This window comes from Syngnathus leptorhynchus, chromosome 9 (genome assembly GCF_054491065.1).
Source record: "Syngnathus leptorhynchus isolate UIUO chromosome 9, UIUO_Slep, whole genome shotgun sequence".
NCBI classification, from domain to species: domain Eukaryota; kingdom Metazoa; phylum Chordata; class Actinopteri; order Syngnathiformes; family Syngnathidae; genus Syngnathus; species Syngnathus leptorhynchus.
In genome coordinates this window covers 2,320,406-2,392,494 of record NC_141203.1, presented here as the reverse complement: position 1 = coordinate 2,392,494, position 72,089 = coordinate 2,320,406, and the positions used below count along the sequence as shown (strand labels likewise).

General features: G+C 40.1%; 4 protein-coding genes across 7 annotated transcripts; all 4 read right to left on the bottom strand.

The window, feature by feature from the left end:
- Positions 1-17,025: 17,025 nt before the first annotated feature.
- inhbb (inhibin subunit beta B) lies at positions 17,026-30,845 on the bottom strand. Of its 2 annotated transcripts, XM_085920317.1 has the most exons (3): positions 29,653-30,845; positions 19,229-19,411; positions 17,026-19,186 (listed from the first exon to the last, which is right to left on the bottom strand). In XM_085920317.1, exons 1-3 carry the CDS (start codon positions 30,026-30,028, stop codon positions 18,597-18,599), a joined length of 1,149 nt encoding a protein of 382 aa, XP_085776443.1. In that variant the 5' UTR covers positions 30,029-30,845; the 3' UTR covers positions 17,026-18,596. The 2 variants fall into 2 exon arrangements, with proteins under 2 accessions (XP_085776443.1, XP_085776442.1); XM_085920316.1 differs by having other exon boundaries at positions 17,026-19,411.
- A 2,208-nt stretch (positions 30,846-33,053) lies between these two features.
- Positions 33,054-48,566, bottom strand: klhdc3l (kelch domain containing 3-like). The gene is made up of 8 exons (XM_085920581.1): positions 48,526-48,566; positions 45,501-45,693; positions 44,908-44,990; positions 44,711-44,789; positions 42,167-42,213; positions 40,831-40,951; positions 39,613-39,802; positions 33,054-35,748 (listed from the first exon to the last, which is right to left on the bottom strand). Exons 2-8 carry the CDS (start codon positions 45,658-45,660, stop codon positions 35,124-35,126), a joined length of 1,305 nt encoding a protein of 434 aa, XP_085776707.1. The 5' UTR covers positions 45,661-45,693; positions 48,526-48,566; the 3' UTR covers positions 33,054-35,123.
- A 2,970-nt stretch (positions 48,567-51,536) lies between these two features.
- slc10a2 (solute carrier family 10 member 2) lies at positions 51,537-57,514 on the bottom strand. Its single transcript, XM_085920797.1, has 6 exons — positions 56,973-57,514; positions 56,616-56,734; positions 55,830-55,918; positions 55,576-55,751; positions 55,239-55,396; positions 51,537-52,207 (listed from the first exon to the last, which is right to left on the bottom strand). Exons 1-6 carry the CDS (start codon positions 57,368-57,370, stop codon positions 52,014-52,016), a joined length of 1,134 nt encoding a protein of 377 aa, XP_085776923.1. The 5' UTR covers positions 57,371-57,514; the 3' UTR covers positions 51,537-52,013.
- Positions 57,515-60,442: 2,928 nt separating this feature from the next.
- Positions 60,443-70,161, bottom strand: gtpbp8 (GTP binding protein 8). 3 transcript variants are annotated; one of them, XM_085921116.1, is made up of 9 exons: positions 69,718-70,161; positions 68,653-68,698; positions 68,110-68,298; positions 67,863-68,016; positions 67,435-67,533; positions 66,409-66,539; positions 63,014-63,113; positions 62,200-62,313; positions 60,443-60,742 (listed from the first exon to the last, which is right to left on the bottom strand). In XM_085921116.1, the coding sequence occupies exons 1-9, from the start codon at positions 69,773-69,775 to the stop codon at positions 60,626-60,628; spliced, it is 1,008 nt and encodes a 335-aa protein (XP_085777242.1). In that variant the 5' UTR covers positions 69,776-70,161; the 3' UTR covers positions 60,443-60,625. The 3 variants fall into 3 exon arrangements, with proteins under 3 accessions (XP_085777242.1, XP_085777244.1, XP_085777243.1); XM_085921118.1 differs by lacking the exon at positions 69,718-70,161 and having other exon boundaries at positions 68,573-68,739; XM_085921117.1 differs by lacking the exon at positions 69,718-70,161 and having other exon boundaries at positions 62,195-62,313.
- Positions 70,162-72,089: the final 1,928 nt, after the last annotated feature.

The following is a 72,089-nucleotide window of genomic DNA, read 5'->3' as shown; positions in this document are numbered from 1 at the left end:
GCTGGGATAGGCTCCAGCATGCACGCGACCCCCGTGGGGACAAAGCGGTACAGAAAATGGATAGATGGGATGATGTTGACTATTCAGGTGCAAATAAAAACAACTGAAAAAATGCTGCTATAAATATCTCAGTGAAGAAGGTAATGTGTTTTCAATTGAGTTATTAACTTGTATGCTTATTGACCACTTTACCTCCTTTGCTAACAGTCTGGAGTTTTATGAAGGAAATTTGTTGATGTTCTTACAAAAAACTTTGCTAAAACACCATTTATGACAAATTTATCGTGATAAATTGGATTCTCGTATGTGTTTTGAATAATAGTGTAATATCAATGCTCAGTTTGATTTGAATTGTTTTGTTATAGTAAAACAAAAAGACAAAAGTTCAGAAAATATTTTATACAAATATGAATGTACTGTAATTGTATCTCTGTCTAAATTGCTTTTTTGACATGCAGGCGTTGCACTGTTAGGAAATGCCATTTGACTGGCCAGTGTGGTGAAAAGCTGTGAGGCAAGGGTGACTCGGCCCTCTCCTCATTGTTTGCAAAGCTTGGTATTCCTCTCATAGCATGCCCTAGGCTCTCGGAGATGTACTTTTAAAGATCCCAGGCCCTTCTAACTGCCCCACTCACCTCCTCAAGTCTCAAATTTGAACACACCCTTTGAACTTAATATTTTCCCTCTCAACGCCAAACAAAATATTGCTTTAATTTCCAAAGAACAAACGCTGTATATTTTTCCCAACTATTTGCATATGAGTTATAATCACTCTCCAGTGCCACCTTCTCTATATATCTCAGTCGTACCCTCTCTGTTTACCCTTCCTCCCTCACACTCCGGCCTCCCTCTCTCTCTGTTTCTTTCGCGTTCCTCTTTACTGAGTGTCCCGCTCAGCTGGCCAGCACCTTTTCAATCTTTGCCTGGGGAATTGTCCCCTGCATGTCAAGTGTAGCCGTGGGTTTGGATGAGAGGTGCTTTTCAGGTCCCCCGTGCCCCTCACCTTTGAATGGAGACAATGGAGCTGTTCTTTATGTCCAGATGACCACACACAAACTCGCAGATGTACAAACTGCAAGAAAACTATTCAGCATCCTGCAGCAGCAAGAAGACACACACTGTATGTACTTTTCAAGCAATAAGTGTATTACATAAAGTCATGGTTGGTTTGGTGTCCAAGTAAGTACACACTTGTTGCCATGGCAACATTGCTTGAGTTGAGTTAGAGTTTGCCTCAAGACCACGTACAAAGAGAAATGTGGCCAAGTTTAAACTAAGCCAAAGCAGAGTGGGCTTTGAAAAGGCCAGTACTAGTCAGCTGTACCACCAAGGCAAACAGCCCACACTTGAACACAATTTACTGAAAATAGTCACATATCCTATATTTTTCACATTAACATTGTGGCATTTGTTCATGTGTGTGTGTGTTTGTGTGTGTGTGTTTATGTGCGAGTGTGTGCGTGTGTGTTTATGTGCATCTGTGTGTGTGTGTGTGTGTGTGTGTGTGTGTGTGTGTGTGTGTGTGTGTGTATGTGTGTGTGTGTGTGTGCGCGCGTCCTGCGTGCGTGTCTATTTTTCTATTCATTCTAGCTGATAAAATATTATGATCTTGTCTTCACACTTTTCCAAGCTCGGCACTGATAAAAGTAATGTTGAATTTCTTTTGCTTTATTACATTTCAAAGAACTGGAACTAGTTAAATTTATTTTTATTTAATTTAATATCCACATAGAGGATGAGAAGTCAGCCGGGAAGGACTCAGAGTCGAGTAGCTGCTCCTCCACGTTGAGAGGAGCTAGATGAAGCGTCTTGGGCATCTGATTAGGATGTCTCCTGGACGCCTCCCTGGTGAGGTGTTCTGGGCATGTCGCACCAGCAATAGACCCTGGGGACGACCCAGGACACGCTGAAGAGACTGTGTCCCAATTAGCCTGGGAACGCCTTGGGATCACTCCGAAAAAGCTGGAAGGATCAACTGGGCAGAGAGAAGTTTGGGGTTCCCCACTGAAGCTGTTGCCTCCGTGACCTGACCCTGAATAAGCTGTAGATGATGGCTAGATGGACGGACACAGAGAACCAGGTCACATACTATGCAAGTGTGGAAGGAGAGACATCATGAAAGGCGTATGTAAAGCATCCTGCACCTTGATTTCTTCAAAGGAACCTCAACATTCATGAGGAAGCAGACTAGGATCAACAATATGCCGTTTAACATTTTATCCGCTGCAGGTCTTTTACTGTGTCCTTTTGGTTCCATAGACCAAGACCATACAGCAGGGGTGTCAAACTCATTTTTTTTGCGGGCCGCATTGTAGTCATAGCTTCTTTCGGAGGGCCATTATGACTGTCAACCCAAATAAATGTATGAGCACCTCATTAAATATTTAAAAAATATATATATATTATTAAAAGTGAAGACAATTTGCAATTCTAGTAATGACACACGAATTTGATGCACAATTTGTCTTCGCGGGCCACATAAAATGATGTGGCGGGCCGTATCTGGCCCTTGGACCTTGAGTTTGACACGTGTGGCGTACAGCAACTGACACCCATGAAATTAATTTCTGTTATCAACTGTTAAATCTGACAATAAATGAAATCCTCCGGAAGTTACCATTTAAATAAGATATATATGCAGAGTATGGAGATTAATGAATTGCCTTTATGCTTTAATAATGTCTTCACAACCATTGAGAATTTTGAGCGTGGCAGGACAACAGGAGAGGGATCCAGACATTGTTTTGGGCAATCGTAAACCATGACACTAAAGAAGAAGCTACTGGTGAATTGGTCCAAGGAACTTTAAGCACATTCTCCTTGAGAGTCACGGGTGTCTGAACATGTTATCATTCGTGGCAAGTTTTTTCAAGATGTGACCATGTGCTGTTCACAGGAGTGGACCTTGACAGTCTGGTCTAAATGGTCTCACAAATGGCAAGCTTGCACGAGAGTGACTTACAGGACATTGTAAAACACACATTCAAACAAGTTGAATGTTACATGTTACAAGTATGTAAACAAAGGAGGGAAATTGTCAGCCTTATTTGTCATTACTATTCCTATGACCACGGGTTAGGAGAAGCACCTTATTATAAGCACCTATATGCCATATAGTCAGCCCCAACACACACACACGATTGCCTCACTAACTGAAAAAATCACTTATATTAGTGGATTAGCTGCACCAACAAGGGCCCGTCACCTTTAAATGGCATAAGTTGCTGTTGCCCGGGAGGGATATGTTGCAGCATGCAGCATCCATGCAACCCGCTCCCTTCCCCCTGCCACTAATATATTTGTCTTGAACACTTGAGACTTTGGTGGTAGTCCTGTCCTCCTCTAACGACAACAAGAACGTAAAGAGAATCTTTAGGTAGGTGGTGCTCTCACTTAGAACATTTACACATGCATGCCATTTTTGTGGGGGCACTTTTCACACAGTTTAAATGCACTGTCTGCCGCCATAAAGCTAGGTGATGACAATGTTCATTTCAGCTCATTTAGCTTTAAAAATGAAATGAAAAATGGCTTGTTGGTACTTACTTATCGCTATCTGTAACTGAGCCAAATAGTAATTTTTTTGGATAATCTTACGCGTGAAAATTTTACTATACATTGACATAATATTTTCACAAAAATCTGCCTTTGCTTGCTGTTATAGTGATAAACAAAGGCAGAAGGGGGAAAAAACCAACGCACCCTTTACAAATATGTGCCTTAAGGAATTATTTTACACTGATCAAATGTAAAGAATGGAATACATTAATTCTGATGGGTTGTTTTAATTCCATAAAAAAAGTATAAAACAAGCTTTTGGCTGTACTGGCAAATATTTTTATAGTATTGTTACATGTTTTTAACCATCTGTCCTATTTCTACACCTAATTATCAGGCAAACCCTGTGAAGAGGAGGAGGATGCTTTATTGATCATTGATCAAAATCAGGTAAATTTACACTGTTCAGAGTGGTAGCCAACTTTATTATTTCGAGACTCCCCACTCCCTCACCTTATCTCTTCCCATCCCAAGCACAAGATTTAATGTTTAATTAAAGTAATGTTAAATTATGGTTAAAGCTTAATAGTGGTAACAAAATAAAAGCAATCCTAATTAAATAACTAATGGAAATAAATGACGTGTTCTCTGTGGCACCGTAGTGCACGTGCTTCAAAATGCATGTGCTTAAGTCATTGCCTTCTTTTTGGGTATCACTGCATTTCTCATGCCAAAAAATAATGCACATTGTCCCTTTATTTAAGGAAATTGACAGCATGTTGTGATTATTAATGTACACAGATAGTCATCTTTCATTAAATCATTACTGCTGAGATTAATGGAAATATTTGGATCAAAGCAATCAAGAATTTTGTCGGCCAAGCTACACTGTTGAAGATAAATGTATTGTTTTGTTTTGTTTAAAGAATTTCAATTGAAGATGAGTCATGGGCTATAATGGTCTTACAGAGGGCCCTTCTGCAGATGGTATGAGTATCTTTCAAGTCAAGTCAAATTTATTTGGATAGCCCTTAAACACCAAAGAGTCTTGAGAGCTCTACAAGCCCACAGTTGATAAATCCAATGAAAAGATAAACGTGGGGTTTCCAGGCAGTTATTTTTTCATTTCCAATGTGAATTGGAAGGTCATTACTCGTTACTTTTGTCTTGAATTGCTGATTTGTGTGCGGGCATCGTGGGATCAATTCCCACTCAGTGAAGGTATGGCTGTGGGTGTGAATGGTTGTTTGTCTCTATATGTGCCCTACATCTGGGTGGTGACCGGTTCAGACTGTAGCCTGCTGAAGGTTAGCTGGGATAGGCTCCAGCACCCACCACGATCTTGGACAGGAAAGAGGTGTTGTAAATGTATGGAATCTTTTGTCCTTCCGACAAATTATAATCGATATTTGTTCGTAAAATGCTACCTGTGCCAGTTACATGTCCATCAATTTGAGCAGGATAACATAGAACAATGTAAAAGTAGTGTGTTGAGATGATGCAGAGCAATGCGTCACAGAGGGGCGCAATAGCTTTAAATTTAGCAACATTATCATTTGATTGACATTTTGTGAAAACATTTTTATATGCTGACGTGTAATCGACAGATAGGAAGTCTAAAGTGTTGATTAGGAAGTAGCAAGATAAGATAAAAGGCGCACCGGATTATAAGGCGCACCTTCAATGAACAGCCCATTTTAAAACGTTGTCCATATATAAGTCGCACCGGATTATAAGGCGCATAAAATAGAAGCTATACTGCAACAAACTGCGGTTGACTAGGGTTGCGATATGCATCCACTAGCCAATAACCAATGAGCCCTCTGTAAACAATCGCGTTTCTCAAACTATGAAATGATCAGAACTGACTGAAGTTCGATCTAACACCTTGGTACTGGTTACCTATGTTTCCCTTCCATATCGATCCGTAAATTTACTCGAAACATTAACAGAGCAGCCATTTTGACACAAAATAGCCTCGTGCGTATAGCAGCTATCACTATAGCATTAGCCACCCGCAAACTCCCATGAGCCTCAGCTCGCAGACTCCCATGAGCCTCAGCAAAGTGTTAACAACCGCGTTTCTCAAACGACGGCTTAAAAAATAATCAGAACTGACTAAAGTTTGATCTAACACCTTGGTACTGCTTACCTATGTTTCCCTTCCATATCGATCCGTAAATTTACTCGAAACATTAACAGAGCAGTCTATTTTGACATGAAATAGCCTCACGGGTACAACAGCTATTCAGTGACGCCCCCTGACAACAGTTGCCGTAATGCTGGTAAGCGGTGCGACCTTGTAATTTACTAGTTGTACTAAAACGTACTGAAATTTTTGGCAGAGCACTGTGTACAACCAGTATGGATCAACAAATTCATAAATTGATCCATATATAAGGCGCACCGGACTATAAGGCGCACTGTCGGCTATTGAGAAAATTTTAGGTTCTTAGGTGCGCCTTATAGTCCAGAAAATACGGTACTTAAAATAATAATTAATAAAACAAATAATAAAACAAATAAAACTGTCAAAAATGCTTGATTTCTTTTATTAAGATACGTGTGGGGTCTATCCATGACAAACAACCTTTTATGATATGAAAACTCCTTGTGTACTGAGCCCAAAATAATAATCTTTGCCTTTATATCAGTTAGTATCATCACAAAAGGAGGTTGAGGAGTAACTAAACCTAGGGCTCAATTGATTAATTAATTAATAGTGGCAGAAAAACAAAATTTGGGCCTCACTTATCTTCATAATGAATAGGTTTCTTTCTTTTAGATATTGGACAATAAATCATTAATATATAAAGAGCAGGCCCTCTTATCAAAAGGTTATCCATCAGGTAGAATATTAAAACAACACGCTCAAAAGAGTAAGGCAAATATCAACTGGGTACACCATGTAATGAGGTGACATCATAAGTGAAGTGGTTCCTCAAGTACCAGTGAGGGTCCACAGTGATATCAATGGAGTTTTTGATCTGGGCCATGATCAGCTTCTCAAAGCACTTCATGACTATCAGAGTGACGCCAACCTGTCACTGAAGGTCTTGGGTGTGGGGAGGATGCAGGTACTCTTTAGCCAGGTAGGGGCAGACACGAGTTGGAGTGAGGTGTTGAAAATCTCTGTTAGCACCTTGGTTGACTCGTGGGATGATTATTAGATAGTATTAGAGGATTGTCTCCAACGCAGATGCAACAGTTGCTACCGATCCTACCGGTGTTGGGAAACCATGCAATCCATCTCAGTTTTTTCATCAGAGACTGTAATGGGTAAAACGTTTAGGACACAACTGGCTTTGTGTTTTCACAATCTTTTCAGGTTATTTAACATAGTAAAACAGTGTGTATTTAAATAGATGCTCTTGCAGGATTATACCAAAGGTACCAAACAGAGTTGTAAGAAACACAAAGTAGCAAATGAGCACAGAAAGAACCCGTGCCTTTTATGGTAATATTTCATGGTCAATCCATGAATACACTTTAATTAATGCAGGGTTAGTACAAAATAAAGAGTTGTAAAACAACAAATGTAATGGTAACTTTAAACCATTAAAAAGTTAGATTTGTCTACAAATATGTATATGAATAAAATGTATTCTTTCAGAAAGCATACTTTAGAATAAGATGAGAGTGAAAATAATTTACACTATTATGTTGAATAAATGTTGAAGTTGTGGTGAATAAATCTATTGAAAGATGATAAACCCACTTATTAAGATAAAATAACGTTCTCAACTCTTTTGACATTATGTCTTAAAATCAACTAGTGTCAACTTGTTAAAATAGAACTCAAGCTCTTGGAACACCTGACTTGACACCCACTGAATCTAATCACGGCTTGGTGCTCAAGGACCAGGCCAATGCATCCCTACCTCAGCTGATATGTATGTAGTCAAGAAAAGGAAGTGGCTGAGATAACTGAGGCATTTCTCGGTTGGACAGGCGTGAGGTAAGGCATCAGGAATCTCTCCCAATGCATTAGCTCAGTCTGCAGGCCTACAAATGGTTGCGGTGAGAGTCTAAAAAAGAGAACAAGCAAACTCCCTGAAGGTGCTACCTATTTTAGGCACTTGGCTCTAGTTTGTCGTCATTATGATTATCTGCTGCGGTTGGAGAAAACACTGTGAGTCATGATTCAAATTTATGAGGTTGGATAACTTGGCGTATAATTAAAGGCTGTGTCTGCTCTTGTTGAAACAAAGAGCTTGTCAATTGGCAGTCTTACAAGGCTAAAAGGATTTGTTTGGGGAGGTGTGTTGCCAGCTAACAGACATTCTATTCAACATCAGCAGTAACTTGTGTTTCCTTGGCAAGGCTACATGGAATGTCCAAAATTCATCTGAAAAGTCAACATCAGTATTTACAAAATATTAAAGTCCATTTTGTGATTGCCACATTTGGGGTCCATTCTTTGAGCTCCGAGCAATAGTTCAGCAACAGTACAGATCCCGTCCCCCCAGATGAAAAAAGTGTTGGTGGAAGAAAGACTTGAGTGGGTGTAGTAGCTTCAGATCGTATCTCATCTTGTGCTTCATCTGAGCCATTAGGGACAATTAAAAACCATGGGTGGCACATTCACTTGTCCTAAGCCAAGGGTGGCAAGGATTAATTTTGATCTTTGCGATAAACACAGAACCTCGTCATGTATTCTCACTCCAAAAAGCCTGTTGAATTCACTGATGTCAATCTTATCATGCTTTTTGTGTCCAACGGTGTATCTCAGTTACATGAGAATAGGATTGTGGCTATATCACTCCATTCCTTAAATGCCCTGTGCATGCAGATCTACATGAAATTGGCCCATGTGGCAGCCAACAGAGGTTACTACTTCACCCTACCTGTTCATCACCCTGGCATACAAGGTATGTGTTTGTTGTGCTTTTGCTTTTTTTAAAATAATTTCTTCGCAGATACACCTAAATCTTGATTTTACGTGGACTTTGGAGTCAATAATTTGGGAAACGCGTTAACCCCAAAAGTGCGTTGCATAGAAAGTTTTTTTTTTTTTAGTATGGCATGTTTTTAGGCAGCCGAAGGGGTCCTTTGTTACATTAATTTTGGCAACTCATGTTGTTGGGCAGCCGAGGGGTTCTGTTTGCTCCACACACATCGAAGTCTGTGTACATTTTATTAAAAGAGAAGCAATACGCAAATGACAATATCCGGCACACTGAGTATGTCATTTTGATGCTGTGTGAATTGGATGGAAGAAAGAATAAAGCAGCCACTTATTCTACTACTATCTGGCCATGCTCTTTGACTTGTGAGTGACTTTGTGGATGAGATGCTTCTGCAAACTTTCTGAATCAAAAACAATCTTAGCTATTTGTAACACTGTATTAAAGCAGTCATAAAGATCAAACAAACTTATTATCTAACGCATTTAAATTGGTCATGGAAATCCATTGAATCATGGCGCTAAGGTTAACGCGCTAGTCATTTAGCTTCATACAGTCCTAATATCATACATTCAAAATTCTACTCGAAAATGTCGAGATTTAGGTGTAATTTCATGCATGTCTTTGGATGAGTGACACATTGGGGCCTATTTTGGTAGACAGGTGTCCCTGTGCCCGGTGTAAAAACTGGCACATCCATAGATGTGACACCAGCATGGACAGTCACTTTGAATCATTGTAAAAACCATTAACGTCTTAGAAATATATTCAATTTAAACTTGCTTATTTAAATTCCTGTCAAAAATGGCTATCAGGGTGTTGCCTCAAAACACCATCCAGAACCCAATGACCTTAAAAGGTGAATACTATTCAAAGTGACTCAGTAAAAAGAAAAAAGAACTCAGTGCCAATTATGGGATGTGCTACATCCATCATGTTTCAATTTACCCTTTCATCAGCCTTATTTGTGGACCATAACATTTTGTAAAACACTGTTTAGGCCCGATATTTCTCTCTTCATTTTTTTTTAGAATTACTTTATAGTGTAACGTGGTATATGTGATCACTCAAACCAAATATTTACCTTAACATCACTCCTGTTCAAATTCACCTCGGCAGTCTATCATAACAAAAGTTCTGCTTTGATGCCACAGATCTTTTTTGTCTTTCCACTTTGACTAAGATGACTACCACCACCCCTCCTATTCTTCTCCCTGCATATTTCGGTGTTGTGTTTTTGGTATGCTCATGAAACGACCCGCAAAGACGGGACAATAGGGCACCTGCCGGAATAATAAACCCTCAGAGAGAAATACAGCTGGGGCTGAGAGTCATAGAGGAACACTGATGATGGCCTTGCTTTAAAGTGGTCAGAGATGATCCTTGGCCACACCTTGACGCACCCCCCCCCCCCTTCTTTTGGGATTTTCCCGTGACGCAAAAAACCTTACACACTCACGCATAGGGACACAAAGCATGCTCACATTAATACGAACACCTCCCTCCACAAAGTGACATCCCTATAGAAGAAGGCAGTTTTTGATTTTCCCATTGCATGTGCCCATGAGAGTGCAGTACTCCTCCTGAATCTAGACAGAAACTATGTGGACAGAAACAAAGGCCACACTGTTTACATACTGCGTCTGCATTTAAGTGCTGTGAGCGCATGGAGCGTTAGTCACCAGAATTCCTTTCCCTTTTACAGATTGTTTAAAAATCTCTCATCAGTCCCAAATACCATTAGTGAACTAAATTTAGCTGGTCTTCGGGATATGCTGGAGAGAAAAACAGCATGTCTAAAGACATGCATAATTTGGAGAAGGGGTGCCGAGCATGAATAAAATGATGGGGGTGCTGATAGTTAGGCCACATGCTGTGCTTGACCCACACCAGTGTCAGGTATTTTGCACTTGATGAAAATAGTGTTATTATTCACCTGTGATGATGGATTCAATTTATGTACTTTATTAGGTATTTTGTTAACGCTACAACATAGTTATATACTAGATCTCTGCAGCGCACACGCGGCGTTGTTGACATAAAGAACGAGGAATTTAATCGATGGATTTAATGATTTGGAGTGACACAGATGGTTTGATAATATTGTTGTAATATGATAGTTATTAAAAATATACTTTATATATCGTTATATGGGTCTGTGGAATAATTAGAAATGCAACTTACAACAGGTCCGACGTGAGCATATGCGGCGCATACGCGGCATTGTTTATATAAAGCACGATCGATGGATTTAATGAATTGGAGTGACACAGATGGTTTGATAAACGTGTTATTTATGTAATACTTACTTGAATAACTCTGAATGTTACGTCAGGCCCATTCTCAGCTCTTCATTTGTGTATACATCACGTGAGCATACCGCATCGTTTAGCCTGTTGTTGCTGGCTCATGTCTGTTTTTGGTGTTGGATTTTGACAAATAAATTTGCCCCAAAAGTGCGACTTATACTCCGGTGCGACTTATATATGTTTTTTTTTTCACTTTATTGTGCATTTTATGGCTGGTGCGACTTATACTCCGGAGCGATTTATAGTCCGAAAATTACGGTATATATTTTCAAGGCTTATTTCAAAGTATAATTTGCAACTGACAGAACAATGAACAGAAGTGAATCAGATTCATTTTATCTAAATTTGGGTTTTTAAAATGGTTCCGATTACCAAAAGTATCCTTGGAATTCTGATTGGGAGACTTATCTAAAGTAGTGTCAATTAAAAAAAAAAAATCACCTTTGAGACCTCGGCTATTTTATGAGCATCAGTCACATTCTTCTGTCGGTGATATTTCCACATATGAAGAATCAAGATGAAAGAAACCGACAGTTTAAAAAAAAAAAAAAAAGCAAAGTTGGATACAGCCAGGTTCTTGCTTTTAGGTGTGAGTTCTATTCCATTGGTGGGGTAGTAACTCAAGTTTGTATGTATATCAGAACACAGCATAGTGTATCACTAACTTTTGCAGTAGTGAGTCATAATTATAGTAAATAATTGCACAAAAAATGCTTTAGTAAATAGATGAATACCTTCACCTTCTTCACCTTCATCTTCTTCCGCTTATCCGGGGTCGGGTCGTGGGGGCAGCAGCTTTAGGAGGGACTCCCAGACCTCCCTCTCCCCAGCCACTTCCTCCAGCTCATCCCGGGGATCCCAAGGCGTTCCCAGGCCAGCCGAGAGACGTAGTCTCTCCAGCGCGTCCCGGGTCGTCCCCGGGGTCTCCTACCGGTGGGACATGCCCAGAACACCTCCCCGGGGAGGCGTCCAGGAGGCATCCTGATGAGATGCCCGAGCCACCTCATCTGGCTCCTCTCAATGTGGAGGAGCAGCGGCTCTACTCCGAGTCTCTCCCGGATGACCGAGCTTCTCACCCTATCTCTAAGGGAGAGCCCGGACATCCTGCGGAGGAAACTCATTTCAGCCGCTTGTATCCTGGACCTCGTTCTTTCGGTCACGACTCATAGCTCGTGACCGTAGGTGAGGGTAGGAGCGTAGATCGACCGGTAAATCGAGAGCTTTGCCATTTGGCTCAGCTCTCTCTTCACCACGACGGACCGGTACAGAGTCCGCATTACTGCCGACGCTGCACCGATCCGCCTGTCGATCTCACGCTCTATCCTGCCCTCACTCGTGAACAAGACCCCAAGATACTTGAACTCCTCCACTTGGGGCAGGATCTCATCCCCGATCCGGAGAGGGCATTCCACCCTTTTCCGACCGAGGACCATGGACTCGGATTTGGAGGTGTTGACCCTCATCCCAACCGCTTCACACTCGGCTGCGAACCGCTCCAGTGAGAGCTGGAGATCACGGACTGAAGAAGCCAACAGCACCACGTCATCTGCAAAAAGCAGTGACGCGATGCTGAGGTCCCCAAACCGGACCCCCTCAACGCCTCGGCTGCGCCTAGAAATTCTGTCCATAAAAATTATAAACAGAATCGGTGGCAGAGTCCAACCCTCACTGGGAACGAATCCGACTTACTGCCGGAAATGCGGACCAAACTCTGGCATCGGTGATACAGGGACCGAACCGCCCTTATCAGTTGGTTCGGCACCCCGTACTCCCGAAGCACCCTCCAAAGAACCCCCCGAGGGACACGGTTGAACGCCTTCTCCAAATCCACAAAGCACATGTGGACTGGTTGGGCGAACTCCCATGCACCCTCGAGGATCCTGCCGAGGGTGTAGAGCTGGTCCACTGTTCCACGGCCAGGACGAAAGCCACACTGCTCCTCCTGAATCCGAGGTTCGACTTCCCGACGGATCCTCCTCTCCAGCACCCCTGAATAGACCTTACCAGGGAGGCTGAGGAGTGTGATTCCCCTGTAATTGGAACACACCCTCCGGTCCCCCTTCTTAAAGAGGGGAACCACCACCCCAGTCTGCCAATCCAGAGGCACCGTCCCTGATGTCCACGCAATGCTGTAGAGGCGTGTCAGCCAAGACAACCCCACAACATCCAGAGCCTTTAAGAACTCCGGGCGGATCTCATCCACCCCCGGGGCCTTGCCACCAAGGAGTTTTTTTAACTACCTCAGTGACTTCGACCTCCGAGATTCGAGAGTCCGCCTCAGAGTCCCCAGGCCGTGCTTCCACAAAGGAAGGCGTGTTGGTGCAATTGAGGAGGTCTTCAAAGTATTCCACCCACCGACTCACGACATCCCGAGTCGAGGTCAGCAGCACACCATCTCCACTGTAAACAGTCTGCTTCCCCCTCCTGAGACGCCGGATGGTGGACCAGAATTTCCTCGAAGCCGTCCGGAAGTCATTCTCCATGGCCTCGCCAAACTGTCATTGCCCACGTGAGCATTGAAGTCACCCAGTAGAACGATGGAGTCCCCAGAAGGAGCGCTCTCCAGCACTTCCTCCAGGGACTCTTAAGAAGGTGGGTACTCTGAGCTGCCGTTCGGTGCATAGACACAAACAACAGTCAGGACCCGTACCCCCACCCGAAGGCGGAGGGAGGCTACCCTCTCGCTCACCGGGGTGAACCCCAATGTGCAGGCGCCCAGCCGGTGGGCAATAAGTATGCCAACACCTGCTTGACGCCTCTCACCGTGGGCAACTCCAGAGTGGAAGAGAGTCCAGCCCCTCTCGAGAGGGCTTGTACCAGAGCCCAAACTATGTGTGGAGGCAAGTCCAACTATGTCTAGTCGGAACCTTTCTGCCTCACACACCAGCTCGGGCTCCTTTCCAGCCAGAGAGGTGACATTCCATGTCCCTAGAGCCAGCCTCTGCAGCCGGGGATCAGACCGCCTAGGTCCCCGCCTTTGGCCGCCGCCCAGCTCACTATGCACCCGACCCCTTTGGCCCCTCCTATAGGTGGTGAGCCCATTGGAAGGGGGACCCACGTCTTCTTTTCGGGCTATGCCCGACCGGACCCCATGAGCAAAGGCCCGGCCACCAGGTGCTCGCCTTCGAGCCCCACCTCCAGGCCTGGCTCCAGAGAGGGGCCCCGGTGACCCGCGTCCGGGCGAGGGAAAACGAAATCCATATATCTTTTTCATCATAAGGGGTCTTCTGAGCCGTGCTTTGTCTGGCCCCTCACCTAGGACCCTTTTGCCATGGGTGACCCTACCAGGGGCATGAAGCCCCAGACAACATGGCTCCTAGGATCATAAGGGCACGCAAACCCCTCCATCACGATAAGGTGACGACTCACGAAGGGGTAAATAGATGAATAATCAATTGAAAAATGCTAACTACGGCAGTAATTATAGCATGCCTTCTTGTCATTATGTTGTAATTTTATCGTACTTTGTAGACTAGCAAACTTGGCACCCTTTACAAATTTGAAATCACATACATACATATTGGGAATAAGGATGCCCATGAATAGCAACTCAGCAACTAAATTAGTGCCCAAACAATAATAAGCTGTGTTGAAATGGTAACCCAGAATTCCCACAAAGATATGATAATTGTGATGTTGATATTTAAATTCGGACCGAGTAATAACAAAAACTAAAGTAACAACAAAGGTCAGTGAAAACAAAAATCAATGAGAGGGAATCTCTGTAGTTGATTACATCCATCCAATGTAGGCTCCCTGTATTATGCACTGCAATGCTCAATTCACTGCCTGGATGTGAAGCAATTCTCGTGCCAGCGTTAGCAACCATAGACACATGAGAGCTTTGTGTACTCTGGAAGGAGTCAGGAGGTCACTACGGTGGAAGGTGGGGTGAGGAGGTGAGGTTTAGGGGTTGACAGGGAGACATAGTTTTTGGGGGGTGGTGACAAGGTTTCAGTTGTTTTGCTAAATTGGGAAGGAACAACCCCGACATTATGACATGCGGACTTACAAAAATACACTCACACATCACGCACTGTGCCACTGTGACCCTGCCACCTCCTTCACTGCAGCATTCATGAGGGTGAAAGTTAAACAGAGCTACAAATCTGATGAAAACATTTAGAGGCAGCGGTAATGGTTCAACAAACACACACACACACACACACGACTTCTACACCACCCTTGTTGGCCACGCGTGACCAGTCAAGTGTTGCTTTTGTTGTCAACCTGAATGTCTTTCAGCCCATGGTATTCATCCGACATGCACATGCTTCCCCAAATGTAAATGAACTGACAATGATGTGCATGCGTAACGTTGAAAACAAGACTCGTGGTACAAAGTATCTTGCTGAAAACACATTAGAGAGATTGTTTACCTGTCACAGGAAATGATATTTATCTGAAATGTTTGGTTTTTTACACTCCTGTTGGCTTTATTAACGTGACAAAGAAGAGGAACAGAGAATAAAATGTAGGGATAAAATTCAGCCATTAAGAATAATTGGATTGATGAAGTTTTTTGCTCATTAATGTTCACAAATATGCTTTCATGTTGCAAAACCATTTTACTCCTCCAGTAATCCATCTGTGAGAAAGCTTACAAAGACCACAGTCCACGTTTCTTCAAAGGTCAAAATGTCACTTTGGGTTACAGGAAGAAGTAAACAGGAGAGGAATAAGCCTCTTGTCTTAGGGGGCCCTGCACCATAAATCCCTAGAATGAGTGCCTCGACATGATCTCTAAAAAGCTGAAACATCAGGTCATGCTTAAATTGTGAGTAATAGAAAGCCGTTTGTGTTAGTTCACTGAACTCGTTTGTTATCAAAGTGCTAATAACATTTGTTGTTAAACAAATTCCACTGATTGGTCTTGTATGTTTAAGGAAATAAAATATGTAGGTCTATATTTACATTGCTTTTGATTGATTTTAGTATTATAACTATCGGGAAAGAAGATGTTCATCTAATTTAGCACATTTTTGCACGTCACTCGGTGAAACACAAGCAATGTGATGCAGAGGAATGCTGAACCCCAGGCAATTAATAGTCATAAATTCATTAGTGAGTGCGTACCAGGCTGGATTGAAAGAATGAAAGCTATTGCAGTGATAAACCAGTTGACCCTGTCAACTTGGCAGCTGTCATGACCTCAACCTGTGGCGGTATTAGAGGGAGGGCAGAGGGATAATATTTGTTCAAGCTGACACCTAAGGGTTGGAGAGGTTGTGTGCCTGTGTGCATGTGCTTATTTGTGTGCGCACAATATTGGTGTTGTGTCATGTTTAAAAAAAACACACGTGTATGTCTATGTGAATGACTTTGGGACACTATACAGGGACTATTGTTTGAATAATTTGGCATTAAAGGATGTGAAGTGATGAACCCAGAAGGTCATTTCTGTATGTTACGTGCGTGTTTGCATTTGGAGGATCACACGACTGTAACAGGACTTTGGATGTGTGGTGTCGACTTATTGTCATGGACTGCAGCTTCTATCCTGACGGTGCAGTTGTTGCCATGGAAGTTGACAGCTACAAACCACCTGCAGAGTATTGATTTAGAAAGTATAAATTATTTCAGACCTTTTTTGTTTTGTTTTGTTTTCTTTCGTTTCTTCTGGTGAGTCATGTAGCCATCTAGGTATAGTTATTGAGTTACACTGATCCCTCCCTTATGCGCTATTTGCTCCGCAGCCAAACAAATCTCTCGTCAGCAGATCCTGATAGATCTATTTTAAGCATTTATCATATGATTGGTACTCTCGTTCGTTTAGACGTAATCAAAACATTTGGCATAATCTAGCTGTTGTTAGGTGTTGGCACAAACAGATGATGACACATGAAACCTGGCGTCGTTGCAATGGTGAACCTACCTTGTGAAAAAAAAACACAGCTTGCAGCAAATCCATTGCAGAAATTTGACAAGGCACCTCAGTGAAATACATCATATTGGCATTGTGTGTACACTGCAGACAAATTGGAATCGGTCAGGTATGTGAATCTGCGTGCTGGCTGATAATATACTTGACACTGAAACCCTTAATCATAGGTGTAATTACTGCTCTGGCTAATGGGAGGTAATCAGTCCTGACAAACGGTGGCCGGTCATGTGTTGCAAGCAGTATAGATTCAAGCTGAAGTGTGAAGCATGTGTTTTACTTGTTTTCCAAATCCTTTAGCCACACCTTTTCAGTTGGGGAGAGAGGATAAGGCCAAAACACCTTTCCTCAGAAAGGTATTTGGGACTCTGACAGGACAACAACAACCTCGAGACTAACCCTGAGGAACAAAAACACAAGACACGTAGAGTGACGTTTACAGTTACAAAATAGTTTAAGAAAACATTTTATTTTACATAAACTGTACAGACATCATTTATTTGGCTAAATAATTCTTACACAGAAACTAGTGTTTTATTAAATAGAAAACTGAAACAAAAAAAAAATTGAACTTAAGATGAAATATGTTGCCTATTGACAAAGAGAATCATTTATTGTACCCTGATACAAGTAGGCCTTTTGCAGATGATAAAATCAGTATCATACACTCAATGACCATGCCCTCTTGGTACAATGGCTAATATCATGGCCTCTTTGGTTCCATTAGTTATGTAAAATACCTCTGACACAAAATTCTGTTTCTTTACTTACTATAAAAATAACTTTTCAATGGCAGTTTTTGTTTTACTAATCCTGCAACTTTTCAGTGCAAACATCACAACAATCAGTCGCCTTAGAAAGGATGCGAAAGATTACATTTCAAGTATTAAGAGTCGAGGACTGAAGAGGGAAAGGGTGAGAAAGCAAACACAAAATACAGAGACATTTTCAGAGAAAGAGCATTCAGTCTAACAGGGCGTGTTGTAGTATGGGTATAGTTTACTATACATTGCATAGCTCATGTGGCACTTATTTAGTGATATGACAGGACACTCAGTACCCCTTGGAAGGCAATTCTTTATACAAGTGCTAATCAGGCTGTGCATTTCAGTTTCTCCAAGTGCTGCACTGCACTGTGGCGACCCACCAAAACTAATGGCTCTGTGTCCGCGTGTTCATTTCCACAAAGCATTATTGGGCAGAAGGAATGAATTCTGTCCCGGTGCACAAGTGAAGTGCACTTCTCAGATCTGTCTAGTCCGAGTCATCACATGGTTACAGGGCCTGCAGCGCTTTTGATAGGCAGGAAGCTGAGGTTTGAGGCCTGCAATTAAGGGTGAAAATAACGACAGCAGCGCTGTGGAGGACTTTCTTTTGCCGCTGCAATGCGGAGGGAATAATCCTGTGAGGCATTAAGCGCTGCTGGTCTAATTCCACCAGAGGACAGTCAGACTGTGTCTGTCGGCATTCTAGTGAAGTGCTTTTGTTCTGAATTGTGTGAGCTGATGAATTGTCAGTGCTTTAAAAACAAAACAAACAAAAAAAAAAAAAGTCTAACATGTGCTTAAAGTACTTAGGAGCCTGAGGAACGGGTTGAGAAGTCTGGGGACAAAGCCAATAATGTCATTGGATGATCATGTCACTTTCCTTAAATAATTCTTATTTTCTTATAGGTGTTGCTAGGCCAATATATTTTATTTAAAATGGCAAAGTAACGCAAAAGTACCATTTGGTGATCTTCATTCCCTTCTCCTCCCAATGCTGTCTAATTCAAACTCAGACAGCAAGGATATCACTCAGTCTGATAAATACATACACTCATATAGAACAGGTGCAACCAAGCCTCCGCACATTTTGATACTAGATTACACTACAGTGTGTCTCACCTGCACATACAGTAGCAAGAGAATTCTTGTACCCTATATGTATACTGTACAACGTCACCTGTTTGTACAAAAGGCCTTGCTGACAGTTCAGAGAAAATTAAGGGCCAAAATAGACTCATGCACAACCACACTCCTCCACAATCATGTTGGGCACATCTCTCTTAACAATGTTGTACTCATCATCAAAGTAGAGCATCGACATTGTACTCAGTTTGGTGGGGATGCAGCAGGAGTTGACCGAACCTGGGTTAATTCCTCTAATGCGGTACTGGTTTACCACTGCTGTGTGGAAGGATGCAGCCGATCCTGGCATGTAAGCTGGGCAACTTCCTTCACAGTAGTTGCCATAATAGCCTGCAGGTGCAATGATCCAGTCGTTCCAGCCGATGAGACGGAAGTCAATATAGAACTGCTGCCGGCAGCATAGACCCCCGCTCGTGCCGTCACACTCCAGCCCCCGCTTACGAATGCGGTGTTTTCCATCCACTTGTCTTGCACGGACCACCAGGAATGGCCGGTGGGACGGGTCACCAGGGTCCACCAGCACCGGAGCTACTCCAGCCATCTCACATCCCTCGCAGTGGACCTCAAGGTTCTGTCGACGGCTACCTTTGCCAAACACTGCCCGCACTGCCTCTAAGAGTGGGAAAGTGTGCCAACCACTGCGTTTCAGCTCAACACGCTTCTCCACCAGGGCCCAGCGCCCTGTGACCCCTCCACCCACTCCTTCTGGTACTTCTTCTACACTGCTCACAGCTCCAGTTTCCTGGTAGCGGATCTTGACTGTCACCTTTCTTCGCAGGCCTTTCTCAAGACCAGTCGGCAACACCCGAAAGAAAAGCCACAAGTTTGCCTGTGACACATACAGGTTCTGGTTGCCTTCATTGGAGATGAGGAAGAAAAGACTGGACTTTGAGGATGTGTACTCATCTGCGGGGGACACAATAAAAACAAAAACATCATCAGTACAAAGGAAATTATGGCCTATATCTTTGTATTTGTAGTTTGTTCAAACCTCAGAAATTTCAAATGCGAACAGATCACATATTATGTGCAATACTATATCAATGAGTCACTGAAGGCTCCTGCACACCGTTTGTATAAACCGGATTTGGTTGAAGTTGGGAAATTGTGTAAAATGTGAATAAAAACAAAATACAATGATTTGAAAATCCTTTTCAACATATATTCAATTGAATACACTACAAAGACAACATATTTAATGCTCAAACTCATAAACTTTATTTAATTTTTCAAATAATAATTAATTTAGAATTTCATGGCTGTAACACGTGCAGTAGAAGTTGGGAAAGGGCATCTTTATCACTTCATTACATCACCTTTCCTTTTAATAACACTCAATAAACGTTTTGGAAGAGAGGAGACTAATTCTCTTAGCTTCTCATGTGGAATTCTTCCCCATTCTTGCTTGATGAACCGCTTCAGTTGTTCAACAGTCTGGGGTCTTCCCTGTCGTATTTGACGCTTCAAAATGCGCCACACATTTTCAATGGGAGACAGGTCTGGACAGCAAGCGATCCAGGGGAGAATCTGGACTATTTTACTTCGAAGCCACGCTGTTGTAACATGTGCAGAATGTGGCTTGGCATTATATTGCTGAAATACGTAAGCAGCGGCGTCCATGAAAAAGACGTCCCTTGGATGGCAAGCATATGTTGCTCCAAAATCTGTATGTACTTTTCACCATTTATGCCTTCACAGAAATGTAAGTCACCCCATGCCATGGGAACTAATGCACCCCCATACCATCACAGATGCTGGCTTTTGAACTTTGCGTTGATAACAGTCCGAATGGTCCGCTTCCTCTTTGGTTCGGAGGACACAAAGTCTAGTGTTTCCAAAAACAATTTGAAAAGTGGACTCATCAGACCACAAAACACTTTTCCATTGTGCATCAGTCAATTTTACTTGAGCTCGGGCCCAGAGAACCCGGCAGCGTTTCTGGATGTTGTTCATAAACGGCTTTTGCTTTGCATGGTTGAGTTTTAACCCACACTTACTGATGGAGTGACGAACTCTATTTACTGACAGTGGTTTTCTGGAATTTTCCTGAGCCCATTTGGTGATATCCTTTACACACTCATGTCGGTTTTTAAGGCAGTGCCGTCTGAGGGATCGAATGTCACTGTCATTCAGTCTTGGTTCCCGGCCGTGGTGCTTACGTGCCGTGATTTCACCAGATTCTCTGAACCTTTTGATGATATTATGGACCGTAGATGTTAAAATCCCCAAATTCCTTGCATTTTTGCTTTGAGAAATGTTGTTCTTAAATTGTGCAACTATTTTCTCACGCAGTTGTGGACAAAGTGGTGAACCTCACACCCCATCCTTGCTTGTGAATGACTGAGCATTTTTGGGGGTGGCTCCTTTTGTACCCAGTCATGGTACCCAACTGTTCCCAATGACCCTGAGCACATGCGGGATGTTTCAAATAGGTGTTTGATGAGCTTTTCTCAGCTTTCTCTGTATTTTTTGCCATCTTTCCCAACTTCTACTGGACGCCATGCAGCCATGAAATTCTAAGTTAATTATTATTTGGCAAAAACAATTACGAAAAATTCTCAAATCGTTGTATTTTGTTTTTATTTACAATTTACGCAATTTCCCAAATTCAACCAAATCCGGTTTGTATTTACCGTAATTTTCGGACTATAAACTGCTACTTTGCACAAGCTTTGAAACCTGTGGCTTATTTTTCATGATTTTCATGATATTATAAAATGATTTGTTTTGGTACTACAGGTAATAGAAATGAGGACATTTTATTTAAGACACCTGTGGTTTGTATTCCAGTGCGGTTTACATTTGAACAAAACGGTATTATCCACACATTTTTTGCTGGTGTGGTTTATATTAAGATTTGTCTTATCATCTGGAAATTACGGTAATTTGATTTTGCCATGAGCTCATTATGCAGTATATTATTTTTTTGCAGAGGCCATTTATCATCTTTAGTCAGATTTAGCATCTTCAATGATAAATACAATGATTTGCACTACGTAGAAATAAAAATTACACTGTAGACACATACACAGGGTGTGTGTAAAATGAAATATGAACTGCTAATTTGATCAAAAGAGAAGCAATACGCAGATGGCAATATCAGGTGGATTGAGTATGTCATTTTTATGCTATGTGAATTGGATGGAAGAGAGAATAAAGCAGGCACTTATTCCACTGCTGTGTCCGGCCACGCTCTTTGAGTTGTGAGTGACTGTGTAGATGAGGTGCTTCTGTAAACTTCCCCCTTTCCCAGTCAAAAACAATCCTAGCTATCCGTAACACTGAAATAAAGCAGTGAAAAAGATCAAACAGCCTGACTTTTAACCTCTTTAAATTGGTCACGGTAATTCATCAAACTACTAGCACTAAGGTTTACGTGCTAGTATGGCTTCGTAGTTTCGGACGGTCCTTATATCATCCATTCAAAATACTCCTTGAACATGTATTTATGACAACAAAAAAAAAAAACTGGGGTCCATGACCAAACAGCGTTAGACAGAAAGTCGCATAGGATCAAAGCGAGTAAAATCAAGATTTAAGTGTAGTGTTAATTCGGTGTAATAGTGATTTTAATATCAATACAAATAATCACAATAATTATTTTGCCGTGCCTAACTTAGCATCGCAAGTATTCAAACTCAGCGGTCCCCAACCTTTTTAGCATTTAGGACTAGATTGTCAGACAATATTTTCACGGACTGGTGTTTGATGACGTCACGATTTTTGCGAAGAAAACTTCTAAAAACAATTCTAGAAAAAAAATAATTAAATCAAAATCAAATGTCGAAAGCATCAATAAAGCAAATAATTATCGACTGCACATTGTTTTTAGAAGTTTTCTTCACAAAAATCATCCGTTTAAATTGCAATCCAATTTCCGCAAAACAGACCAACCACAATCTAAAGGGTCATCATACCAGCTAACCATATAACATGACGTCTTCAAAAGGTTTAGGACCCCGAGCTGATCTGAACACCGAGTGGATGTGGTACCTACACCGGCTTTTAAGGTGTGGCGGATAAATACAACAAAATAAAATGATATGAACGGCATAATTGGTATTGTGGTGCCGAAGAAAAAGGCGAGAAGTCGGAAGAACAACAACGAAAGTGCGTTACCACATAAACACCACGTCCCAATACATCCATAAACCCTTTCTGTCCATGGGGGAATTCGGTATATGAACACAACAGTATAATATAATAATAAACATTAATCCACTGTGGAAATTCACGAGCAGCATCCTCATCACATTGCGCCAACAACGTAACATGAGTAATGTTATGTTACATATGTTCACGTCACTGAGAACAAATTAGCGTCGAGATCCAGGGTTCTACTTTAGTTTGATAGGGCTGATGATGTTTCAGCTTTTGTACGTACATACTACAATTTTTACCAAGAATCCTGCCCAGTTGGATAAATGAAGCCCCAATTTGTTAAGTGACAGGGCCAAAAAGCAAGAGATTGAAGAGATGTGAACTGCGGAAGACAACATGAAAGAATAAGGATGTAAGTAAAAAAGGTGTTAGGGTGGTGGACACAGTCAAGATCCCTGGGGGGTTCATCGAGTTCACTGTTAGCACCCTACTGAACCCCACCCATTCCCTCCTTCTTCCATGTGCAAGTACCCTAAGAGTGACAGCACAAAGCCCCCTGTGAGGCACTGGGAGACAGCCGCGCAGCAGCCCACTATTGAAACACGTGGCTTTCCAGCAAAATGCATGATGGCTGGGGGGAATAAAGGCCATTTACATGACACTGGCCACTTTCTAAAAGGGTAAAAAGAAGAGATTCCAGAAGTCTAAAGGTGACGGTGGTCTTAGCGGACAGAGGAAAAAAAAAATACTGCCAATGAGAGCTCAATTATGTCTTCCAATTTACCCAAAGGCATCTTGAAAGGTTTCTATTTCAAGAACATTGGCACAAGTTCTTAAGCAAAGCATTAACCTAAAAGTGGCTGAATTACTTTGTTTGCAGACTGATTAGTGTTTGTCAGTGTCAACATGTGGCCACCAAAGATGGCCCTCTCTTAAAGGCGCCCCATGCCTCTTGCTCCTGTATACCACAGCTTTACATTTGCACACATACTTGGTCAGACCAGCTCAAGCTCAAGCAATGTACATGCACACACATTTCCATCCATCCATGCACACAACCACCGCCATGCTAAGCAATACATTAAAATATCAGGCCTCCCTATCTTACTGGCTATCAAGAGTGCAGTGAGTACATGCTTACATAAAGGACTCTGATTAACTACAGCTTTCATTTGTGATGGCTGCAGTTCTTAAGCAAAGCATTAACCTAAAAGTGGCTGAATTACTTTGTTTGCAGACTGATTAGTGTTTGTCAGTGTCAACATGTGGCCACCAAAGATGGCCCTCTCTTAAAGGCGCCCCATGCCTCTTGCTCCTGTATACCACAGCTTTACATTTGCACACATACTTGGTCAGACCAGCTCAAGCTCAAGCAATGTACATGCACACACATTTCCATCCATCCATGCACACAACCACCGCCATGCTAAGCAATACATTAAAATATCAGGCCTCCCTATCTTACTGGCTATCAAGAGTGCAGTGAGTACATGCTTACATAAAGGACTCTGATTAACTACAGCTTTCATTTGTGATGGCTGTAAAAGCCCCTCTGAGCTACATCTAACCCCCCCCCCAGCACGGACACACATCACCATGCATGGTACTTGTCCCGACAACGCCAAGCTTTAGAAAGTCTTAAAACTGGGGGAGCTTTCAAAATAAACAAGAATACAGTATTATTAACAGTCAGACACATTTGAGGTTTCTAAGAAATGAATAAAAGTGCTTCATTTTAGCGTGACAAGTTTACATTGACAATTTAAATTGACTATTTATTTGTTTATTTATTTGTGGTTGTGATATGTCCTGAATACAAGGTGCTTCATTCATAATTTTCTGTCTAAATTGTGCACTCGCGTACAGAATTGCTCTTGAGCATAACTAAAAGTCAAAACCCTTGTACAAAGTTTGAGCAATAAACGCAGAAAGTTACCAAAACGCCATCATAATCAAACAAATGTATTAACAAATTGCAGACACTGTACTGACAAAATATACACTTCAAAATATATTATAAAAATCAACAATTAACTGAAACGAATGAATGGCTTGACTTTGGGCCAGAAAATAATTATCTGAGGACTATATATATATATATATATATATATATATATATATATATATATATATATATATAGTATAGCTTACAATGGACTGGCTATTATGCTTTTGCATGTCCAATCATTTCATTGCAATCCAATTATATATATATATATATATATATATATATATATATATATATATATATATATATATATATATATATATATATATATATATATAGCGACTTATATGTGATTTTTTTCACAAATTTTCAAAATTCAAAAATCCGCGATGTAGTGAAACCGCGATAAACGAACCGCAATGTAGCAAGGGATTACTGTCATTTGAACTGCAAGTGACGTCACCCGTGCCTTTTACATAAAGGGCGAAGGATTCGATCACGGGATGACGAAGGGCCCCACGTACTACCGGCATCATTAGCGGCTTTGTTTGTAAGTGACACGGAGGACGAAGAGTTTGAAGGATTTAATGATTTGGAGTGACACAGAAGGTTTGAAAAACTATTATGGCTTTTACGCACGCCCGATCCTTCTCGACGGGAGCTCTCTTTCACCTCCGTGGATGGAAGTCGGGGGCCGGTGCTCGGCCGGGTGGCTGTCCAGGGACGGTGGATGGGGCTCGGACATGGCTTTTACGCACGCATGCTCCTATTCTCTGGAGCTCTCTTCCACCTCCGTGGCTGGAGGTTCAGTAGTTGTTGGCTCGTTGAACTCTTGTTTTGTTAAATAAAGAGCCGTTTGCCAAACCCACGTCTTTCCTGGTACTTTGTTAACGCTACAATATAGTTATATACTAGATCTTTGCAGCGCACGCGCGGCGTTGTTGACATAAAGAACGAGGAATTTGATCAATGGATTTAATGATTTGCAGTGACACAGATGGTTTGATAATATTGTTGTAATCTGATAGTTATTTGAAATATACTTTATATATCGTTATATGGGTCTGTGGAATAATTAGAAATGGAATTTATGGGTTCGACGTCAGCATATGCGGCGCATACGCGGCATTGTTTACATAAAGCAAGATCGATGGATTTAATGAATAGGAGTGACGCAGATGGTTTTATAAACGTGTTATTTATGTAATACTTACTTGAATGACTCTGAATGTTACGTCAGGCCCGTTCTCAGCTCCTCGTTTGTGTATATGTCACGTTAGCATACCGTATTGTTTAGTCTGTTGTTGCTGGTTCATGTCTGTTTTTGGTGTTGGATTTTGACAAATAAATTTGCCCCAAAAGTGCGACTTATACTCCGGTGCGACTTATATATGGGTTTTTTTTCACTTTATTGTGCATTTTATGGCTGGTGCGATTTATACTCCGGAGCGATTTATAGTCCGAAAATTACGGCGTGTGTGTGTGTGTGTGTGTGTATATATATATATATGTATATATATATATATATATATATATATATATATATATATATATATATATATATATATATATATATATATATATATATATATATATATATATATTATATAATGCAGTATAATTATAATCTTATATATACATTTGTTCGTATATATATATATATATATATATATATATATATATATATATATATATATATATATATATATATATATATATATATATATATATACACACACATACATGTGTATTCTATTCTATAGATTATTTCAATGTTGAAAGCACACGGGCAGCTTACAAAGCAAATTACTTTTTGCCACTAATGGTCCCTTTGAGGATTTTTCTTTTCATCCATTATTTCAGACAGTTTTGAACTGGCCCTGACACGTCTTACCTGACCCAGCAGAGTGAGGTTGCTCGTGAATATCAGCAGTTAGGACACCTGGGTGGGCTTGTGTGGATAATGGGTGGCTTCAGCTTGTCCTTACCTGCGCCACAAGGCTCTGTGGTCCAGGTGAGGAAAGGGGCCATACATGGAAGCAGACGAGCTGGCAGTGAAGCGGCTCATTACTCACGGCCGCGAGACACGACGGCGTGTCACTAAAAGATGAGGGTGTGCCCACGCCGCGGTACTTCTAAACATGAGCCAAGGAGTGTGCGCTTATTGCTGCCATTGTTCAGGCATGAGGATGGTGGGCCTGGCTTGAAATGCCAAATCTTTGGCCTGACGTAAATGCTCCTTCTGCTCTGGTTCGACACTGCTATTGTTGGAGTAAACTGGAGATGCAGTCTTTAATGTTCATAAATTATGTATTTGATCATAAGGTATACAGTGAAAGGTCAAGGCTGAAGCATATACTTGTGGAAAATATTTGGAGCAGGTCTGAGAGCGTGATGCGAGACACCTCCCACACGAAAAAGTGACATCCTCAAGTAAACCTGCCAACCTGATACCTCACTGTTGAGGTAGCGGATTACTTCCCATCATCAAGCATTCTCTCTCACCAACGTTCATTTTTCACGACAGCAATTATCAAAAACCAAGAAGCTCAGAACAAAACCTCTCGATTGTAGTTGTTCCTCAGTTGCTTTGAGCAGAGTTGAACTTGGTCATTGTCACTTGTGCACATCAGAAAAGCAGTTTCTCATTTTTTGGAACAAGTTTCAACCTCTTTGGCACATCCATTATGTTACTATGGCACAAATGGATTATGTACAATGTTCCGCTGTTTGCTACATTATCAAATTCTCATGCCATGTTGATCAAAATGCATGACAATGGGTCTTTGTCGAATTATCTCACACTCCGCAACAGTTTAGCATTAGTATATTAAATAAGTATTTTCATGCAAAATGGTTAAAGTAAAAAAATGTCTATATATATATTTCTATACATTTCCATTCGTTACATCTTTCCCCAGGTGAATCTTGACTCCTTCTAATGAAGGGAAACATTTGTTCAACCAAAGATAAATTTTCTGAAATAGCGCTTAGCAAGTAGTACAAATATTTGTTGTGATGTGTATACAAATTTGTGGTCCTTGGACTACAGTGTAATTCCTACAGTGTTGTACAAGAGATATTCCATTGTTCACATTTCTACTTTTTTGGATGTTTGATTGTGCTATGCAGTGCTGTCTTTTCCTTTCAGAAAAGACAGCACTGCATAGCACAATCAGTACAGTGCAAGTCCTTTCAGCAAAGTACTGTGCAAACAGTTGAGGGGAAATATGAATCTCATCTAGCAAGCTATCGTTCACTTGCACTAAGGTGTGATGTAAAATTTAGAATAATTGTCAGCAAAACTTTCCGCTGCAGTTTACATCGGAACATCCCTCCAAAGGACACTGTTAGATTGACAACCTTATCCAAACACAATGACACAAGTACTTCTGATGGCACTGCCATATTTGCTGATGCGAATGCAGTATTCACTTTTGAAGCTGTTCTCAGAATTTTGAGGAAAAAAATTGCTTTGTCAGGGGAACCATTGTGTCTTTCGTAATGAACTGCGTTGAGAAATTCCTGTTTTGCAAATGCCTATTCTGATCCAAGATATGTACCAATGTGACCAAGAAAAATTGTAAGTCCCCTGTCCACCACTAACTAGCCTCTTCTTCCTCACCTGCCTCACCTCATTTGAACTAGAGAAGTAGAAGAGAAGTGAAACCACCCTTACACAACAAAACAACACAAGATCGTAATCTTCTTCATCATCATCATCATCATCATCATCATCATCATCACCACCACTACTCCTTTTCTGGATCACTATACTTCACGTCAAAATGCCTTATCTCAAACTGGAAAACGACAACAACAGTTGAGCCTCCTGGTGCAAGTTTGCCTGGTTTTCTTGAGACCTTGCCTCTGAGCCCCACCCCAGCTGGCAGTATGTGATCCGTGGGTCTTGAGCCAGCTGGCCAGGAGGTAAACGCGAACTGGGGAGCAGGGACCCACGCCAGCTCTGTCGTACAATACCGCACAAAAGCTCAAAGGTGTGAGGAAGAATAGAGCTAAACAGAAAAAAAACTGAAATAGAAGAGGAAGCAAAGAAGCCCAGTGGACATTAAGAATGACAAAAACATGCTTTACAACACTGCATTATAGGCACACACTCAATATCGCCCCGCCCTCGCCCTCCAGCATCGCCACCATTCACCCCTCCACCCACACTCACCCCATTCTTTTCCAACGACTCAAATGTCACATGCATTATTCTGCGCAATTTCTTTTGTTTTCTCAGTTTTCCTCCCTTATCGTTGACATGTGGAGTTCAGCAGGAACACATAGTGCTCTAATAATAACTGCCTGGCTTTTGTTCCCTTGTCATGAGGGTGCTATGATCATTCCCATTCCTTGACAGCAGCCCATTCGGACAAATTGTAACGGCTGGGTCAATAAGAAAAAGCAAGCATGGTGAGTGTGTCTGTCTTTATGCCATTGTAGTTTTAGTGCACCAATGTGCATATCGGTCTGATTAAAATTATATTTTGCTTTCATTAAAGATTCTCTTGTTGCAAAGTGACAATCAGAGTTTTGTCAAGTGCAGAAAATTGTGGAGCACCCACTCTGTGTGGACGTATAGAAATTAGTGTTCTATTTGGACAACATGAAAAACATACTCCCTTGTTTGTGTACAAGTTACTATATATGTTTAAAGATGGATGAACGGATGAATGGATGGATGGATAGGTAGACGGACGGATGGACAGACAGATAGCTGGACAGACAGACAGTACATACATCATGTGTGGTAAAATAATAATTTATAGACCAACCTTATTACAGCTTGGGTTACCAAATGATATCTATTTAAATCAGGCATAATAAACTGATGGCTCTGCCTATTTTTCTCTCAGACATGTGTATTGTTTGTGATTGAATTAATTCACAGAAGCAAATATTATAAACATTTACAAATAAGATTTTCATTGAATAGGAAAATATATGTAATTTGTTTAATCATGATTAAAACAGGTACCGCCGTACCTGTTACTTGTGTATTTAAAAACAGATTTTTTGCGCCGCTTATTTCTGCCAGAAGGTGGATAGATATCATGCAGGTGTCGTGATGAAATATTTATTAGAAGCCTACCAGTTTCTGCGAAGCTGATAATCTCTGAGGTCTCCGTCTGAATTTCATTGTTGAAGGACGCCTGTCCGTCAAAACTTGGGATCTCCACACGACCGTCTTCTCGCACTTTGCCGGCATGCAGCCTCCTCAGCGCGGTGACCATCGCAGCTTTTGGAATGGGGTGGGTGATGTTGGGTCGCTCCCTCATCTGCAACCTGTTCAGTATGTGTCTCTTGACCGCCTCCAAGAAGTCTACGTACACGCGTTCAGACTGATCCGGTGCCCTGAAGCCGCACGACGCGCACGATTCCACCGGCGAGCTCTGAGTCTCTGGCATTGCGCTGCAGCGCACCGAGAAAGTGCACGCAATTAACAACACTACACTGGCTGAAGTCATTTTCACAAATGTACACGTCAAAGTCCAGTCCACGTAAGAGAAAATATATTCGACTAAATAGTCGCGCTATAGTTAATAATAATAATAAAAGAACAGGGGGGGGGAAAAGCAACTTCTGATAGTGCGCAACCGCTGTCCAAAGGTTAGTGAAAACGTTCCAAACCTCCAAGTGCTGCCTAAGTTATTTAACGCCACTCATTGGGCATAGAGCGTGTTGTCCAACAACGAGTCTTGAATTTGCGTACAGGCAAAAATGATAAGAAACTTTCGTTGATCTAGCCAAAATGGAAGGAAACCCGTAGTCCGCTCTTTTTCATTCATATGGAGAGGAACCAACCCATCTTCTTCAGTAAGAGTCCCGAAATGAAATGAAGTTGGGTAGCTCCCGGGATTGTGCGCTCGTACCGTTTTCCGGTGCGTTGCTGTAGATGACCAGCCAGTTTTGTCCTGCGAGATGCTCCTGACTGAGACCCCTTTCCCCCTGTCCAATGACGACGACAAGGGCTCTGCAATTGATGTTTTTTTCCCTTTCTTTCTTTCTTTCTTTCTTTCTTTCTTTCTTTCTTTCTTTCTTTCTTTCTTTCTTTCTTTCTTTCTTTCTTTCTTTCTTTCTTTCTCTTTCTTTCTTTCTTTCTTTCTTTCTTTCTTTCTTTCTTTCTTTCTTTCTTTCTTTCTTTCTTTCTTTCTTTCTTTCTTTCTTTCTTTCTTTCTTTAATTGAAGAGTCGGAACCACGTTGGGATTTCAACCAACTCCACTCAAGGGATTAGCAGACTATGTTTCAGAGCAACGACTACTCTGCTATAGTTGACAGGCTTTTATTATGGTCGTACGTACCATAGGTTGCCTATTCATAGAGACGAACCCCCCCCCCACCGCAAAAAAAAAGGGTTGCCTTATTAAAACCATTCCATGACAGTGAGAGTTCAAAAGGCACCACGTCATGTGATCATTAATTTGTAGCGTTTTTAAAACTAAAACCATACTTCAATGAAAGCATTTCCTAATCACATTAAATATATATATATATATATATATATATATATATATATATATATATATATATATATATATATATATATATATATATATATATATATATATATATATATATATATATATATATATATAGCTATAGCTGTTTTAGGGCGTTTCACAAATTTACATATTGTACGCAAGTAAATGCTAAAACTAAACATGTTACAACATAACGTGACTCGCGCAACTTGTTGCCAATACTTGACACACACCACCATCTGCTGCTCATACGTAGTCATTACACTTTTCACGAAGCGCCTCCAGGATTTATTTAAATATTTATATTGTTACTTTTAGCCAGTAAAATGCCCATTATGACCAAAGAATATCAACAATAATGATAATTATTATTATAATTGTTATTATCATCATCATAATTATCATCACCATAATAATCTTAAAGATGTACAATTCTTTTTGTGCTCTTACCTTTATTCTAATAGGACACCATATATATTTTGTACGTATTTAATTGTAATGTGCTGGTCATAAACAAGAACCGGTATTTTACAGTGGAACATTTGTGCTGGGATGGAAACTTCAAGCTTTAGGTTGGAAGACAACAACTCGACACTGAGCCACACCACCCCGTGTGGTCAACGTGGTCCTCTGTTTGTTTACAAATTTGAAAATGGAGAAGGTCTGCAGTAACTTGGCTGAAAGAGAGTGTCATCAGGAATTTACAAACTAATCCAATGACATGATATGCATATCAGTAGGTTATGCTGGAAGTGGATATGTTTACCACAAATTGCATATTCTTATAGTCCATGAGTCAGTTGAAATATGGGTATCAAGTGACTGAATATACACCACTGTTTTTTTACAGGGTCGCTTGACATCTAAAATGTCAGAAAATGTCAAGCAGACATACATAGTAGCGTCTTAATACCGCTTCCATTTTAAAAGATATCAGTCAGTATCCGTATATGTACAATGCAATAAAATAAAATAAAATACAATACAATACAATACAATACAATACAATACAATTGGGAGTCGTGACGTTATCGTGGTCCGCGTGTCCCAATGATCCTAGGAGCCATGTTGTCTGGGGCTTAATGCCCCTGGTAGGGTCACCCATGGCAAAAGGGTCCTAGGTGAGGGGCCAGACAAAGCACGGGTCAAAAAGTCCCTTATGATGAAAAAGATATATGTACTCAGATTTCCCTCGCCCGGACGCGGGTCACCGGGGCCCCCCTCTGGAGCCAGGCCCATGGGGCCCGGCCGGGCACAGTCCGAAAAAAAAACGTGGGTCCCCCTTTCCATTGGCCCACCACCTGTGAGAGGGGCCAAAGGGGGTCGGGTGCATTGTTAGCTGGGCGGCGGCCAAAGGCAGGGACCTTGGCGATCCGATCCCCGGCTGCAGAAGCTGGCTCTTAGGACATGGAATGTCACCTCTCTGGCTGGAAAGGAGCCCGAGCTGGTGTGCGAGGCAGAAAAGTTTCGACTAGACATAGTCGGACTTGCCTCCACACACAGTTTGGGTTCCGGTACAAGCCCATGAATTAATAAAGTCGAGGGGGGCTGGACTCTCTTCCACTCTGGAGTTGCCCACGGTAAGAGGCGTTGAGCAGGTGTGGTTATACTTATTGACCCCCGGCTGGAGATCCACGCCGCATCGGGGGACACACGCACATCAGCACAGCCTCCATAGGAGAGACGATTTGTAGCAGGCAGGAGTCGACAGGGTCCAGAACGCAACACAATGAAAAAACCAAAACATTAAAAAAAAAAAAAATCTCAATAAATATGAACAAACTTGCTCTAAAAAAATAATTGGAACAATAAACACTAACTGTAATGAAAAAAAAAAAGTACTATAACCCTGTTTCAAACTTTGCAGATCTGGTTCAGATAAAATGAACTGCTGTTCAGTTTTGTTGAGCAATCAATTCAAGCCTATTTTATTGGGTATCTAATCAAGCCTCAATGTGAAAGTGCGTGACACAAATGATGTCCAACCAGGTTCAAATTTCAATCATATGGTTTTTATTAGGCCACTTTTGGTCTGATGTTAAATATATAAGGTATAAACATTAAAAGGAACCAGGATCTAAAATACATCATTTATCCATTTTAAGCTTTGGTCCAGACCAGAGGGACAAGTACAAGCGTCTTCATATGTGACAAAACAAGACCAAAGACATGGACCTGACCAGCAGCAGGAAGCTTTAGAAATCCTGTATCTGTGCCGCATATGTCATCTGTCGATAGATTAACTACAAGTGTGACTACAGTTCAAGAAAGCATTCCATGAATGAGAGTTTGTTCAGGAAAATGAACCAGAAATGTTCTATGTTTGCTTTGATCAAATCTTAAGGCCTTGTAAGATACGCAAACCTGATTTTGTTCTTTTTCACATGTAATTTGAGGATGTACCTTGTTCTTTTTTTTTTTGGTTCTTTGTAGGTCTGTATGTGTGGAGCAATACAGAGTAAATCATGGGAACACGCTGACAATAAAAGCAAAAAGAAATCGCTTTATTAGCGTCCAAGTGGAAGGTTATGCAAATGGCGTTGTTAAAATTATTTAAAAAATGTAAACTCTTTTCCTGGATACAGTATTTAAGTGTTTGAACAAAAATCATGTAAATATAAAATATGTACCGTAATTTTCGGACTACAAGTCGCATTTTTTTTTCATACTTTGGGTGGGGGGGCGACTTATACTCAGGAGCGACTTATATGTGATTTTTTTCGCAAATTTTGTAAAATTAAAAAATCCGTGATGTAGTGAAACCGCGATGAATGAACCGCGATGTAGCAAGAGATTACTGTCATTTAAACTGCAAGTGACGTCACCGGCACGCGCGGCGGTTGTTCAAGATGACGAAGGGCCCCACGTTTGAAGGATTTAATGATTTGGAGTGACACAAGGTTTGAAAAACTTATTTATGTTATAGTTATTTGATATATTTTATTTCGTGTAGCAAGTTGTATATGTTTTTATCGTTACAGTTCAGTAGTTGTTTGCTCGTTGAACTCTTGTTTTGTTAAATAAAGAGCCGTTTACCAAACCCACGTCTTTCCTGGTACTTCATTAATGCTACAATATTGTTATATACTAGATCTGTGCGTGTGCGGCGCGCGGGCGCGGCGTTGTTGACATAAAGGACAAGGAATTTGATCGATGGATTTAATGATTAGGAGTGACACAGATGGTATGATAATATTGTTGTTATATAAATCCAAGTCTTTCCGGGTACTTTGTTAACACTACAATATAGTTATATACTAGATCTCTGCGGCGCACGCGCGGCTTTGTTGACATAAAGGACGAGGAATTTGATCGATGGATTTAATGATTTGGAGTGACAGATGGTTTGATAATATTATTGTTATATAAACCCACGTCTTTCCTGGTACTTTGTTAACGCTACAATATAGTTATAAACTAGATCTGTGCGGCGCACGCGCGGAGTTGTTGACATAAAGAACGAGGAATTTGATCAATGGATTTAATGATCTGGAGTGACACAAATGGTTTGATAATATTGATAATTGTTGTAATATGATACTTATTTGAAATATACTTTATATATCGTTATATGGGTCTGTGGAATAATTAGAAATGCAACTTACAACGTGTCCGACGTCAGCATATGCGGCGCATACGCGGCATCCTTTACATAAAGCTAGATTGATGGATTTAATGAATTAGAGTGACACAGATGGTTTGATAAACGTGTTATTTATGTAATACATACTTGAATAACTCTGAATGTTACGTCAGACCCGTTCTCAGCTCCTTGTTTGTGTATATGTCACGTTAGCATACCATATCGTTTAGCCTGTTGTTGCTGGTTCATGTCTGTTCTTGGTGTTGTATTTTGACAAATAAATTTGCCCCAAAAGTGTGACTGTTACTACGCTGCGACTTATATATGTTTTTTTTTACTTTATTGTGCATTTTATGGCTGGTGCGACTTATACATCGAAGCGACTTATAGTCCGAAAATTACGGTATATTTTTAACAATAAAATCTGTTAACATTACACTACAGGTAACAAGATAACACTGTTTTTCACACCCATTCTGTGCGCTCTTCAAAATCTGTCAAGAGTCAGACAGAGTCATTTGCCAAACTGATAGAGGATTAAGTCCGGAACACGGTCTGCCGCCAAACACCAGTAGCAGGTCAGGCAAATGCTGTGATATAGCTTCATCCTCTTCTTCGAGCAACTCCTCCTCCGTACAGGTCCAGTGCTTACTAAATGCTTTATTTTCAAATGTTAGACAATTTTCTCCCTGATGCACATTTTTGTCCAGTAAGACACTTTTGTCCAGTTCTGTTGTATTACTAATAGTTTTGAAGTGGCGTTTCTCTAAAGTGAACGTTTGCAGTTCTATAGCACCCTCTGACCCTAAAAATGTGAGCGGGGCAGGAAAACATTTGTTTTGGAAAGGCCTACATTTTTCAAGTTGCAGCTTTGGGTGGGTCTCTGAGCAGATGCTGGTGGTGTCGGCTATGTACTTGGGACCCAGACCAATACAACAGTGGTGCATCTTATCCGGAGAGCTTGATCCTGGCATTGTGTTTATTTGCCACCATGTATGAGTGGAGAAGTTGTACCTCCATAAACAGTTGTTTGGATAGTTCAGGCTTTCTCCACCTCCAAAAAGAAGCATGCTGTCCTTGTATGCTACCGCTGAGTGACCAATTAACTTTGAGGGTCCAGACCTGGGGAACATATGAACAGATGCATTTAGGGCATTTAAAATTTTTCTTGGGGTGTAGTAATATTTATGCCATCACCGTGATGAGAATGACAAATGTGAAAAAACACTGAAAAGTAGCTGGGGGTCTGGGGGGCCGACCGGGGGACCGATCATATATATACTTGGGACCCAGACCAATATATATATATATATATATATATATATATATATATATATATATATATATATATATATATATATATATATATATACATATATATATATATATATATTCTTTTTTGTATATATATATATATATATATATATATATATATATATATATATATATATATATATATATATATATATATATATACACAAAATAATTAGAAATGGAACTTCTATTTTTGTATTTGTATATATATATATATATATATATATATATATATACAAATACAAAAAAGAATATATATATATATATATATATATATATATATATATATATATATATATATATATGTAGGCCCTAGATCTATCTAAGTAAATAACTCATCGACAGGTGATGAAAACCCAATCGCAAATTCACATTGTGGCGGTGTAAAAACACTTAGTTCTCCACATAAGTTAAGTTTGCAAGTGGAAATGATGTGATGAAAATAGCGCCAAAATTCTGCCGAAAATACGGCGGATGTTGTCGGATCACTGCTGCCAGTTAGGTTGACAGAGGCAAGCCAATTTCCGTAAGATGCTGTTGCAGCGGGCGAGTCACCGTGGCACGTTGCTCGCCCCCCCCATTTATAAAAAAACTTTTTTCAACGGATTTACACGATTCACGAAAATGATACTTTCGACAGAAAACAACATGGAAATCCGCGGATCCGCGGAAAATGTTCATCCCTGATGCAATAATTTGTTTAAGCTGTATGCGAGAATTTAAACGATTAAATCCACTTGTCAATTATTCTATTCGCCTCTCAAAAATAGTACATACAGGGGAGCCTCAGTTTTCGAACGTCCTGGTTCTCAAAAAAATCGGTATTCGAACAAAAAATTCGAGATTTTTTTTGCTTCGGATGTCGGACGAAATTTGGTTGTCGAACCTCGCTAGATGAGCCGAGAGGACCCACATGCCAACTGACTCCTTTCATTATTATATTCTCGTTACTCTGAGGATTGCATCAACTCTAATCATGCCTCCAAAGGAAGCAAGTGGGAGCACTAAAGCCATTCTAAAACACAAAGACGCTCCTAAAGCAACGCGACAGTGAGCGCTCGGCGCGCTGCGGTGGCGCGATCGGACCAAATTAAGATCCCTGTGCCCTGAAGTCCACTTACATTTTGGAAAGGCCATAAATATTTTCCAGAATTTAGCGATGGCTCTGTCACAATAGTGCAGTTGCGCGTTCGGTGGCGCACTATGGTTGCGCGTTCGGCGGTGCGCTGCAGTTGCGCCATTGGACAAAAAAGCGCAATGCTGAAAAAAGGCGGGTTTTTTTGCTTGGAACGGATTATTTCCCCCCCCCATTTTTTGTAATGGGAAAACATGATCCGGAATTTGAACGATTCACTTCTCGAACAGCCTTCTGGAACAGATTGTGGTAGAAAACCGAGGCTCCATTGTATCTGGTAAATGGCATTTGAGTGGTGCAGAAGTGTGTCCTTACACTAAATAGAGTTGTAACTTTGTTTAATCCTAAAGTCTTCTCAGTAATTTACCAGAGACAACTTCAGCCAGGCCTGTTAAAGTTGTTCATATCAAACCAAGGCAAATTTATCCTTTACGGTAACAAAATCATCAAGTTACCATGGCTGAACTAACAAACACTTTACACAATGTACGTCATGGTCACAGTTACCTCTCCACTGTCTGTGGAAACAAATTGAATGCAAAAATATTCAGTGACAGCAAGATTGCAACAAAGATGTCCTGTGGTCGCATGAAAACCGAGGCTTTAGTTGAAAACATGTTGGCACCATTTAGTCAAGGATGTTTGTCAGCAGAGCTTGAGAAAGCCCAGTATTTTAGCATCTCTTCTGATGCATCAAATTCTGGCCACACGAAGGTGTTTCCTTACACCGTTCAGTATTTGGTAAATTTAACTGAATCCAAATAGACCAATCTGTCTATTCCTGTATGTACTGTATGTGCCCAGTTATATCAGTTACATGTCCTCCTATGTACCGTAATTTTCGGACTATAAGTCGCTCCGGAGTATAAGTCGCACCAGCCATAAAATGCACAATAAAGTGAAAAAAAACATATACAAGTCGCAGCGGAGTATAAGTCGCACTTTTGGGGCAAATTTATTTGTCAAAATCCAACACCAAAAACGGACATGAACAAGCAACAACAGGCTAAACAATACGGTATGCTAACGTGACATATACACAAAAAAGGAGCTGAGAACGGGCCTGACGTAACATTCAGAGTCATTCAAGTAAGTATTACATAAATAACACGTTTATCAAACAAACCATCTGTGTCACTCCTATTCATTAAATCCATCGATCTTGCCTTATGTAAACAATGCCGCGTATGCGCCGCATATGCTGACGTCGAACCCGTAAGTTCCATTTCTAATTATTCCACAGACCCATATAACAATATATAAAGTATATTTCAAATAACTATCATATTATAACAATATTATCAAACCATCTGTGTCACTCCAAATCATTAAATCCATCGATAAAATTCCTCGTTCTTTATGTCAACAGCGCCGCGCGTGCGCTGCAGAGATCTAGTATATAACTATATTGTAGCGTTAAAGTACCAGGAAAGACGTGGGTTTGGTAAACCGCTCTTTATTTAACAAAACAAGAGTTCAACGAGCCAACAACTACTGAACCTCCAGCCACGGAGGTGGAAGAGAACTCCATAGAATAGGAGCGGGCGTGCGTAAAAGCCATGTCCGAGCCCCATCCACCGTCCCTGGACAGCCACCCGGCCGAGCGCCGGCCCCCGACTTCTATCCACGGAGGTGAAAGAGAGCTCCCGTCGAGAAGGACCGGGCGTGCGTAAAAGCCATAATAGTTTTTCAAACCTTCTGTGTCACTCCAAATCATTAAATCCTTCAAACTCTTTGTCCTCCGTGTCACTTACAAACAAAGCCGCTAATGATGCCGGTAGTACGTGGGGCCCTTCGTCATCTTCGTCATCCCGTGATCGAATCCTTTGCCTTTGGGTGTTCAAATGACAGTAATCCCTTGCTACCTTGCTACATTTGTTTATCGCGGTTTCACTACATCGCGGATTTTTCGCATATAAGTTGCATATAAGTCACCCCCCCACCCAAACTATGGCAAAAAACGCGACTTATAGTCCGAAAATTACGGTATTTGTTTAGCCAAGAGCAGCAAGCGGCAGAGGCACAGGCAAGCACAAGCAAAGCACCCACCACACGCTAAGCAAACCAGGTAAGCTGTTTGACATTGCACTTTACATTGCTACATTTGGTTAGTCTTACAGACTGTGAAAAATTACATTACTTGTTTTTATTCCACATAAGAACCTAATTATTTATTTTCCTTTTTATGCTCCAACACTGCCCCCAGGTGTCCACAACAACAAAAACTGTTGAAAATAAACCAAAATAATAAAGGACTGCTGTTAAATAAAGAAATTCACTAAACAAATAACTACTAAGTGTTTTTACTAATAAGAGCTATACAACTGCACCGTAGATGGGTGATTTTTATCTTCAGTTAGATATGCGAAGGGCACTGTTGATTACAAACAAAAAAATCGATTTGATGGTCAAAATTTACAGGATTTTTGTCATACACAGGTGGCAACCCTAGTTGGCATTGGGTCTTGAATGTGAATGATATCACAGTTTTAATCAAGTTTAAACAGGGTCGAAACCAAAGGATAAACATAACTTACTTAGTTTTGAGTGAACTCCAAGTGGAGGTGACAGGATTCCATTTCCAGAAATCTCTCTGCTCCCTCAAGCCTTTCAAGCCACCAAACAGGTACATGCAGCTCTGGTAGACCATTGCAGAGTGACTGTGTCTTGGACCTGGGCTAACAGATCCCTGGTCCAAACTGGTGAGCAGCGACCAAACCATGGTTTCTGTAAGGCAAATAGACACAAATATTAACTCAAAGAATACAGTGATTCCTTGTTTATTGCTGATAATTGGGTCCAAAATAGGGCGATAGGTGAAAATTTGTGATGTGGAATCAATATTTTTACGATATCCGCACAAGATTTTTATAATTTTGTTTTTAAACACTTTATTATATTTTTGAACAATTTGTTGTATTTTAAACACTTTTAAACATTTTAAAGTTAAACTGACTTTTAGAAACATTCTTTAGGGCTTCAGTATAACTTATATAACTACCATAATTATGTCCCGGCTCCACTATGCTTTTGCCGTGCTGGCCAGCTGACATGATGGCTGGCTGACGCACCCTCACGCTGGTCCGCTAAACACTTTCGAAATATTTTAAAGTTAAACTGACTTTTAGAAACATTTAGACATGCCTACACGCTGGTCCGCGGGGGGCGCGCATATCCAATGCAGAGCTGCACGCAGTAGATTGTCTGCCTCGATACACGTATGCCTGCCACCTGGTTTTGCTAAGACATCTGATTCCCGTTTGGCTGATCAGCGATGCTTGTTTCCTGAATCACAGTTTAGTGAAAGCCTGTTTTATCATCTGTTCTGGACTCTATTTGGCTCAACCTTTTTACTGCCTGTTCCCGAACAAAAGCTTGCTATGCCCGTCTGCTTCGCTGAGGCGCACTCGCTGACAGGCTCATCTGCTTGCCTCGTCGTCCTGCCTGCCGGCATTCCAGCCCTCCTTGTCTCCTTTAAACTAAAGAGCCCGTCATTATTATTATTACTACTACTACTTCTACTACTACTATTATTATTATTATTATTATTATTATTAGTGTGAAGGCGAAGGCCTTCACACTATTGTTATTCTACTTTATTTTTCTTCTTCTGTGTGCCCTGCAATTGGCTCGTAACCGGTTCAGGGTGTCCCCCGTCTACTGCCCAATGACTCCTGGGATAGGCTCCAGCATGCCCACGATCCCCATGGAGACAAGTGATGTAGAAAATGGATCGATGAATTATATGTACTCACCACAATCCAAACTCCAAAATTCTTGAGATGATCCCTTTATATCTATGAAGCCGCCATATACCAGCATGGATGAACCTATCACCACCGCACTGTGGCCTTTTCTGTTGGTTGGCATTGGTGTCTATAGCCAGAAAAATATAACACATAGGCACGAGTTGGTTTAGTTATGTAGTGCCATTTTACCTCAAGGCACTTGAAATGGATGAAATGAAATTCACTGACGAACATTGATCAATCGCTCAGATTTTGAACATAATAATTCATTCATGCAGTCTTTCATTCTCTGTACCAATTATCCTCACTAGGGTACGGGCTGTGCTGGAGCCTATCTCAGCTGGGCAAGAGGTGAGGTACACTCTGAACTGATTGCCTGCAAATCGCAAGGCACAACTAGACAAGAACCATTCAGACTCACATTAACATTTATGGACAATTTAAAGCATTCAATCCACCTGTCATGCATGTTTAGGGATTGTGGGAGAAAACCATGACATGGAGAACACGCAGGAGAACATGCAAACTCCACTAAAAAAAGATTCAAACCCACAACCTCTTAAGTGTGACGCGGATGTGCTAACAAGTTGGCCACCAATAAACATGCAAATGTGAATGAGTATTTTTACTTCTTAGTATGTGGTTTTCATCAATTAATGTCTTAGGTATATTGTAATATTTAAAAACATATAATTTATAGAGGTCTAGTGTGAGAGTGTGATGATTTTGTCACTCAATTCACAGAATGATAGTGGTGAGCGGATGGGCAAGGTAGTTGAGACCGGAAAGACAGAAGTAGTAAGTGAAAAGGGATGACAAAAGAAAAACTTTTTTTTTAAGTAATTGTATAGCATATATTGGTATGTTTTTGTGTTTGGTCCGTGGTCCTTTTTTAATTTGAACCCAACTTTCACTTTTTTTTTTAGTTTGTTTATTCATAATTTGTTTCTCCAAGATATTTGATACGTTCAAAAAGGTGTTTCAAACCAATTCATCAATTAATTTAAAAAAAAAGCCAACTTCGCATGTCACAATTAATTGACTTTCAGATTTTCATGTGGGTGTTAGTTTTTGCAATTCGGTAATTAATTGAAGCAACAAAATAATGAGAAGCCAAATGGGAGTGGAAAGAGCGCTTTTTAGGAAGCCGAGCCTAAAGAAATGGCTCTTGTAAAAGAACTTAAATTCCAATCAGGTTCTAAAACCACAACACAAGCAGGTTTGTAGCTTTTTAATTTTTTTCTCAACTATAATGTGACATTACATCAACAAGAAGCATGAGCTTTTGTAAAAGAGCCAAATTAATTTGAAAAAAGTGCAAAGAACAAAAACATAACCTTACCTTGGGAACATTTGCTTTTCTCGGACAGTGCACCCATTTGAGCTTTGCTGAAATAGACGAAAAGAACAATGTTGTAAAATGTGATTCCAAAGCAAACTATAAACCAACAAGTTGTGCTGCTTTGTCACACAACTTTAGTATTAGTAGTAGTAGTAGTAGTAGTACCAATAGTAGTAGTAGTAGTAGTAGTAGTAGTTGTAGTAGTCGTAAAAGTATTAGTGGTAGAAGTAGTAGTCGTATCATCATTAGATAAATGACTTAAAGGTTACTGTTGGCTGTAAATGACCCCCCAAAAACACATTAAATTTGATTGTCTGCTATGCAAAGGCGACTCAAAAACTGGTGTGTGTTCAATTCTAAAAGTCCATCTAAATTTCTGATTAACGTGTTGAAAAAGTTCGATGGCATGTACCCTAATTTCCGAACTATAAGTCGCTTCGGAGTATAAGTCGCACCAGCCATAAAATGCACAATAAAGTGAAAAAAACCCCCATATATAAGTCGCACCGGAGTATAAGTCGCACTTTTGGGGCAAATTTATTTGTCAAAATCCAACATCAAGAACAGACATAAACCAGCAACAACAGGCTAAACGATATGGTATGCTAACGTGACATATACATAAACGAGAAGCTGAGAACGGGCCTGACGTAACAATCAGAGTTATTCAAATAAGTATTACATAAATAACATGTTTATCAAACGATCTGTGTCACTCCAATTCATTAAATCCATCGATCGTCCTTTATGTAAACAATGCCGCGAATGCGCCGCATATGTGCCGCGCTACTGACATCGGACTCGTTGTAAGTTGCATTTCTAATTATTCCACAGACCCATATAACGATATATAAAGTATATTTCAAATAACTATCATATAACAACAATATTATCAAACCATCTGTGTCACTCCTAATCATTAAATCCATCGATCAAATTCCTCGTCCTTTATGTCAACAACGCCGCACAGATCTAGTATATAACTATATTGTAGCGTTAACAAAGTACCAGGAAAGACGTGGGTATGGTAAACGGATCTTTATTTAACAAAACAAGAGTTCAACGAGCCAACAACTACTGAACTGTAACGATAAAAACATATACAAGTTGCTACACGAAATAAAATATATCAAACAACTATAACATAAGTTTTTCAAACCTTGTGTCACTCCAAATCATTAAATCCTTCAAACGTGGGGCCCTTAGTCATCTTGGTCATTACGTGATCGAATCCTTTGTCCTTTATGTAAACAACCGTCGCGCCGCGGCTGATGTCACTTGCAGTTCAAATAACAGTAATCCCTTGCTACATCGCGGGTCGTTTATCGCGGTTTCAATACATCAGGGATTTTTGAATTTTGAAAATTTGTCACCGCCCCCCCCCCCCAAACTATGAAAAAAAACGCGATTTATAGTCCGAAAATTACGGTAAATGTAGTTTTTACTGTATTGAAATGTGTCTTAAATAATTGAAAGGGGAAAAAAGGACATTCCTTATTCAAGAAGAGCTTTCAGCAAAGCAAGATAAAACTACGGATGAGGCTTTTTCTGCCATTACAAAAAAATTGAGTGATGCAGACATTTATCCAAAAGGTTCCTCCTTAATAAAATTTTAAATGACTGCATTGCATACCAATTAAAGATATATTTTTTTAAATCAAACAAATTTCCTGGGCTGTTTTTTTGTGCGTATCAAAAAAAAAAAAAAAGACAATAGACAAAATAAATAACATTTAGCTCAGATTGTTATTTGATTTTGGAATGAGACTCTTTTTCAATGCATGCATAAAATGTAATTACAATTTGGAGGATGGGGACGATTAATTGCATTTCCATTCAATCAAATGGGAAAGGCTACTTCAATTTACACATATTTCGAGTTACAAATGGGTCACAGAGCATATTATGATCATAACTTGAGGTACCACTGTAGTAATGGAGTGAGTAGCCAGTCGCATATTCCAATTTGCAGATTTTTTTCAAGATTCTTTCACAATCTTATTTTGGAGGCAATTTCTGTTGTTGCTGTCATTTTCCTTCAATAGGAAATGCTTTTCGGCAGCGCTCCGAAATATATATATATATATATATATATATATATATATATATATATATATATATATATATATATATATATATATATATATATATATATATATATATATATATGTATATCGGTGTCAATTATACTGTATATGGAGTTCATTATAGCAGCAGTAGTATTTATTGCGTTTGAGCTAATGAGCAGCACTTTGTTACAGCTGTTGTTTTTAAAGTAAAGTTTAGTTAATGAATGTAGGAATTTTGCATGTCCTAATAATATACAAACACATAGAACAGTGGAAATTTTGGGAGTGGATGGGAAGTGTATCAGCATGAAGTCCTAAAGCTACCATATGCTTCGTTGAATAGGTCAAAAGGAACTTTGGGTGTACTCTGAAGAAACTATGCACCAGTTGTGAACTTAAGTAGCAAGAGAAAGAAAAGAAGCACATTGGCATGCAAGCATGTTGCAACATGTTTTGTCTTCATCGAAAACCTTACCTATGTCAAACACCCAGAGAGGACATCTCAGCGGAGTGTATGCTGAATCCAACGTGCCTCCAAACACATATATAAAGCCCTGAAAGTTCAGATTAATAAATATAGTCCAGTCATTATGATCAATATGACATTTTCAAGCATGTATGTATGTTTTTAAAGAATAAAATATTTAAGAACTAAAAGAAAATAATTTTCACCTTATGAACAACCATAGAATGTTCCTCCACTTCTTCTGGTGCGGTCTCACCCATGCAGCTCAGCTCTGTCCATTCATTACCTACTAAAATAAAAGCATTGAAAAAAGGCATTTCAGAAGAATAGTAACAAAGACCTTTGTGAAAGCAGCAGACTTGGAACGAATCAAATTGTTTAGCATGTATTACAATATACTATATACCAAGCATATGGAAAAGCTTGCACCGGGGCCCTGCCTTGCCTGTGTGCTGCCCCGTGCCGAACACAAAGATAATCAAAGGTAGGCTAAAAACGCATTTTAAATGTCTTATCTAAAATTATTGAAGGAAACTTTCATTTCAACTTTGCGACATAGAGTTACGAATTAACATCAATCCATAAAAGTCATATTCATTTTGGGCTTTTAATATCTCATTTGAACTGCTCTTTGAGTGAAGTAAGTTTTTATCCCTGGGTTATCCTTTATGTAAGAATGTCAGACATAGTATGTTGCAAATAACAACAACAACCTAGGAACTGTTTCAAATTGGGTAAAAGGCCTAAAATGGCTTCTTCAAATCAAATGCTTAACAGTCATCGTTTGTCTATGGCTTACCTACACTGTACCTCCAAAAGTCCCTCAAAGTGCTGTTGTCTCTTCCTCCCAGAATATAGACATTTCCCTCATAGCTGCAGCAGGCATGCTTGTAGCGGTCACAAGGAGCACTGATGCTCTGTGGAAGGTGGCTCCACAGGCAGGGATTATTTTGACTCATTGTTAGTCCATGCCAACCTTACTGCACCATTTTCTAAATGGGGAAAAGCAAACCAGAAAGGAGAAAAACAGACGTAAGCAACATACTTTCACAACCCTCATGAAAACGGATTTCAAAGGTTAATTTTAGTGGCAGACATTTGCACACCAGTCTCTGAGACAGAGCAATTCCATGACCTTTGAGTTGAATAAATTCTGTGTGTGCTAGTAATGTGATTCATTCATTTTGCAAATTATAAGTAAGAAGCAGGATTCTAGGCTGATGTTGCGTTCAGTGAATTTCACTAGGTGATGAATAAAGTGTCTATTACCACCTGTCGTTCTCTATCTGGATTATAAAAAGTCAACATACCCCATCAAGTTTTTGCGATATAAAAAAATCTGAGCAATAAATAATTTCAAAAGATTTGCCATCATTCATGTGTCCTATACCTGTATACCTCAATTGTTATTGTATTTGAGCGCAGAAGTGAAATAATGTGGTTGCATAACTGGGAAGTGGCTGTGTTAAAAAGAATTAATCATATTTAAACTCATGTTAAATGGGAGTCAGGACACATTTGCCACCACACTGCCTCTGATTAACCTCAAATAATTTTTGGATGTCTTCGGATAGTTCTTCACAGGGTTGACTAGAATAATTTGCATTGGAAGAATGGCCCAAAAGCCCTCAGAAGACCTGTGCCATCCTTTGCAGTTGTGCCTCTAAAAGCATTATACATGCTATTGATTACTAATAATGGCCAGGGGGCTAATCGTTTTGGATTTCTCCTTTTTTACCCTTTTTTGTTTAAACTCATTGCATCAATAAACATCCATCCATCCATCTTCTTCTGCTTATCCTGATCAAAGATTCACTTTTGTCTTTATAGTGTATTTGTTTTACAAACAACAAACGTGTTGTTAATGTGTGAATAAATCAAGAGTAATTTCTTAATGGGTCGGCTAATCATTTTGGTTAGAACTGTAGATTAGTAGTTCCTCAGATATGTGTATATTTGAAAAATAACACACTACTTGATAACACATTACTGGCATCACTGACCATAATAGTTCTTTCAGATATTTTGTTATTCAAGATTCAAGATCTAATATGGTCGAATAAAATCAAGTTTGGAATTTTTAGGCCATAATTCCAGAATTACAATCATTCATTACATTCTGCCACAGCCACAAAATTACAATCTTTTATGGTCCATGCTAAATCAGAATGTGTCATGTTAAACTTGTAAGACAAAATCAAAAAATTGTGAATGCCACATGCTAAGGTTGAGATATTATTTAACAACCTCAAATACATCCTTGGTCATCTATTTGTACCAGAACCGAATCGTGAAATGCAGAACTTAATGCTATTCCATTACATGGAAGAAAGTATGATGAAATAATGAAAACATGATTATTTAACATAATGATTCGAGATCATCTCGATACTCTATACAAACTATGTATAGTTTGAATAATAAGCAAACTACAACACATAATTCCATTCCATTTACCAGTCAGCTACACAGAGCTGTTGTGGCTCAAACAACAGTGAAACAAATTGTTTTCTTGCCCTTTTGGCATACTGTGTATGTATATACAGCAGTATATAAAAATACATAATTTTTATGTATTATCAAAAACATAATTACACCTTATGTAATTGACTACATGTGTCAAGTAGACAACGCTTGTTGTCAGACAACAACTGACTATGTTGAGTCAGTGTCTCTTAGTCGTTATAAGATAAATTGGCAGTCCAAAAAATAGCCATGACTTAACCGCTTTTGGAGTAACACTGATCTCGTAAGAGTGCAAAACAAAAATAGCAACACCAATTAACTAAATAAGTGACTTGTGGTGGTCTTAAATAACATATTCAATGTGTTCAATAACACTGCACTTTTACAATTTGAATAAAGTCATATGATAAGGGTATATTTTATTTTTAATTATGCTGACGTTCCAGACTGCATTACGATGTATGTATGACCAAATACTCTAGTATTCCCAAAAAGTGTCTCATTACCTTCCCAACATTGAACTTTGCTATTTTGTTTAATTTATCAGTGCCACTTGTGCAAACAGCCCTAAAGTCACGAGGTCACACATTGTCCAAACATCTACTGTCTTTGTTATTAAGGGTTATTAAATAATTGTAGAGTATAGATAAGGTGAACAACAATTGTGAAATTGAAATAGATGGGGGGTGTGCTGGAGCCTATCCCAGCAGTCATCGAGTAGTAGAAAGGGGACACCCTAAACCGGTTTCCAGCCAATCCCAGGGCACACAGACAAACAACCATCGGCATTCGCACTCACTCTTAAGGGCAAATTGGAGTGCTCAATCAGCCGAGAATGCATGTTTTTGGGACAGTGTGTTCAAATACACAACAGCTGAAAAGAAACGACTTGGGAAATAGTTTAATTCTATATTTTCGTCCACATTAACTGATGTAATCAAACGCCAAATTCCGTGTCGTGCGATAGGAAGACTCTAAATTATGTAATACATCGCCACGGTTGAATTTCCTTTGAGAGGCATCGTTGTCGGAGTTGTCTGACGTATAGCAGCACCTTAAAGCACTGCCGGGAATGTAGGAACACAAAAAGCATACACGAACAGTGATATATGTATGTCACGACTTTTTCCATATTAGGTTTTTTTTTAAAAAAAAAAAACAAAACAAATTTCAGCCAACTGCGAATCAAACAATAATAACGGTAAAGTTGAAGACAAAATGAGGGGCGAGTCGACGTCTCCACTTCGGTTATAAGGTTTCTGATGTGACTGAAACTTAACGCTCTATGTGTAGGTTGTTCTTGAACGATTGCATATCCGAAGAACATTCAGTAATAGTGTATAAATTGTATTGCTTACGAAATCGTTGCCGTTACTTTTCCATCAAAGGCTGCCTTGCAAAAAATTGGCCGAAGATGCATTCAGGCTACCGCGTAAATTAAAATTTGTGAGGAGGTTGGATTTACGTCAGTTTTCTCAAGAATGAAATTGGTGTCTTTTGTTTTTCTTTTTGTGTGTGTGTGTGTGTGGGGGGGGGGGGGGGGTGTTAATTAAAAATGTATACTCGAACTATTTAACCAAATCCACGCTTCCCTTGTTTTCTGAAGAAGAAACACGCTAAGCCACGGATTCTTTCCCTAAAATGAACGCACTATCGTTGAACGCATCTGTATTCCGGAGGCGGGGCAAAGCGAAGGGAAGGAAGGGTGTTGGTTCAGTGCGTTTAACATGTCATCCATAGTTTAGAACTTTTGATTCAGTTCAATATACCATTCGGCATCAGATGACATTAAATTACAAAAAAAAAGTTTACATCACGTTTAACTTTTAAGTCCAAATCGCGAAACCAATGGACGACAAGAATGTCAGTGGGATAGTAAATATTGACTGTGACTGCAAAATGCCACAGTTGAATTCAAATACCAACAGAAGTATGTGCCTAAAAGTAGTTTCGTCATTGATACGGCAATGAACATTAACCAGCCACTGCATAGGTTAATTGATATTACGTTTGGGAAAAATAGTGCAAAAATGAGAAAATGTATTTGTTTGTTTTTTTGTTTAAAAATAAAAATGAACTAAAACTGCAATACAGCTAGATTTGATTGTTTCTTTCTCGTGGGAATAAGTGGTTCAGAATATGAAGCCATGGGATGAGTAAGGAAAAGTCTAAAATCAGTTTCTGACATTTCTTATACTTACCAGAAGATGGCGACGGCGCGACGCCTACACGTGCCATCACATATGACAACTGTCGAAAAATACGGTTGGTGTGTGTATTGGGGCCCCCAAATTGGGGGTGCAGTTTATTCTTATGCTTTTGGTTTCCTGTAAATGTGAGTAAAACAAAAATAGGATAGTCATTATACATGCAAATCAAATGACAATTAACCAATAAAATTAGGTTTTCAATTGTGGTTCAACCGAATACGCTTAAAAAACTACCTCATGATACTGTCCTGGGGGAAAAATTGCACCCTTAATTTAAGATTTTGTTGCAAAACCTTCTGAGGCATGCACCTCTCAGTAGGTATTTATGTCCACACGAGCAAGTTGAGCAGCCATTTGTCTCAAGTTTGAAGGATGCTTACTCCAGATAGCACGCTTCAGCTCCCTCTGCAGATGTTCAATAGGCTTTAGATCAGGAATCATCAAAGGCTACTTCAGCATAGTCCAATTTTTTTGCTCTTAACTATTTTTGGGTCGGTCTTTCTAGCTTTGTGTTTTGGGCCATTATCATTTTCCAAGATCCATGACCTGGGCCTGAGACCAAGAATTTCAACAGCTCATTTATTTAAAACAACTTGAGAGTCTTGAGATTTCATTGAACTCTGCACCAGAGGTGTGCAGAGACCTCTGGAGGGGCAAGTAATTATTGAAAAGACAGCACATGGACCTTTATTTTTATTTTTGTTCTTCTTTTTTGGGGGGGGGGGTCATTTTCTTTTAGGCTGGTAATAATGTAGTACAGTAATAATATAGAAAACCTGGCTTTTCTGGCTTTTGATGGAAATAGACTAGTAATAGATACATATCTCAGGGCCCTAGCAAACGCATGTGCCATTTGCAAAGTTCTCAAACACACAAATTATTTAGTGCACCCTTTATTATCTATTTTCTGGGCATTTTCTGAGAGAGAGAGAGAGAGAGAGAGAGAGAGAGAGAGAGAGAGAGAGAGAGAGAGAGAGAGAAAGAGAGAAAGAGAGAAAGAGAGAGAAAGAGAGAAAGAGAGAAAGAGAGAAAGAGAGAAAGAGAGAGAGAGAGAGAGAGAGAGAGAGAGAGAGAGAGAGAGAGAGCGAGCAAATTCAATTGTTTTTATTACAAAGTCATTTTCCTTTTAATTTCAGTAGATTTGTATCATTTTGAACCAAAATCGCTGAATTTTTATAGTTATTTTAAAACTGAAGACGATTCGCTCAGAGGAGCCAACTTTCTGCCTTACCTCCTCTGAGCATTGCGTAATCACAAGGCTATATGCTGACAGGCTATGCAGTTAGACTGAACTGATGTCTGTCTCTATGTCGCTGTTTAAGTGTTCAAACACTGTGGCTATATTAACTAATTTCCATAGTTAAGCTGATGTATATAATATCTAGTGTTTTTGTCATCTGTCTGTAACGTCGTGTTTCTTTAGATGAACAAAACGGCTTTGAAAAAAGACCTTACGGAGACAACAAAAAAAAGGTTCTCCAGCCTTATGACAGGGTGTGATAGTGATCCCGGGATGCTTCATGCGCCGACCTGTAGAATAAGTGATCTCCAGTTCAAATTTACAGTGAAACTGCAGTCCATTGACCTATCGTGACCAGGTATCTCCTTAACTTTGGGAAAGCTTGTTTGGACAAGTTTGAGAGGAGGCGCGGATTCAACTGCCGTGTCTCTTTCTTGGCATTCAAAATTTTATACCACAAAATAAATGTACCTTTACATTTGAGTATGTTCTTTTTTTTCTGTTACCGCAAGAGATGAGTTATAGCGATAAGGCCGGGACATTATTCCCTTATTGCCAAACATGCTAATGTTAATGGTAAGATGTTCAAACTGTTGAGCCTTGTGCTTGGGCCTAACAGTAGCCACTTGATATTTTCATATTCGTGTACATCAGGCACTGTAGTTTTAGCTGCTCTTCAATTTGTTCAGCATAGAAAATGCTGCACACTGAGTTACATATACTCAGTGGACTAATACAGTTAAAAATGAATAAAATCAATATTTACTCAAACTTAGCAACATTTTCCATCAAATAAATGCAAGGAAGCCTGACCATCAATTAACCATCAATTTATTAACAAACATGAAGTATAAATTAAGTACATGAACAAGCAAAGCATATTTGAAGAACTTTTTCTAAAACACTATAAATAAATGATGATTATTCTGTTAAAAAAGTTGGGATGCAGGTTTATTTACCTCGTGTGCAAATGAAATTTTATCTTGTTACTTGATTGGCTCAGTCTGGACAAGTTTAGCAAAATATAATAGCCTGCATACAATTAGTTGTTGTTTTTGGGGGGGGGGCATTTATCACATTTTGGATAGGAGCCCTAAGTGATGTGTGCTTTTTGACTGCAGAGATACAAAAGGTCTTCATAACAAGCACACAATGACCATTCAATGACCTCACTTCTTCTGGGCATAAAAAATGGCCCTCCACAAAAACACTATATATATTATATATATTTGGGTAGCCCTCTTTTCCGGGGTTATTTCAAAAAATTTAAATCAAGTAAAACCGTTGCACATCACCCTAGCCTGCAGAGTGTGATGTGCGTTCACAGTTTGGTGCTTTCAGCAGTGTTGCCCTGCTTGCCGAGGTCATTTCGTACAAAGTCAGCAAAGGCATAATATCAGAGCTGGGTGTTCTTGTCAAAGTGCTCAGCCTTGCCTTTATTAATATGATCTTCATTCAACTCTAAGGCACCATTTTGCACTTGAAACCGCTTCTCTTTAGCTCCTTCTGCATAGACGTCTTCCAATGACGGAGATTCGCTATCTGTTTCAGCTGATCCCAGACCACGTGACTTTTTATACGCTTGGTATCCTGTGGAGCGAAATGCAAAATTGTGAATGATTCATTACCTCATCATAACCATTTCAATCACCAGACATTTATCTACCGGGTCATTTTAAACTTGAAGACTAAAGTTGTCAAAGGTCCAATGAATAGTTGTACCGCTGTTAACAAAAGGGAGGATTATCTTGTGAACCTCCCTAGACCACTGTCCTTGAACACACTTTCTAAGTAATCCCTTTATCCCCTCCGGTCATGGATTGAAATTGCTTTAGCAGTGTTACATGTGTGAAAATACTGCTCAACCCAGGAACAGACAACCTTTCTAAGATATGTTTTATATAGCCTTTGATGGCACATTTTATTGTATGAACCTTGATCATTGTCCTTGGGCTCACTCCCGCTAAGTGGCCTTGAAAATATGCTGCATTGTTTTAAATACATATTTTATGTTAGAGCTGAGCAGTGATGACTTTACATTAGGGTCATGCTGTTTTTCCGTTTTCCATTTATGTATTTTCATACAAAGTTTCTGTCTGTGCAATTGTGTGTATTGTCAAACTGCTGTCCAAATCTTTACAGTAGTGCTGTTTCTGTTTCCTGCTAAGTGTCTGTTCAAATCCAGAACCGTGACTCTGTCAGTTCTGAATCAACAATTTTAACTGAATATCGTGAATTGGTCTTGGGGCAGTAATTACTGACTATCCATATATCCATCCATCCATTTTCTGAACCGCTTTGTCCCCACGGGGGTCGCGGGCATGCTGGAACCTATCCCAGCCGTCATCGGGCAGTAGGCGGGGGACACCCTGAACCGGTTGCCAGCCAATAGCAGGGCACACAGAGACAAACAACCATCCGCACTCGCACTCATACCTAGGGACAATTTAGAGTCTTCAATCGGCCTACCAAGCATGTCTTTGGGATGTGGAAGGAAACCGGAGTGCCCGGAGAAAACCCACGCGGACACGGGGAGAACAAGCAAACTCCACACAGAGAGGGCTGGAGGTGGAATCGAAACCGCACCCCCCTAACTGTGAGGCGGACGTGCTACCCAGTGCGCCACAGAGCCACTTATAATTACTGACTAATTCACTAATATTAATTCACAATATTAATTACTGACCCTATTGCCTCTGCCTGAAGGGAAAAAAATCCAGGCAAATGTATGATGGACGAGCAAAAAAATGAAAATAAAAAATCTTAGCAATCTAAGTGTGTTCTGCTCCATCTTCTTGCATCATTTGAAGGCTGTCAAGTTTTCATCCATCCATCCATCCATCCATCCATCCATCCATCCATCCATCCATCCGCTTGTCCCCTCAGCCGTCATCGGGCAGTAGGCGGGGGACACCCTGAACCGGTTGCCAGCCAATCGCAAGGCACATTGAGACAAACAACCATCCACGGTCGTACTCACCTACGGGCTATTTGGAGTGCTCAATCAGCCTACCAAGCATGTTTTTTGGGATATGGGAGGAATCTGGAGGACCCGGAGAAAACCCACGCAGGTACAACATGCAAACTCCAAACGGGGAGAGCCGAAGGTGGAATCGAACCCGCACTCTCCGAACTGTGAGGCGGACGTGCTAACCAGTGCGTCACTGTGCTGCCTTCATTCATTCATTCATTCATTCATTCATTCATTCATTCATTCATTCATTCATCTTCTGAACCGCTTATCCTCGCAAAGGTCACGAGCGTGCTGGAGCCAATCTCAGCAGTCTTTTCGGCAGTAGGCGAGGGACACACTGAACTGATGGCCAGCCATTTGCAGGGCACAGAGACAAACAACCAGTCACACTCCAACTCACACCTAGGCCTACCATGCATATTTTTGTAATGTAGGAGGAAGCCGGATCCGGTAGAAAGCCATGCAGACATGGGTAGAACATACAAACCGAAGCTCCTGCAAGGCTGGAGCAGGGATTTTGAATGATAATGAAATAACACTTACCATTATAGAAAGTATTCTAGTATTCCTAGGATGGAATCTAATTAGTTGTTGCTAAACCATTATTTTTATATACATAATATGCATACGTATGTGAGATTGCTGCTTGTGGACTTCAGTTCTGCCTTCAACACCATTGTTCCACAGCGTCTCATTTGCAAACCCGACATGCTGGGCCTCAATACCTGCCTTTCCAACTGGCTACTGGACTTCCTCTGTCAGCGGCCTCAGGTAGTACGTGTTGGCGACAATGTCTCCGGCAGCATCACGCTGAGCACGGAGGCCCCTCAGGGCTGCGTGCTCAGTCCGCTGCTCTTTACCCTGCTGACGCATGACTGCACCGCAACCTACAGCAGCAACCGCGTGCGACCGCGATTGTGTGTGATGTGAGTCACCCCGCTCACTCTTTGTTTGATCTTCTGCCCTCTAGGAAGAGGTACAGATGCCTGCGCTCCCGCGCCAACAGCTTCGTACTCCAAGCTGTCAGGATCCTGAATTCTCTCTCCCCTCCACCCTCGGCTGCTTGACGTCCTGTTCTTTTCCGCTTTATTCTGGCTGTCTGCTGTATGCACGCTTGCTCCATTTTGCTCCTCTTGTTTATCTATTTATTTATTTATTGTTTATTTATTTGGGTTATTTGCTTATTACTTATTCATCGCTCTTGTCTATTCGTTTTTACTCTTTGTGCTATTTGCTTGTATGTGTTGTGTAATGTGTCTAGTCACCGTGGGACGGTGGGAAACGTAATTTCGATCTCTTTGTGTGTCTTAACGTGAAGAAATTGACAATAAAGCCGACTTTGACTTTGATAATAGATGGCAATGTGACTCAAAAATATTAAAATGATTTATGGTCGAAAATTGAATGATTAAAATAATGAGCCGAGTTAACCCCTGATGGAGGCACACCTTAAAAGTTATTCCGAATTAAAGAAGGGGTTCACTCAGGCAGATGATTAACAAAACTCCTTTTGAGGCAGGGCTTGCCTCACACACTGCACTAAAAACAGTAGTCAACAGAAGGTGACGCTTGTTATGTGTTCACCCACATTTGGATAACTAATGTCACATAAGAAAATAGCACTGTATCACAAACTTAGTAGCTCACCTCCCACAAACAGGACGGCCACCACGAGTTGAAAGATGCTGTAGATAAGGGGGAATGCAAACATGACCTCCAGCTCAGCTGGGCTGAAGGACAACTGGACAATGGTGCTACACAACTGGGAGTTCTGGAAACCAGTCTCCAAAGCAATTGTTCGACACCTAGGGAAATAAAATAAATCAGTATAACAGAATTACAACATGTACGAGCTGTGTAAAATTAAAGATTCTGTGATGACCACCGGATAATATATTTGGTAAATACAGTACAGCATATGCTTTAGATTAGTGCCACATTGGCATCATTTTGAAACTGTTCTTTTTATCAGCTGGCATCTTACCTGTACCATGGTTGACCCACAAAGCGAGCCAGAAGGAAACCCAGCCCAAAACCAATAAAGGGGTAGACAGTTCCAATTATCCAAAGGGAAGGTGCGATGGTCCAAGAAGACTGGTAAAGAATTCCACCAACTACAGCAATGATAACAATGAGACCAAAACCTGTAATGGACCCAACCTGGACAGAATACACACATTATACAGCAAATGTCACATAGATTTATTTGGGCAAGAAGACAATTGATCAAATTCCTACCTTGAGGATCTTTTTAGCCAATTGGGGCCATCTGCGTTTAAAATACATCCCCACGGAGATTGGGACAAGCAGGGCCACAAGAGTGATACCTGAGGAAACCCAATTTATATGTCTTTTCAATCCTCTCAATATCTGTGAACCAAAATATTTAACAAGGTTGACCCAGCATAAACAAATGAATGAAATTAGTGTAATTCCAATGCCTTATCCCAGGTTATAAGTTTTGGATTTTTCTTCAATTAGTTTTTATTTTATCTTGACTTGTTTAACTTCAGTTAGTTAGAACTAGTTTCTGGAGAAAGTTTATTGTTTTTTAGCGATTTGTATGTTTTTGAAAATGCTTCATTTTAGATAAGTTTTTGTTAGTTTTAGTGTTAGTTTTAGGTTTTTTTTTATATTAGAAGTTTGTACCTAGTGCTTGAAAACAAAAAGGTCATAAAGGAATGCGTACGGTAATGTAACATAAACTGCAATTCTCAAACGACTTTTTGACCTTCCTTCTTCTGTACACACGTACCACAATACTAAAATACGTACATTTAAAATAAATATCGAAAGCTCACCTATGATACTTCTTTTACTTATTACTATTTTACTGCTATTTTATAATTTTAAGAGAACCGGATAAGACATCACTATAAATATAGTTTTATAAACGTAAGATGTATTTTGGGTTTTTTTCAAAGCATTTTCGTGGTCTTATCTCATGCAAAAAAAAACAACAACAACCCTGAAGTATTTTGATATGTTTACGAATAAGCCACATGATTTGAGTTGTATGTTTACCAATACTGTCATATGGGATTTGGATGGTGTCTGAAGAAGTCCAGATGGAGGTGTAAATAAGCAGACAGAGGGGCATCATTCCCAAAGCCAGGATGGAGGAACAGGCTGTCATACTGATACTGAAGAGAAGGAAATTAACAGCTAGCTTCAAGGTTCTCTAGTGCCATTTTGTTTTAGAAACTTAAAATAAGAACTATGATTTGGGCCAATAATCAATGCAATGAGAATGGGGTCACATCTTTGCACGTTACCATGCAGCAATGTACTTAAAGGTGATATGTTTATTACATTAATTCAGCGACCATAGTGTACCATTAATTCGCTTTATATTATTTAATAAACCAAACCACTTGTTACCTTAAATCCATATCTCCATCCAGCCAGTAGCAGATAATATTGGAACCGGAGCCTCCAGGACAGCAACCCATGATAATGATGACAATGGCCTGAACAGGCAACACATTGAAGGCAATTGACAAAGCAAATGCAGTAAAAGGCATAATGCCAAATTGGCAAAGGAAACCAATAACGATGCCCCAGGGTCTCTTCAGGTGCCCCCAGAGTTTTTGCGCATCCACAGTGCAACCCATAGAAAACATGACCATAGCCAGCATGATAGTGAGCACAGTGCTCAACACTAGACTCAGTGTTGCATTAAAGTCAGTGGTTGGAACAAGGCAGTTAGCACCAGAGCAGATTGTGGCCTCAGAGAGGCAGACAGCAAGTTCTGCAGTTGTTTCCTTAAACATAGACATATTGGAATTTTGATGCAAGATGAGCGTTATCCGTCGCCAGTCAACTTGGAAAAACAACTGGATGCGTATCCTCAACAGTCCAGAATGCGCCGATTCTACTGGATTGAATCCTTTCCTATTCTGTTGGTTATCCAAAGAAGTGACGGTAACCAACTGCCCAGGGCACTGCTCTTTATGTCCCGCTGTCAAGTAGTAGTGGGAAGGAAAATTGTGTGGGGAAAAAATTAACCAGTTATGTTTTATGGGGTCAGTGTACAAAGCACGTGCATATAAAAGAATCATTTTTGAAATGTGATTGCACTATCCTTCTTTTAAATGCTCTTTGGCCTCTTAAAACTTTATAGATGTTTAAACTATGAATCACCGTGTCCTCTGAATTTAAAAGAGATGATGCTGTGCTTGTCTTCAATAGAGTACACCTCATCCTCACATACAAAGACCACTCATAAATTGTTTTATGGTCTTGTTAACTTACGTAAATTTAAAGTAGAATTCAGAATGCTCTGACATATAGAGTACATATAACAAAACTGGCAATCATAGGATCAAGGTGTTCAGTACGGAGGGTTCACACAGTGCATGGCTGTGAATATGAAAACATGTTGGGCATAACGTAGACTACTGAGGTCTCACAGGTAAAGATGAATTGATTGTACTATGAATCGTTTCCAATTGTATTTGAAATTTTGTGTGCAAGTAAAATAAATGAATGGCATATTTAGCTTTAATGCCACTGTGACTCAAAAATGTGAAAATGATACCAAGTCTAAAATGCAATGGTTGGAATGGTACCAACAGACCCACATTTCCACTCGATGAAGGCGCTGCTTAATAGTTTTTCCTGAATTAAATTCTGTGACATACTCACTCAGACAGATTTATTTAAAGGCAGGGCTTGCCTCACACAATGCACTTTGAAAGTGCGGCTCACCTCCCACAAACTGGGCAGTCACCACTAGCTGAAACATGCTGTAGAAAAGGGGGAATGCAAACATGAGCTTCAGCTTGGCTGGTCTGAAGGACAGCTGAACAATGGTGCTACACAACCATCTCCAAAGCAATTGTTTGACACCTAGAAAAAGAAAACAAAATAAAACAGAGTTATGGCATGAGCTGTAGAAAATTAAAGATTTTGTGATGACAAATTGTTAATATTCTTTCACAAATACAGTAAAGTATCATATACACGCCTTAAAACAGGTTTACACCACTATGGCAAAACTGAAATAAGATGGTTCCCAACAAAGGGCCTGACAAAGAAGAGTATGTAATGGAAGTCAACATTAAGTCAACAAAGTCACATTAAAGTCCTTTTACCCAATGAGTGGTGCAAAAGGCTGGCAACCAGTTTAGGGTGCATTCAGCCTATTGCCCACAGTCAGCTGGGAAAAGATGCAGAATACCCGGGACCCTTGTGAGCATGAAATGTTCAGATAATGGATGGATGGACTATACCTGCATAAAGTATCTTGATACCGGTACTGAAACAGCAACAGCAACATTTTAAATATAAACACTTGGGATTGTAAGCTTTTTAAAGTACCAACAAATTATGTGAAGCAGAGGCGTAACTAGTGCAGGAGATCCCTGAATTTTGAATTGCTGTATATTTTTATATATTTTCAGCTTTATATTTTATTTATTTTTACTGCTTTTGTATTGCATTTTTGAATGATGCACCTGGCCTAATTAGTATGCTGATGTGTTTCAAGTCTTTTTGTTTGAATTTTATTCACAAAACAGTTCACCAATGAAAACGTAGATTTCAAATCTTCCCTTCTAAGTGTATTCAACTGATTAGTCATACAATACAATTTTGTCTTTGAATTCAAATTTCTTTGTTCTGACAGAACCCCGTTCTACTTTGCTTTTTGAATTCTGAACAGCTGTAATTATGTTGCTCACAGCAAAGTGAGTGATGAAAGTGTAACATTTACTTAGGGCTTAACCCTAGCTATTATATAATATACTTCAGCCCCAATTCGCTCATTGAGTAACTCAAAGTATGGGTATTCAGGGATTACTTTGTGTAGTATGACAAAGTGGGTAATGAAATAATTGATGTTGGTAACTGGCGACCAGTTCTGAGTGTAGTCTGCCTTTCGCCCGAAGTCAGCTGGGATAGACTCCAGTGCCCCCTGTGACCCCGGACAGGCTAAGCAGTGTTGAATATTGATGGTGGTATCTTAACACGTCTTATATAATCCTTATCTACTCTATCCGTTATCTTTCTCTATTTGTTCATCATTAGGGATGTGTTCAATTTTAAGTATCTGTAATCTGCAGCTCTTAAATGCTTGTGAAGATTTGTGTCAGGTCATGGCCGTTTTCTAAGATGATCTGATTTTTAGATAACATTTTAATCATGTAAGATCACGATTACGCTTCACAAACTTCAAGGAATTAAGCCCACCTTCTAGATTGCCTTTTGTGAAGTCATAACAAAACCAGTGCAAAAGATTTTCATCACGTGACCTTGACCCCTTTAACAGTACTTTCTATAAAAAGTTATGATTGCAGTTAACTGCTGTTCTTGATTTTTATTTCCCTAACTTGTAACACTCTAGGTTGGATCAAGTAACTTGTAACACTCTAGGTTGGATCAAGTTCTTAATTTTTACAAAAAAACACATTTACATTTCTTTACATATTAATAGTACTATATACGTATACAAGGCGGCTCGGTGGAGCACTGGGTAGCACGTCCGCCTCACAGTTAGGAGGGTGCGGGTTCGATTCCACCTCCGGCCCTCCCTGTGTGGAGTTTGCATGTTCTCCCAGAGCCCGCATGGGTTTTCTCCGGGCACTCCGGTTTCCTCCCACATTCCAAAAACATGCTTGATAGGCCGATTGAGCACTCTAAATTGTCCCTAGGTGTGAGTGCAAATGGTAGTTCGACTCTGCGATTGGCTGGCAACCAGTTCAGGGTGACCTCCGCCTACTGCCCGATGACGCCTGGGATAGGCTCCAGGACGCCCGCGACCCCCGTGGGGACTAAGCGGTTCAGAAAATGGATGGATGGATAAATACGTATACATACGGACAATAGCCTACTTGTGCTTTTCAAGCGTGATTTTTATTCAATGCATAATGTATGAAACAGAAAATAACAACAACATGCAATATTTATTTAGCTCAGAATATTTGGTAGCTCATTCCAGAAGGATATGATATGCGATATTTTTGTAAAATAATTTCATCATTAAAAACACACGTATGTCTTCAAACCTGAAAAGAGAGAGCAATAAAAAAACCTCAACTGAAACAAAGCTCATGAATAATCAGCTTTGAGAGGTGTGTGTTAACTGGATATTTCCTGTTATATGAGCAATGAAGCATCTCAGGATGTAGATCCCAGAAAAATTGAGGGAACTGGAGGGGGAAAAAGAAAAACATGAAAGGTCAGACAAAAAACACTAATAACATGATTGCCCACATCTATTTTTATAAGTATTATTAAAAAAAAAAAAAAACAACAACAACAACATACCGTATTTTCCGGACCAAAAGGCGCACCGGATTATAAGGCGCACCATCAATGAACGGCCCATTTTAAATTTTTGTCCATATATAAGGCGCACCAGATTATAAGGTGCATAAAATAGAAGCTATACTGCAACAAACTGCGGTTGACTAGGGTTGCGATATGCATCCACTAGCCAATAACCAATGAGCCCTCTGTAAACAATCGCGTTTCTCATACTATCCTATAAAATGATCAGAAGTGACTAAAGTTCGATCTAATACCTTGGTACTGCTTACCTATGTTTCCCTTCCATATCGATCCGTAAATTTACTCGAAACATTAAGAGCAGCCGATTTTGACATGAAATAGCCTCGTGCGTATCGCCGCTATCACAATAGCATTAGCCACCCGCAAACTCCTATGAGCCTCAGCAAAGTGTAAACAATCGCGTTTCTCCAACAAGGGCTTAAAGAATGATCAGAACTGATTAAAGTTCAATCTAACACCTTGGTACTGCTTACCTATGTTTCCCTTCCACATCGATCCGAAAATTTACTTGAAGCATTAACAGAGCAGTCTATTTTGACATGAAATAGCCTCACGGGTACAACAGCCATTCAGTGACGCCCCCTGACCACGGCTGCCGTAATGCTGGTAAGCGATGCGACCTTGTAATTTACTAGTTGTACTAAAACGGACTGAAAGTTTTGGCAGAGCACTGTGTACAACCAGTACGGATCAACAAATTCATAAATTGATCCATATATAAGGTGCACCGGACTATAAGGCGCACTGTCGGCTTTTGAGAACATTTTAGGTTTTTAGATGCGCCTTATAGTCCGGAAAATACGGTACATGAACTTATCGGTTAATCATCAACTTTTCAATAATGGGGTGAATAAAGATTAATCCACATTTATATGCATTGTACATTTCACAATGCCTGAGATGAGGATTCAAAACCTCTAGACTGTTTTATTTTTGTTAAGCTTTGTATCCAATTTTCTTTTTTGAACAGGGTTCTTGCAGGTGTCAGTAAGTGAAAGACCTTTTTCAGATCTTTTAAGATCATTATGCATTATGCATAGGCTCCAGCATGCCCACAACCCCCGTGTGGACAAGCGGTATAGAAAATGAGTGGATGGATAGGTATCATTGTCTACATACACCTAAATCTTGATTTTACGCAGACTTTGGGGTGCAGCATTTGGGAATCGCGTTAACCCCAAAGCGCGTTAAATAGAAAGTCTTGTTTTTTAGAAAGGCATGTTTATAGGCGTTAAGTTAAGTCAGGCATGTTATTGGGCATTAGGATTCATTGGCCTCAACAACAACAAAATACAAAAGGTGACACTCGCCTGACCAAAAACGGCTGGGGGAAGCAGCTCGAGGTCTGTGTTGTAATCACATCTTGAAAATTCATTAGGTTTTTCAGTAGTGAGCCACGACCACATTTGTCAATCTTAGTCACCACCATCTGCAAAAACAATGTTTGTAAGGTTATTAAAACTGTGTGAATCATGTCTCATTGTGGTCTGCAGGCTAGTTGGGAGTAATATTTTACAAGCATGGTAATTCAGTATCTGAAAATATTCTCATAGTTCATCAAATCGTTCAAAGGCTAAAAAATATGATCATTCCTTTGTTAACGCTACCGCATTAATTTGGCATTGGCCTCAAATGTACATTGCTAAAGGGACTAGCTAAAGGTCATTGAAATGTCAACTGGCAATCGCAATGAGAATGATGGCTTTCTTCATATTTTTAATCAACTGAGATTGTGGTTTCTCCACAACCCTTGTGAGGTTAAGCAGTATAGGTTTGTTCCATGCAAAACCACCCTGTGGGTTTAACCAAGCAGTTTATTTTTAATGAAACTCAAATTTTAATATCAATACAATAAGGGGTGTGGCCACCTTCATCTGAACTCTTCTATCTCAGGAACCTTTGTTCAAAAATATGCCATCATTTGGAAGGTTGGTCCGTATTTTTGTAACTTTGCCTTTTGATGTATCATTAGAGATTGAAATTAACCTTGTGGATCATGGTTTTAAGTAAGTTATTAATAAAATGTAATCTTTCATGTGTTCGAGAACATATACAAGTTTCAGAGATGTAACTTCAAAATAAGGCTTACTTGCACTTGTCACTTCAAAAAAAAAGAAAATTCATTTTACCACATATGGACTTCTCGTCTCTTCACACATCTCAAGGGCAATGTGATCAGTCTTTTGCAGTCCAACACTGCCATCCACCAACAAGAATGTCCTCACAAGACTGCAAGAAACCAAGGATACAAAGCCAATGGCAAGAAGGTCACGTGATTTGGAGGAAAAAAGGTGCTTCCTCTGTCTGACATTACTGGAAAAACATCAATGTTTTGGGAAAGTGTGGCTTTCAGTCAGAAGAACACAAAATGGCTTGTAATGCTAATGCTTGTAATGCTAATGCTAATTCAAAACAGTGCAAAACTAAACCGTTGCATGATGCCAAATGTTCCGTTTAACATCTTGATAACGGAACAAAACTGTTCCTGTAAAAGGACCTCTCAATTCACAATCAATAAAATGCCAGTTTAAAAACAATGCGCTTGTAGTCACAGGCGTCAACTCAGCGTCAGGTTAGCATCATAATGTTTGCAATTTGGTAAAAGGTCTAACAACAGCATAGTGTTATTTTACCAATACCTACAAGTATCGTAATTTTTGGACTGTAAGTCGCGTTTTTTGTCATAGTTTGGGTGGGGTGGGGGGGCGACTTATACTTAGGAGCGACTTATTTGTGATTTTTTTCACAAATTTTCAAAATTCAAAAATCTGCGATGTAGTGAAACCGCGATAAACGAACCACAATGTAGTAAGGGATTACTGTCATTTGAACTGCAAGTGACGTCACCCGTGTCGCGCGGCGGACAAGGGATTTGATCACGGGATGACGAAGATGACGTACTACCGGCATCATTAGCGGCTTTGTTTGTAAGTGACACGGAGGACAAATTTTGAAGGATTTAATGATTTGGAGTGACACAGAAGGTTTGAAAAACTATTATGGCTTTTACGCACGCCCGGTCCTTCTCGACAGGAGCTCTCTTTCACCTCCGTGCATGGAAGTCGGGGGCCGGCGCTCGGGCGGGTGGCTGTCCGGGGACGGTGGATGGGGCTCGATGATGATTCTTTGTATTTATCATCATCATTATCATGATAATATAACTAACCTAAAATACAGCTGAAGCTTTGTTTTACGCACTTCGATTCTACGCGACTTTCTGTCTAACGTGGTTTAGTCATGGACCGCAATTGTTTTCATCGTGAATACATTTTCAAGCGATATTTTGAATGGACGATATAAAGACCGCACGAAGCTAAATGACTAGTGCGTAAACCTTACCGCGAGTGATTTAATTTCCGTAACTAATTTAAAGGCATTTGATAAGAAGTAGTATGGCTGTTTGATCTTTATGACTGCTTTATTACAGTGTAGGACTGTGTATGATTCGGAAAGGGGGAAGTTCGCGGAAGCAGCTCCTCCACAATCACTCACATGTCAAAGAGCGTGGCCGGACACAGTAGTAGAATAAGTGGTTGCTTTAATCTCTTTTCTACCCAATTCACATCGCAACAAAATTACTTACTCAGTCTGCCTGATATTGTCATCTGCGTATTGCTTCTCTTTTAATATATTTGATAAACACTGCTCAAATTCTACTAAGGCATTCATGCAAAGGAACAAGTACAACATTCTGGAATGGCCATCTCAGTCCCCAGACCTGAATATTACTGAAAATCTGTGGTGTGATTTAAAGCGGGCTGTCCATGCTCGGAAATCATCAAACCTGACTGAACTGGAGATGTTTTGTAAAGAAGAATGGTAAAAATACCTTCAACCAGAATCCAGACTCTCATCGGAAGCTATAGGAATCGTTTAGACTTTAGAGGCTGTTATATCTGCAAAAGGAGGATCTACTGAATATTGATGTCATTTTTCTGTTGGGGTGCCCAAATTTATCCACCTACCTACCGTAATTTTTGGACTATAAGTCGCGTTTTTTTTCATAGTTTGGGTGGGGGGGCGACTTATACTCAGGAGCAACTTATATGTGATTTTTTTAAAATTCAAAAATTCGCGATGTAGTGAAACCGTGATAAGCGAACCGCGATGTAGCAAGGGATTACTGTCATTTGAACTGCAAGTGACGTCACCGGTGCACCGCAGCGGTTGTTTACATAAAGGACAAAGGAATCGATCACGGGATGACGAAGGGCCCCCACATTTGAAGGATTTAATGATATGGAGTGACACAAGGTTTGAAAAACTTATGTTATAGTTATTTGATATATTTTATTTCGTGTAGCAACTTGTATATGTTTTTATCATTACAGTTCAGTAGTTGTTGGCTCGTTGAACTCTTGTTTTGTTAAATAAAGAGCCGTTTACCATACCCACGTCTTTCCTGGTACTTTGTTAACGCTACAATATAGTTATATACTACATCTGTGCGGCGTTGTTTGATCGATGGATTTTATGATTAGGAGTGACACAGATGGTTTGATAATATTGTTGTTATATGATAGTTATTTGAAATATACTTTATATATCGTAATATGGGTCTGTGGAATAATTAGAAATGCAACTTACGAGTCCGATGTCAGCGGCGCGGCGCATATGCGGCGCATACGTGGCATTATTTACATAAAGGACGATCGATGGATTTAATGAATTGGAGTGACACAGATGGTTTGATAAACGTGTTATTTATGTAATACTTATTTGAATAACTCTGATTGTTACATCAGGCCCGTTCTCAGCTCCTCGTTTATGTATATTTCACGTTAGCATGCCATATTGTTTAGCCTGTTGTTGCTGGTTCATGTCTGTTCTTGGTGTTGGATTTTGACAAATAAATTTGCCCCAAAAGTGCGACTTATACGCCGGTGCGACATATATGTTTTTTTTTCACTTTATTGTGCATTTTATGACTGGTGCGACTTGTACTCCGGAGTGACTTATAGACCAAAAATTACGGTACTTTCATTTCTCTTCTCAAATATCACTGTGTTTGTCTGCTATATGATATATTTAACTGAAAATGTTGATCCGAAAAACCAATGATTTATAAAGGAAAATCTTGAAAATGATTAGGGGTGCCCAAACTTTTGCATACGACTGTAAATGTCAACAGACTTCGATGTAGGGTGGAGCATTCACAGTGACAAACGGGGAACGGACCCATTAGCTGCCCAACAACACGCCTGACGCCGAACGTGACGAAGGATCCCTTCGGCTGCCTAAAAACATGCCTTTAAAAAAAAATAATAATAAAAGGCATTCTTGTATATGTGTTTTCGGGGTTAACGCGATTCCCAAATTCTGGACCTCAATGTCCGCGTAAAATCAAGCTTTTGCCGTATATGGCTTCGAGGTACATGTCTTTCAACTATTATGTGCAAAAATGCATGTTGTATCGTCATCTTGAGGAACTGTATTTGTGTACGAGTGTTTTTCCACCAAACTACTACTTCACATGATTCTTTGAAACACATAGCTTCCCCAAGTAGCAAAGTTAATATCTCACTTCTTTCTTGAGTAGAGATATGGTTCGACCATATCCACAAAATCTCTAGGTGCTCGATGTCCATAACCTGGCATGTCCACGATGCTGAAAGCCCTGCCCACTCTAAAGAAATTCATCTTTTTTGTGTGACCCTACAATGGAATAGAAAACAAACATTAACTCTGATTTACATCATTTAACACGGCACTGACTTGAGTACATCTTCATTAGGCGATACGATACAATACATCTTTAGCTGTATAGCGCATACACAACGGCTTTCGCCATAAAGCACTTTACCAAAACATAATGGAAAAACACGGCACTGACTTGAGTACATCTTCATTAGGCGATACGATACAATACATCTTTAGCTGTATAGCGCATACACAACGGCTTTCGCCATAAAGCACTTTACTAAAACATAATGGAAAAAAGTCATGTCATTTACCTGCCTCAGTAATTACAATGATTTAGCTTTGTGATGCTGTCATCATCATCATAGCTTGTCACGCCAAACAGCCAACCCATTCTAGGGTGTTCTGATTTACAATCAGCAAGTGAGCGTTGTTCAGGCTGCATAAGGGCCACGCTCGGAGGATATGCTCGATGGTCTGGGCGCCCTCTCCACACTCACACGACTGATCCGTCCCCAGGCCCCATCTGACCATATTATCACCTGTCCTACATACTCCTGATCTTGCCTTGATCTTGAGTTATTAAGAACAGCAATTCATTTCCAATTCAAAATCAAATTGTAACATATCTAAATGCCAAGATTTTGTGATATATAATAATGAGACCAAGCTGAATTACTTCAAAACATTTTTTATCTGCATACACAAGCAGCTGCAGACATGCAAACAGAGATGAATCGTATATAATTTAAGTTGGAGAAATGAAGCGAATTGAAAAAATGAAATTAGCTTTTTCAAAACATGAAAGTATAGCTTGTCAATAAATGCAATTTGCTTCTCTTCTCCCATGTGTGTATAAGGTATGTTTACGGTAAGATCATGCACATACATGTCAATTATGACTACTCACAGGGGTTTTGGAGATTCTGACTTCCACATTGGGACTCAGGGAAAAAAGAGATTTGATAAGAGATGACTTCCCCACATTGCTTCGGCCAATGAAACACACCTGGCGATACAGACCAACACCATGAAACAATGTGGTGATTATAGACTGCATTCAAACATTACTGTGAGCAGAAACTACCTTTCTTATTGTTGAACATGCTGTTAGTTGTAGAAGAGAGCCTTTGGCCAATAAATGATTTTAAGATTGGATGGTAGAACTTCAAACTTTTGAACCTACATTAAGATGTAATGTTGTTTGTATATAAAAAAAAAAACATCTTATTTGCTGTCCAACAATTTAGTGACACAAGGGCAATATTGAAATGGATAAGACAGGATGGAGAGCAAACTGTAAAAGGCTTTGTAGTGTGACGAAGGCATTCTACTGACCTCTGGTTGTTTCAGTGCAGGTGAGTGGTCCATTCTCTCTGCTGACATATAATAATCAATTTTATGAGAAGGTGATGGGCAGAAGAGCCTCTCAGCTTTTAGAACATCATCAACACAGGGATGAAAGAGTTGGAACTGTGTTCTATCCACTGAGCTGAACGTAAATTTAAAACAGATATTGATGTCTGTAAAATGGACAAGGTGAACGATAGAGTGCGACATTTAAAAAAAAAAAAAAAAAGCATACCTGTCCAGGTACTCCTCTATATCTGTAAAAGGGTAAAGCAAGCGTTTGACTTTGTTTGGGAATAGAACTCTAGCCTCTTGTAGCGAGGCCAACTTGTGAACTGTCTGTCGAGGCAAAGTACACAATTGAGCCCAAGGTCGAAGCCACTGTCGAGGTTGCGGAGAGAGCATCTTCCCTTGAGTTAAAGGCCTGTTTTGAAGTAAACAGGGAGGAGACACAAACGGAACGTACTTAGTATGGCGGAATCTAAGCTCTAAATTGATTCGAGTAAAGTATTGAAATTGATCAAACAAATAAAAAGGTCTAATTTGATAACGTTGTATGTATTCATAAATATTAAATCGTGTCTCGATTAAAATATATTTAATTTAATATAGTGTTGCTCAAGTCATGCTTTACTGCAAATGTAACAACTGCAAAACAATAAGAGTAATAGGAAACACGACATAATCTTATTGCTCACCCTTATGTCTGCATTGTTTGCAATATGTTGCAGAAATAATAAACAGTAAGACTAAAATAAGCCTAATCAATCAAACCTACCGTAAAGACGCTCTTCTATATTGTGTGCGTCTCAAAATAAGTCCGTCTGAAACATCAAGCAGTTCATGAAACGTTCCTGCAATTTTGCGCAAAAAATGAAAAACTTGACATTTTGTGCTTGTTTGTTACCAATACAGAAAGTGCGTGTGCGTGTGGTGCGCATATGCTTGTTTTCCTATGTTGCTGTTAAAGCTTCATTCTTTTCCTTTGATTGTAACGAAGAAAAAGCATTTTATGATTTGATCAGGGATAAAGTGAAATTTAAATGCTGAAGGGTGCCATAATGTTTAATCAGTGCTACCACGAGGCCACATTGACCGTGGTGGAGCCACAATTGACAATACAAATTTCAATGTATGTATGAAAGATCCACAATTCTAAATTTCAAACCAAACAACAAAAGGTTTGAAGCAAACAAAATAACCACTGACTGTATTTTTTCTCTCTACTGTAAATGACTCTTTTATATTAAAATTGCCATTAAAGAAGGGCACAAAACTGCTGAACAGCAAACCAACATTAATTGGAAGAACTCGTTTTGTACAATTCTTCCCCGCAAAAATCAACTCTCTCAAATTATTGTTTAGGCACTGTTTGTCCTGCATAAAATTCTTAATCCACAAAAAAACATTAGGCCTAATCTTGTTGTAGCATGGATCCCTTCACCGTGGGGTTTCCACCTGTTTCTGACAAAAGGACTGTCTGTACATTTTGACCATCAAATCGACCTTTTTGTTTGTAAGCAATGTTGCCCTTTGCACATCTAACCCAGGATTTTAAAAAAAATCCCTTCTATGCTGCAATTGTATAGCTCTAATTAGCAAAAATGACACTTAGTAGTTATTTGTTTAGTGAATTGCTTTACTTAATAGCAGGCCTTTATGATTTTGGTTTATTTTCAATTTTTTTTGTTGTGGACACCTGGGGACAGTGTTCGGGCAAAAAAGGGAAATAAATAATTAGGTTCTTGTTGCTTATGTGAAATAAAAACAAGTAATGTAAATTTTCACAGTTTGTAAGAATAACCAAATGTAGCAATGTAATGTGAAATGTCAAACAGCTTACCTGATTGCTTAGAGTGTGGTGGGTGCTTTGCTTGTCCTTGCCTGTGCCTCTGCTGCATGCTGCTCTCGACTGCGTTCGATTTGGATGTTTTTTATACTTTGTGTGATCATCTAATGTAGTTTTACCTTCATATTTTAGGAGAATTTTCACTAGGCAGAGGGAGCAGCTGGTATAAAATGGAGCGCCTGCGCATGGTTTTAGCCACACTCTACTCTTTTTAATCGCTGGATCCTTTCCTTTCTCTCGTTCCTTCTCCTACACACTCTCCGTTTCCACCTCACCATACCAAATGAAAATCCGGGGCGATCAGGAAAATCTGGGACAGGTGGCAACACTAGATTGATAGATACTAGGGATGGGAATCTTCACCATCAAAGCAATACGATACACATCTCAATAGACTGCCAACAATTTAATGCAGTCACGATTCCTGGAATTGCCAATGATACGCTGCGATACAATTCTACCATCTCCTGCTACAGTGCGATACATTCATTCATTCATTCATTCATTCATTTTCTGTACCGCTTTGTCCCCACGGGGGTCGCGGGCGTGCTGGAGCCTATCCTAGCCGTCATCGGGCAGCAGGCGGGGGACACCCTGAACCGGTTGCCAGCCAATCGCAGGGTACACAGAAACGAACAACCATCCGCACTCGCACTCATACCCAGGTCTTAGAGTCTTCAATCGGCCTACCAAGCATGTTTTTGGGATGTGGGAGGAAACCGGAGTGCCCGGAGAAAACCCACGTGGGCTCGGAACATGCAAACTCCACACAGGGAGGGCCGGAGGTGGAATCGAACCCGCACCCTCCTAACTGTGAGGCGGACGTGCTACCCGCTGTTCCACCGAGCCGCCCAGTGCAATACAGTACGATTTAATTTTAAAACAATGCGATCCGGTGTGATACAATATGATGCAACTGCATCTTACAGGTCGTATCGATTTTCCGATGCATATCGGTGAATCTTCCCAACCCTGATACACACAGCTGCTTGAAACAAACTGCTCACCCAAGTTTTCTGATTTTGCCACAAGGTGGCAGTGCCGTACACTAAAAGAACACATTGATACCTTGCCTTCATGCGTCCTCTGCTCCTCACCCCTCTTTTGATCAAGCATAAATTACTGTATGGATGCCACTTGGTTTTAGTAATCATATCCTGGTAATTTTACCACAAACTCTAAAACCACTTGTTCACATTTCTGTATGCATGTATCAAGTATTACACCACATAAAACAAAACATCCCTGTGTTTTGAAGAGCCAATTATAAGAGATATGAGCCATTGAAAAATATATTGCAGGCTGGTCGATGGTAGGCCTAAACAAGAAAAGATAAGATAGGGAAGAATAGGGCACAGCCATGGCTGTTTTCTGACTCCATCGTCCCATCATTGAGAGCTGGAGGATCAAATGCCAGAACAATCAATCATCCAGCAAGCAGCTCTATGGGACAAACCATGATGACATTCACTTCCCTAGTGTCTATATCAATAGAATAAAAAAAGGGAAAAAATCAATTGTCCCAAAACACCCTGTGTGCCATCAAGCATGCCTTTGGCCACTTTTATCATTTGTTATTTATAGTCATAGGTGCAGGGGATTTAGGGCCCTGTGAAAAACTCACATAGACCCCAAACACGTCAATGATGCAAATTAAATAAAAATCATCATCACTTATCCCATCCTAAAATGACCCAAACCCCACCCCTCTTTATAAAGCTTCGCACTGCCGTCCTGCTTTCTGGCTGTCCCTCTCCAAGTTGTTATTTGCCTTTTCATCTGTTGTAATACTCTCAATGTGTGTGATTGATGCGCAAACGTAGTTCAAGGAAAAATTACAGCTGCGCTGCTAACCAGCCTTTCACAAACAGCCAGACATGCAAATAGTGATTCTCTTATCTGACACAGAATTACAATAAAGCCCGACCTCTGTGACATTTTTTAGATGCATGAAAATATTCATTTACACATTAACAAGCAAGGCGCAGCCTGTCCCCTCCCCCACATTCAGCATTCAAACCTCCCACTGCGACATTTTGAGCACACAGCAGGGATGTGTGCCTCCAGACGGCCTGCTCCTCCCCACTCTTGTCCGTGTTATTGTTTGTCCAGGATAATCCAGCACTGACGAGTTCATCAAGTCAAGAAGTCCATGCATCAATACATTTGATTCAAACACTTACTGGATATGAGATGCACAATATATTTGCATTCTTTCCCCACATGGCATATTAAACATCCCCATACCATAGAACTGAGAACTTGTCCCCTCAAAGCAAATCCTATTTTATCAAAAAGCTTTCCAACTCATGTTTCATGTCTCATCGCTCTTACTGCCACTAAAGAGAGAACAATCAGTGGGATGT

Bases quoted from the DNA above. Each gene is read 5' to 3' on its own strand.
- slc10a2 (XM_085920797.1), bottom strand. From the start codon at position 57,370: ATGTCTATGTTTAAGGAAACAACTGCAGAACTTGCTGTCTGCCTCTCT. The intron at 55,919-56,615 runs GTAAACATACAA...GGGTTTCCTCAG, and splicing joins AATCCCATATGACAGTATTG to GTATCACTCTTGTGGCCCTG. The intron at 52,208-55,238 runs GTGAGCTACTAA...TTCGCTCCACAG, and splicing joins GGCCGTCCTGTTTGTGGGAG to GATACCAAGCGTATAAAAAG.
- gtpbp8 (XM_085921116.1), bottom strand. From the start codon at position 69,775: ATGCAGCAGAGGCACAGGCAAGGACAAGCAAAGCACCCACCACACTCT. The intron at 68,017-68,109 runs GTATGCTTTTTT...ATTTACGTTCAG, and splicing joins ATAGAGGAGTACCTGGACAG to CTCAGTGGATAGAACACAGT. The intron at 60,743-62,199 runs GTCAGGCGAGTG...TTCCCCCTCCAG, and splicing joins GCTTCCCCCAGCCGTTTTTG to TTCCCTCAATTTTTCTGGGA.
- klhdc3l (XM_085920581.1), bottom strand. From the start codon at position 45,660: ATGAGTCAAAATAATCCCTGCCTGTGGAGCCACCTTCCACAGAGCATC. The intron at 42,214-44,710 runs GTAAGGTTTTCG...CGTCTATTTCAG, and splicing joins TCTCTGGGTGTTTGACATAG to CAAAGCTCAAATGGGTGCAC. The intron at 39,803-40,830 runs GTGAGTACATAT...TTTGCCTTACAG, and splicing joins ATTTTGGAGTTTGGATTGTG to AAACCATGGTTTGGTCGCTG.
- inhbb (XM_085920316.1), bottom strand. From the start codon at position 30,028: ATGACTTCAGCCAGTGTAGTGTTGTTAATTGCGTGCACTTTCTCGGTG. The intron at 19,412-29,652 runs GTAGGCTTCTAA...TGTCCCCCGCAG, and splicing joins TATCAGCTTCGCAGAAACTG to ATGAGTACACATCCTCAAAG.